Below are 72,089 nucleotides of genomic sequence, written 5' to 3' on the forward strand. Positions count from 1 at the left end.
GTAGCGATGTTGCAAATATTCTATGCAAACCTGTACTTTGTTTCCATGTACTTTTTGGGCTGTATTCCGCCTCTGTGGACACTACACCGGAGTGGGACGGAACGGTAGCCGGGTACTTTGCGATTGCACGGTGTGCCTGAAGGAGGGCAGTGACAGCGTTCTGCAGCGGGTCCAGGACGGGCCACGTTCGCTTCCCACTTGACGTATCGAGGTCCGGGCGAGGCGTGAGCTGCATGAGGCACAACGGCGTTGGAGCAGTATCAGAGACGGCAGCGTGTGTTGGCATCCGGCAACCATCACTAGCGGCAAGTTGCGTCACAGCGTCCAGGAGGGCACAGGTTCGAGGCCGGTCCTGTCCTGGGAGCAGCAGCTGGCGAGGACCACGTGTGACCAGTACATCCACCTTCCTCCCATGGTCGGTCAGAGATGGCCAAACGGGGCGGAGGTCGGCGAGGACCAGGGACTGTAGCAGTCTCCGAAATATGAGGCGGTGGCGCGGCGCCAGCCGGTACGCATTGGCAGGCGAGGCGGAAACTGGGAGAGCGCGGCTGAGTCCCAGCTGACCGGCCTTGCACACGGCAACAGCGGTGTCAGCATACCAGCAGCCACTGAACTGGCTGGACTCGTGCGCGGGCGACACACCGACGCTCTGCTGAACTCTCCGAAGCACCGTATATTATGAGAATAGTGTAATGCCACCAAATACCACTGTATCACTCTGCACTGCCCCTTGACTCCATTGAACTTTCTCGGTCTCCTAACAAAAAGCGGCACGCTGTGTCCCGGCATCAGCTCGGCCATCTGGAGTCCCGGGTTCGGCCATCCCGACGCCCTCAACAGGGATAAAAGCCATGATACTAGCGGGAACTGTAGGCGGTAAAAAATGTAGAGGAAGACAGATACTATATTACAAATAATTGAGAACGTAGGTTACAAATGTTACTGTGAGATCTAACGTTTGGCAGAGGGGAGGAAATCATGAAGTGCCGCATCAAAATAGTCAGAAGATGACTAAAAAAACAAAAAAAGAAGAAACGAAACAAAATGAATGGTGCATTTTTTCTGACATGTCTTTACGGAGTCATCCATGTGCACCCCAAATAATGTGGGTAATGAAATACATCATTGTTTAACTTTTCACTATGGTTCTCGCACACTTACTTACTTTCTGTATTTTGAATTTATTGTGTGTATACACTAGGCTATCGTGAGTGAAAATGACTTCGTGGCACCCTCTATCGGTAATGCTGGACTTCAGTATGGCCTTACCGTTGATGACAGCTTCCACTCTTGCAGGCATACCTTCAGTCAAGTCCTGGAGGGTTTTTTTGGGAAATGGCATGTCATTCTTCATGATGCTACACTGATAAGAGGTATCAAAATCGGTCGGTGAGGCCTGCCACGATGTAGGCGTCCCAAAACATCCAAAAGGTTTTCTATAGGATTCCGATCATTACTCTGTGCAGGCCATGTCGTATAACCACTCCGCCAGAGACCTTGCATTATGAACAGGTGGTTGTTCGTCTTGAAAGATGCAATCGCCGTCCCTGAAATGCTCTTGAAATGTGGTAAGCAAGAAGGTGTTTCAAACATCAATCTAGGTCTGTGCTGTGATAGTGCCTCTCAAAAAAACAATAGATGCAAGCCCCTTTCACGAAAAACACGACTACATCGTATCACCACCGCCTCCGAATTTTTGTGTTGGCACTACACACGCTGGCAGATGACGTTTTCCGGGCATTCGCCATACCCAGACTCTGCCATCACATTGCGTACCGTGATTCGTCACTCCACACAAAGTTTATCCACTGTTCAATCGTCCAGTGTTTAGGCTCCTTACACCAAGAGAGGCGTCGTTTGGCATTTACCAGCGTGATGTATGGTTTATGAGCTGCCGCTCGACCATGAAATCCCAGTTTTCTCACCTCCCACCTAACCGTCACAGTACTTGCAGTGGATGATAATGCAGTTTGGAATTCCTGTGTAATGGTCATGATAGATGTCAGCCTATTACACATTACGACCCTCTCCAACTGTTGGCGGTCTCTCAGTCAACAGACGATGTCGGTCTGTACGCTTTGGTACTGTACGTGACCCTTCAGGTTTCCATTTCACAATCCCTTCGGAAACAGTGGACATAAGGACGTTTAGGAGTGTGAAGATATCGCGTACAGACATATGACACAAGTGACACTCAAACACCTGACCACGTTCGAAGTCCGTGAGTTCTGCCGAGCGCCGCATTCTGCTATCTCACGATTTCGATGACTGCTGAGGTCGCTGATATGGAGTACCTGGCAGCAGGTAACAGCACAATCCACCTAATATGAAAATCATATGTTGTTGGGGTGTCCGGATATTTTTGAGCACATAGTGTACATATGCTCTTATACACTTAATATATTCTGCGATGGACCATTCTCTTCCATAATTTGACTATTACCAATCTCAAAGCGATAAAGACGATGTATGTTGGATGATTGTATTCTGTCTGTCGTACAGTAATTTTCCAGACTGGAAAACCACTTCCAAAAAAGATCTCCCCATCCGAAACCGATTCATTTATTTCTTAAGAAATGTTTCTGAAAATATCTTTAGTGAATTTGTTAATAGTAGCACATATATGTTCTATCCAGAGTTCGAAGACTGATAACTTGATATATCTCACATTTTCTACGGTTCCCAGTTTAAATAATGGGATAATAACTGTTGTTCATCAACCTTCTAGTATATTCTTGTGCTACCAACAAGTACTTTCAAAATTTGTTGTTTAAGCGTATTTCAATTGTAGCACATTTAGGTTTTCTTCCTCTGTAGATGTTTTGTTTTTCCATGACTTTAACACAGCCTTTATTTCTTCAGTTGGTATAAGATCATCACGCTTGCCAATGACTGCAGTTTCCTCAATTTCCGGGTCATCTATTCCATAAACTCTATAAATCATAAAGATATTCATTTTCTGAAATGTGGTTAGTTTCTCTCATCTTTATTAAGGTGTTTCAGCATGCCATAGCCTTTAGTATACTGCTCATGCTCATCATGGTCCATTTCACCCACATTATTTTCCCAGGGTTGTTGTTTTATTTTTCTTGTTTCTCTTCTGACCAATGCTGTGTGGCGCTGATACTCGATATAGCCTCGTCTTTACCTTGATACAAGATATTTCAGATTGGCTAATGTTTTACAATTCATGTTGTTTGCTACTTCTAGATTCCAGACTGGGATTCTTCTTTCGATTTTTAATTCATTATTTTCGCAATATATTCTCCTGCAGCTTCTTGTATTATCTTTACTACTTGTCTCCACTCTTCATTAATATTCTTTTCCCCTTGCACGTCTTTGAATATTTCGTGGAACTGTTTCCTGTATAACTATCTAATGCTCCAATATTGTACCAAATGTATTCTACAAATTTCCTCTTGTGCTCGTTCTTTGTTAGTTCATTTATCGCTACACATTGATATTATTAGCAAATGGTCTGTCATAACATGGTATCCACCCTGGATATTGGTTTATTTTATTAATGAACTGAAATAACATACGACTAGTAGTTTATTGTAGATCTAGTACTCCTGGCACTCCCAAGTACATGTATGATTATTGGTATGTGTTAAAAAACAGTTCGTTACTCGAATGCAGTAGGAGCATGGGTGATGAAGAGTGATCCCTGTTGAGGGCGGGGAAGAGGAGGGGGGGAGGGGAGAAAGTAACGGGGGAATGGTTCAATTTATTAATTTTTATTTATTTATAAACACAGTATCACAGTGTGCCACTTGGCGGCAATAACGAATTTAGAAACATCAGTGACGAGCCTATTTAATAGGCATTTACCTTTGGTCAGATTAGCCAGTAGGTTACACAAACATTTGATCCGGCCAATCAATAAAACATCTACAACTTCGTTCTCTATACACATTGAGACATACATGAAAGAAACACATCAAATTATTTCACAGTTGTTAAACGCTTCATACAGACCTAGCGCAACGAGCCTCTAAACATTAACACCGTGGCATGGTTACAAAACAGTTATCCGGTGGCTATCACATTAAACTTTGGATCATGAAGCCCCTCTCATATTCACGACGATGTATGTACATACTCTCTGCTGTACCACTGCACAAAACGTTTTAAAATGGCTCTAAGCACTACGGGACTTAACATCTGACGTCATCAGTCCCCAAGACTTAGAACTACTTAAACATAACCAACCTAAGGACATCACACACGTCCATGCCCGAGGATGGATTCGAACATGCGACCGTAGCAGCAGCGCGGTTCTGGACTGAAGTGCCTAGAACCGCTCGGGCACAACGGCCGGCCAGCTTGAACTAACAATTGTACATGAGAGATGTGCATTCGAACAGTCATTTGTGAGGAACAAGTGTTAAACATTTTAAAAGAAACTTCCATAACTGAAGAAAGATTACATTTACTTACATCACTTAAAGACACGTGTAATAAAAACAGGGAAGCAGATTTCAATACTAATGGTAGACGAGGAAAGGTCATGTAAACGAATCACTGTCTTGTACCGGTACTAGATTCAATTACACTAACTTATTTAGTTTCACAACATACGAATTCACAGTAGAAGAGAACACTAACGCGGAGCAAAACTTGACCTAAACGTGATCCTAAAGATGTTACTCACAAGGACAGTACCTTACTAGACGGGCAGACGAATTAACATAATGTCGCATGTACTACGGCGAATCACACTGCCTGCTAAGAACGCTACTGAAAACTGTACAACAGAAAAAAGAGCCCATTACTTCTCTTAAACATTGTTAACTATAGCTACACGCTACAGTGCTGTACCAGCACCTTGTAATAAAAAGGGAAACAGACAAAAACTCTATACTAAGAGAGACAACAGACTGACCATGGCCTCACTCAAGCGATCACTGTAGTGATGGCTGTTCGTCCTCTACCGACCACAGCAGCCAACCAAACTAATACGTTCCTGGAGCTTCCGCAGTCATCCGAGCATCACAAGCGTAGAGATAAGGGACAGTTTTAGGGAACTGTCACGCAACATATGAAAATTCATGTAACTTCAAAGTAGAGCTCGATCCTCGTTCTGAATAATGAATTATGATCGTAGAATAGATATTAAATGTACGAGTGAATGTCAGTTCCCGTACTAATTAAAACAGATTTGCGTGCTATTTGAGAATAAGGGAAGGATGGACAGGGAGAGGAAACCTCCATTTTGGCTGCTGGGCCCAGAAAGGGCCCTTATGGCTCCCAAAGGCATCACAATGCAGATGGACAACAGGACATACTTTAGGGTTCACTCACACAGATTTTTTTCTGTCTTGGAATGAGGAAGAATTTTAGTAATAGGTATTCTTGTCCACTAAATCAGAAAAGCCAACTTCGGTAGGATCCGCCAGATCAGTCTTTTGTATGTGAAACGAAACACTCAGTGAGGGCTTCGAAAACCATGATACGCCGCTAAACAAGTACTTTAAGGATGTAAGACACATAAATACTGGTTCATCTTAACTTTTACAAGAGTGATACAGCTGAAGGTAAGAGGTCTCGTCGGCTGACAGTGAGGAATGGCGAGGAAAGGCTTTTCAAAGGAACGTAGAAGAAAGGGAAGCATTGGTTAACCAAATAAAACGTAGCCCAGAGAAGTGATCGGGTGCTGTCTGAGTAGCATTTTTATCGATCGGAGCTCAGAAGATTCAAAGTACAATGAAAGAGATTAGTCCTGTATCTAAAAACGCGGTAAAGTGAGGTTTTCCCTTTGGACTGCTGCTCGGGGACAAACTTTGCTTCACAGATGCTCTTCTGGAATACTCTGGGGAATTAGAAAACTTGTGGCCATCAAACACTTAGCTGCAAGAGACGTCTGCTGGCGCTCTACTGATTGAAGTCGCAGTTCTTGACTCACCGACAGCTACACTACAGTGAGACTCACCCGCTTCTTGGTGAGATCTAGAGAACTCCTGCCTAAAATTGCAGTCTCAGAGCCTCACTGTAGTATACCTTGCAAAGTTATGAACAGTTTGCCCCCAAAATTCACATCTATGTGACAAATTACCCTCAACCACCAATCACCTTCAGTAGTTCTATTCTATGCTAACCAGTTTCAAAACAATTACTCAGTACTTCTGCAATATAATTTCAGTTTTCCCCTCAACCTTCATGTTGGATTTATCACGTTTGCGTTTGAACATTTTGCAATGATTAAATGTTTACAGATAACTTGCCACAGGTTTCTATTACTATCATGTACGATGAATTGACTATCAATTAGAATTTGAATATCATTTTGCTTCAGTTGTTAATTTCCAAATATTTTATATGCAAATAAACCTAATTAGTTACAGTATGTGTTCCACAGACACAGAAGTTCTCCTTTCCTGCCAAACTCACAACCCACTTACATTTCTAGCGATACTTGGTTACGATCTTTCCTATGGGAACCCTTCATGTCGCACTTAGATTTATAAAAATACGTGACTCTATGTTACACCTCATCACTATAATTACAATGAAACTACCTAATACTAAACGAAAGCGCATAATAATATATGAAACCTTTCTAGCGAGAAGCCGAAGAGGATGCTCTGTACTTTTCCATCGTTGCGAAAAAACGGTTCCCTCGAAAATTCTGGAGCGTCAATTTTATTTTTTGTATGCGCATAATGTGATAGGAAGAGAATCAATGTTAGTGTATGAGCGAATAGTGAGCAGCTTAATGTTAGGTTGTGGTATGAATCTTAGGAATCTTAATTTCTTTTGTTCGGGTATGCTAATAGTTACATGATTGAGAGCACTCAGCTTACCTCGAAAGAGCGAAACGGAAAGAAAAACTACAATTAAATCAGATAATTGCAACGGGAATAGATATATGGAAGCACCACGAAAAAATATTTAAGGAATGGAGAACCATGAACCGACGGAAGAAACGAATCAGGAAGAATCCAATATGTTTGAAGAACGTGTTCAGAAAACCAGTGACAATTAAGCGTCGGAAATAGAAATGAGATGAACAGAAGCGTCTGGACTTTTACCTGATTCGGGAATATTAGAAGCTACAGGAGGTGAAATAACAGAACGGCGTGTTGCCACTTGGGAACTGACGCAGCCCTTGATTTACGGACCTTCCTACTTGAGCAATGTAGCGAAAGTCAAGGGAAAAGTGACGATCAATTTAAACGTATCGAAAAGGAAAGTGACCAAAAATTTAAGCTTACCGAAGAGAGGAATGCAAAACGATACAAAGCCAATGAAGATTTACCTAAAAAGTAAGAAGAAACTTTTAAGGAAAATCAAGAAAATAATCGAGTGTGATCTAAACTGGAGGAGGAAAACAGGAAACAATTTGATCATCTAATCAAAAATCTGGTTGATCGATTGGAGTTGTGGATAAGAAAGTTGACGACGGCACTACGGAATATGAAGTGAAGGGAAGAAGTTTCGACTGTAAAACACGGGAAGGAAATTCGAGAGTGAACTTTAACGCTGACGCGATTGGAAAGATTAATTCGTGGAGATAAGATCAGATTAACGCAAAAAAAGAGATGGAGGTTGTGTGCAAGGCCGTGGAGATCTTGGATACACGCAAAAAAAAATCGCTTATTGTGCTACTATTCTAGAGAAGAATCCGCCACGAATATGGGTGCACTCGCAAGGCACTCCGTTCGGCGAGCTTACCAGCGCATTCTGGGCGTATACTGGTCGAAAGCAAAACAAAATTAAGTTAAGAATAATGACGACCGAAAATTATGTAGGATCGAGATTATCATAACCACTGCATCACTTTAAAAATATGACACGGGGAAACAGCTTTTGGACATGGCACATTCCTCTTCCGAATTGATACGAATTTGTGTGAGTAAACTACCAAATTCAAATTAGAAGTGAAATACCGACAGCTGGTTGGTATATGAATGACGTAAAAAGATTCCAGCTGTTCTTACATGAATTAGGGTATGAGTGGAGAAACCAATGCGCTGTTACGCTCTCTACAACAAATTTTAAGCTTGTCCACCGGCAAGCAAGTAATCTGTATCGGGGAACGGACCTCCACGGCAAACAAAATTGAAAGTATGAGATAGACGGAACAACCACAGCCTCTGGGGACTAAATTACCGAACAGATGAAAGCAAGACCAACGGAATGTACCGTAATTTGAGAGACGACAGGAGAAATGACCTGAGAAGTAATGGTAGATACGATGAAAATGGACGCACTGTCAGGTGGGATAGCAGGAGAAATGATGGACCACGAGAACGATCAGGAACAATTGAAGTCAGGGGACCTGATTCACGGCATAATTGAAGGTCTGAGAAGCCACAGAATGAAGGATGGTGCTGACTAGTAGAAGTCACTCCAGAACGAATAGCATAACGCTCAGGCTTAAACAGCTTTAAGCACCAAGGGACTTATCAGCTGAGGTCATCAGTCCACTGAACTACTTAAACGTAACTAACCTAAGGACATCACACATATCCATGCCAGAGGCAGGATTCGAACCTGCAACAGTGAAGCGCCTAGAACAGCTCCGTTACAGCGGCCGGCTAACGCTCAGGTTTACTAGAACCTTGTATACAGCGTGAACGTTAGTAAAACCGGCGAACTGCAGGGGTGGATTCCTGACTGAAAGTGGAAGCAAAAACGTCTAATGAACATGTGTCCGGAAATGCACTCTTGCCATGTTGGATCACGCTGATGAATGACGGTTCCTCTGACCACGTACCGTGTATTCCTTGCATGTTACAGGCTGTGTGATTTAAGCAGCGTACTGTAAGCAGCATAATGTTCCCGTATTCACTTCGGGAAGAAGCTGAGATGGTCCTTGTTTACGTCGAAGCAGATGGAAACGGTCGTGACTCTGCACGGCCATACCGAAACAAGTACTCTCTCAGATATCAACCACAGCAAACAACATTTCAAGCCCTTTTTCGCCGTGTGTAAGAGTGGGTCCTTTCAGAGTAAGGAAAGTGCAGGGAGCCAGCGGACAGTGCGTGCACCAGATTTGGAGGGCCGGCATCTACAGGATATTGAGAAGAGCAATGATGCAAGGCCCAGTCAAGTGGTCCGCCAACATGGTGTAAGCCAACGCACGAACTGTGTTTCCTGCATGACAACCGTTACTATTCCAATCACCAGCAATCTCGTGGAGGCAACTTTGAACATCTGTTGTGACATGGACACGATGAAGCTCCGTACTGTGTTCCGGGACGATAGGTCGTTGCACACACACCGTCCATTTCCAGACCCATATTCGCAGGACCTCTTTTTCCTCCCCTTCCAGACAGGAATCCGTCCCTGCATTTTGTTGGTCTTATTATTGTTCACCCTGTATAGATGTTGTCCTGTAGGAAGATTTTATTAAGGGTAGAAGAAGGAGAGAAGGAAGTACCCGAGAACCCGACTGTAAACGTAAAATTCAATGATAAACTAGTTCAGTGAGTGTAAGACACCATGAGTAATTTTCCATGTTAGATAAGAACATTTATGAGATCTTTGATAAAGAGAGGAGATGACCATTGTTCCGAACTTGGAAGTTTCAGAGATGGCCTGAAATGCAAAAGTGCCGAAATATTCGAACACTTCCGAATTGATGTCCAGTGTCAAGGCTATGATTTTAATGCAGACTTAATGATTCTTCAAGATTTCCTGGTCGATGAAGTATTAGGGATTAACTTTTTCGAAACATTTCTGCATTTAGGAGAGAGTCTTGCCACGAGTAATATTGCAGGCAAGGAGGGGGTATTAAGTGTCAACTGATAGGTGTAAAAGGAGTGCAGCCTAGGTGTTACTGCAGTTTCAGTTGTAGGGATATATGAAATTCAGATAGAAGCAGTTTGTGAAGAGGTCAAGGAGAAAGGTACAGCTCACTGAATCCTCTGATGCGAGAAACATGCTAGAGCATGTTCTGAAGACATATTCAAGGCAATTTTCACATACGCCGGGAACGGTATGTAACTTCTTGTGAAAATTCGGATTGAAATCACACAGTAAATTTTTTGTCAGACCTCACCCACTACCATTTGTGTACAAAGAGAAAATACAGCACGAAGTGAAGACCATGCTGAAGGAGCAGGTAGTACACGAAGCTATTAGCACATTCAACAGTCCGCTGTGGTGTGTCAGAAAGAAGCATGGGGCTCGACTCCCGGCCGATAAACGCTATAATTGAACCTGAAACATACAGTCCGGAAACTTTAAGTACTACTGCAACACTTTCAGAAGAGAGAAGGAATTCTTGGGACGCGTTCGCAGATAGCAACCACCTATCTGAAGAAATTAGAGGCATCTGAAAATTATTTTTTGCCAAGAAACCAAGTGACTGCTACTTGCTTTTCTCGAACTCAAGAATTTTCACAAACGGTTTGTAAAGGATATGATTGTTAGGCACTCATTGTGCCTCCTTTTGCGGATAAATACCAGTTCCAAATTGGCGGAAGTTCTGTAGCAAGAATTTTATAAGTGGAAGGAAGCTTTAATAAACTCATTGACATTGTTTCTTCTGGAGTTGAGAGTATTTTGCATATGTACTAAAGCATCAAAATTAGATCTAGAGTCTGTTTCAGAAGAAAGAACAAGATAGAGATTCAGAAATAGGTAAAACTTATTTTGGTAGTCACATCTTGAGCGAAACCGATAAGTATTACTCAGAGACTGCACTAGAAGTGCTTGCCGTCATCTGGACTTTTAGTTAATTTAGATACCTATTGATAGGAACGGCAACAAATATCTATACGTATCATAAGGCGTTGAAGTTCTTAATGATTGCGAACTACTCTTTCATTGGACAATTTATTTAAAGGAATTTCGATTTCACATAGTGCACATCCTGAGGAAGGAAAATGTGGTAGCAGATGCGTTATCAAAACCAACTACCGGTTTTTCGCAGTAGAAAATGAAAATAGGACCAGGGAAGCTAATTACAGTGTGCTGTATATGAAGAACGTAAGCTTTTATGTAAGGTAAGCTTTGTTAATTTCGTTTGAGGAAGCCTTGGAAATACTGGGAAGTAGCACGTCTAGGATCCAGCAGTGAATGTAATCATGGAAATGGGGAGATCGATCTGCTGCCAACATCCAACTGCTTTACATGGCTGGGAATGTGTTTTGTTTAGACAAACGAAACCAGCAAAAAGTGATTGGCTGCCTGCTTACCGTAAGAGGCAATCAATAAATTCATTTGGTACGTCTACCTGGGTAACACGCACTTTGGTTATCTATAATTCCATGCAAAAATACGAGAATCAACCTATTTCCAGAATATGTACAGACAAATAAGGAACGTACGAGGTGTATGCTTCCACAGTTTAATATCTAAACCTATTACTACAAACCATCAAGCACTCATACCTCTGAGAATACCGAAAACTTAACAAAACATCCCTGCATCACATCTTTTCGGACTTGTTCTGACATCGAGCAGAGGCTATCGCTGCGTCCTTGTAACAGTAGAATTGGCGTAAAAGTGTATGGCTTTTACTCCACTGAGGAAGGGCGGTAGCTAGTGCAGTCGACAACCACTTCCTACACAGGATAGGAAAATAAAGGCGAGTTTCATCTGATAATGGACCGCAATCTAGATAAAAATGTGGGAGTTTTTTACGCAGCGTAGGGGCTCAAAACAGTACATATTTCACGCTATCACCCCATTTCGAACCGACCGGTGAGGATTATGAGAGAGATTTCAGAAAGGTTTTACTGAAACAAACAACATCTCGTATGGAAATGGGAAGATTTAAAAGATGTAATGAATGACTTACCACATGCAGCGACCAGTTTAGCGCCCAGATTGGTGCTGATGAATCAACCGCCTCAGGACAAATTTAATGAAATTGTGAGATTCCCCCCAACGTGACGTAAACATCATCAAGAAGTAATAACAGCTGCACTGATTAGGACACTTATGAAAGCTGAGAAGACTAGAAAAACCAGAAAGGACCAGCAAGAGAACTGATGCTCAACACAGTTGACGAAATTTTGATGACACTGCGGCGGGGCGGTTCCGTTCGTCCATTATCAGCATCTACCTGTGAACTCGTTGCAGCGGATCGCCGGTAGGAAAGCCGAGCAGAATCCTACCGTACTGCAACTCCCACCAGGCCGCATACACGTAACTATTCCATGAATTCGGAAAAGGTCTTAATTTTGAATGAAAGGTGGAAATACTGGCAAGAGGTCCATATATTCTGAACATTGATGGTGTACACCTTCACTGCCAAGCCCTTGCTACATCGTAACACAGTCATGCACAAACCCTTTCATTCACGTTAGTAGGTTCTTGGTGATGTATTTCTCGAAATATTAACAGCTACTAAGCACGGATTGTTCTTAAATGAAAATTACTTAAAGAATGCGAAGTTTCTAAAAATCTCACAAGTATAAATATACCTTCACTTTAGAACACTTATGAAGCATGTAGCAAACTAAAACCGGTAAATTACAACTTCATGCTACACACGTCCGTACCATTGAGAGGTTGGGCTCCGACTCTTTAGACAGCTGTAAGCAGTCTATATCTCCAAGAGAAATGACGCGCAAAGAATACTCCGTTCTGACTGGTCAGCTTTCTCTGAAGCCAATAGAAAAACATTATTCTCCCGCGTTAATCCTGGCTTTTCATAACTAACTAATAAACAAGCAACGCATTTTCGAACTGCACTTTTACCAGAAATAAATATTTAACGTTCTGGTATTTTGGTTACGCTTTACATTGTTAACTCTTTTCATTTGCACTCGAATTAGCTTTCCTTTTACCATAAACCTACATAACATACACATATCAAAAAACGTTTCGCATCATACCATGTCCCAGGACTCCCGAAGATAGACGTGGGCTTTGGTTATTGTATAACAGACACAGTCCCTTTGACTGTTCAGAGATGTCACTAAACCCGCCCAGAGACGTAAACAACGATGTATCAGCAGCGCCTATTAGATGGAGGGAGTCCGAAAACAGATCAGTTCCCGTCATTCCAACAGGAAGGAGGTACACGGCTGGTGTCTTTCAACAGTGCCTAGACGGTCAATAGCTCAGTTCGATTGCGTCTGCGTTGTTACTTTGTGCCAGGAAGGGCTCTCAAGAAGAGAAGTGTCCATGCTTCTCGGAGTGAAATAAAGTGATGTTGTTCGGACATACAGAGAGACAGGAACTGTCGATGACATGCCTCGCTCAGGCCGTCCAGGGGCTATTATTATAGTGGATGACCACTACCTACGATTATGGCTCGGAGGAACCCTGACAGCAACGCCACCATGTTTATTAATGCTTTCGTGTAGCCACAGGACGTCGTTTTACGACTCAAACTAAGCGCAGTAGGCTGCGTGATGCGTAACTTCACTCTTGAGGTACATAGTGAGGTCCATCTTTGTAACCACGACACTATGCAGCGCTATACAGATGGACGCCAAAACGTTCTAAACGGAGCGCTAAGGACTGGCATCACTTTGTCTTCACGGATGAGTGTCGCATAGGCCTTCAACCAGATAATCGTCGGATAAGTGTTGGGAGGCAGGCTGGTCAGGCTGAACGCCTTAGACACACTGTCCAGCGAGTGAAGCAAGGTGGAAGTTCCCTGCTGTTTTGGGGTGTTTTGGGGTAGCATTGTGTGCGGCCGCCGTACGCCACTGGTGGTCACGGAAGGCTCTGTAACAGCTGTACAATACGTGAATGCCATCCTCGTAGCGATAGTGGAACCATATCAGCAGCATATTGGCGCGGCATTCGTCTTCATGGACAACAATTCACGCCCCCTTCGCGCAAATATTGTGAATTACTTGCTTCAGGATAACGACATTGCTCGATTAGTGGCCAGCACATTCTCCAGACATGAACCTTATCGAACATGCCTGGGGTAGATTGAAAAGGTCTGTTTATGGACGACGTGGCCCACCAACCACTCTGAGGGATCTACGCCGAATTGCCATTGCAGAGTGGGACAATCTAGCCCATCAGTACTTTGATGATCTTGTGGACAGTATGCCACGGCGAATACAGGCAAGCATCAATGCAAGAGGATGTGCTACTGGGTATTAGAGGTACCGGTGTCTAGAATAATCTGGACCACTACATCTGAAGGTTTCACTGCATGGTGGTACAACGTGCAATGTGTGATTTCCATGACCAATAAAAAGGGTGTAAATGATGTTTATGTTAATCTCTACTCAAATTTTCTGTATGGGTTCCGGAACTCTCGTAACCGAGGTGATGCAAAACTGTTTTCGATGTTTGTATTTTGGTACAAAATTCACCGTTGTACAACGTTCAGCAGTAGAACCATGATCTACATATTTATTTTAAACCACACTCATGCATCATTCACACCACTAAAAGCATACACAAAACTGTACAAACATAAATAAACAAAACAACCTACAAGAAATAAACAGAACAATTCACAAAAACCATCTATTGTCCTGTTTCTTGAATGACTCTGTGCACTAATTTACGCTGGTGGTCAGAATTCTTAACCACATTGTAGTTCTTTCTGTTTAGTCCTTTCCGCTACTGTCCTCCTACAGATGAAAATAAGAATTTTTTGCTCGACTAAACCCGCTTCAGACCACCTGTCACTGTGCATGCATGAGTAATTCTCCCGATTCACAGACTCTAGACAGGAGTGACAGAAGACACCACCCCTCAACATCCAGGAAAAAGTGGAAGAGGAGTCACTGTCTGAATAATAAACGTTTCTGTATATTTTAAGGACCATGCCATTTAAAAAGAATTATGCAGATGAATGTTGTAGAGTGGGAAACCTTGAACAGCCATAAATCGTCTTGGTATCATTGCATCTCACACACGTAAATAAATAAAGAATAAAAGAACATGATGGAAATGTCACATCGAGTCTGTATTCTGACCTCAAAAGAAAATAGTGTATAACAACATGAACTGATCCAGCGGAAACATGTACACTCATGGAAATTGAAATAAGAACACCGTGAATTCATTGTATCAGGAAGGGGAAACTTTATTGACACATTCCTGGGGTCAGATACATCACATGATCACACTGACAGAACCACAGGCACATAGACACAGGCAACAGAGCATGCACAATGTTGGCACTAGAAAAGTGTATATCCACCTTTCGCAGGAATGCAGGCAGCTATTCTCCCATGGAGACGATCGTAGAGATGCTGGATGTAGTCCTGTGGAACGGCTTGCCATGCCATTTCCACCTGGCGCCTCAGTTGGACCAGCGTTCGTGCTGGACGTGCAGACCGCGTGAGACGACGCTTCATCCAGTCCCAAACATGCTCAATGGGGGACAGATCCGGAGATCTTGCTGGCCAGGGTAGTTGACTTACACCTTCTAGAGCACGTTGGGTGGCACGGGATACATGCGGACGTGCATTGTCCTGTTGGAACAGCAAGTTCCCTTGCCGGTCTAGGAATGGTAGAACGATGGGTTCGATGACGGTTTGGATGTACCGTGCACTATTCAGTGTCCCCTCGACGATCACCTGAGGTGTACGGCAAGTGTAGGGGATTGCTACCCACACCATGATGCCGGGTGTTGGCCCTGTGTGCCTCGGTCGTATGCAGTCCTGATTGTGGCGCTCACCTGCACGGCGCAAAACACGCATACGACCATCACTGGCACCAAGGCAGAAGCGACTCTCATCGCTGAAGACGAAACGTGAGCGGAAGACGGCCTAACGGTGTGCGGGACCGTAGCCCAGCTTCATGGAGATACCCCAGGAGCAACAGTGTCCCTAATTTTCTGGGAAGTGGCGGTGCGGTCCCCTACGGCACTGCGCAGGATCCTACGGTCTTGGCGTGCATCCGTGCGTCGCTGCGGTCCGGTCCCAGGTCGACGGGCACGTGCACCTTCCGCCGACCACTGGCGACAACATCTATGTACTGTGGAGACCTCACGCCCCACGTGTTGAGCAATTCGGCGGTACGTCCACCCGGCCTCCCGCATGCCCACTATACGCCCTCGCTCAAAGTCCGTCAACTGCACATACGGTTCACGTCCACGGTGTCGCGGCATGCTACCAGTGTTAAAGACTTCGAAGGAGCTCCGTATGCCACGGCAAACTGGCTGACACTGACGGCGGCGGTGCACAAACGCTGCGCAGCTAGCGCCATTCGACGGCCAACACCGCGGTTCCTGGTGTGTCCGCTGTGCCGTGCGTCTGATCATTGCTTGTACAGCCCTCTCGCAGTGTCCGGAGCAAGTATGGTGGGTCTGTCACACCGGTGTCAATGTGTTCTTTTTTCCATTTCCAGGAGTGTATTTGAAGCTGCATGGGGTACCCGAACTTATCAAAGAAACAGATATGGAGATACAAAGAGTAGATTATTATTAGCTCTAACTGCACAGTTAGAGAAATCATGATTGAGAATGAATTATTATAAGGACTGAGGTTTTATGGGGGTTTAGAAGATGGAAAAGACGTTGTCAAGTTGAGCGAAATGTGCTATTGTGAGCTAAGGGCAAAGGCTCTGAGACTTTGTTAAGCTTTGCTGACACAAAGGATACTGTGTCGATTTGCCAGATTGTATAATTCTACGTAGGATAAGAGGATCTTTCGGGCAATGTGTTCATTGAAATGCAAATTTTAGGTGCTTATGAAAATAAGGTGCCACAATTTTGCCTATCCTCAGTCGCACATTAGGTAATGTGAGCGGTCAAATGCGATTACCCATGTGAAAGGACCAAAAATAAAATGAAAATGGAAAGTGGACGAAATGTAGAGATGAAAGTAGGGATCGCTCAATATGTATGGAACGTGACTACAAATAAATATGGGAAAAGGTGAGAGGTAAAATAAGAATAAAACGAATTAAGGTAAAAGTGAAATCATAGGACATAATTAATATTAGTGGATGATAAATGCTATGTGTGTTTTTCTTACAGTTCGGCGATTTACAACTTGGTAGGGTCTATAATAAGTTGATAAATAGATACTTTGATTGTCACTAATGTGTTGATGGATGACCATTTCACTTTTGTAAATGGGTACAACAATCAGAAATTCTAGGTGGCCACAGTAAAATAGAGGTGACAGAATTAGCAACTACTGTTGGTAATGGCTAACAAACCTTTCTGTACGGAAAGGATTACTCGGGTCTAACGAAGTGCATGCCAACTAATAATGGACCCCCATCCCAATTTCTACAGCAATTGAATCCCATACATTATCAGATGATTGCGAAAGTATGATTGATGTAAAAAGAGAAATGAAGGGGACACATGTAAACATAAAATTTAAAAGCTTAACTTTACGTTATGCTGAGAATTTAGAACTAATGGAGTACAAGCAGCATCATATCTTCTTGAAGCTAGCGGCATAGGTATTGGCGTATTACAAGATCGCAGACAGCCCCATAATATGTGGCGGATACATGTTACTAGAGTATATATGACTTTAAGGATTCTTATCTTTTCAGTATTATAAACGGTTTTCGGTAAATTCCATGACTTCAAGCGGCCAGCATTCTGAAGGTGGTCTAATTCTGTGGTAGCTTAACTCCATTACGATCGTGGGCTTCGGAGGCAAATTTTGAGAGGGTCAGTTTGGATCACTATAGTGCATCAATGTGCCGACCCAAACAAAATAATCTCACATAACAGCCAGATATCAAACACAAAGCAATGTTAAAAATTATTATGAGCAAATGCAGGCTGAACAAAAGCGGAAAATTCCGGAAAACCATTTTGAAACCAGGCAGCACTTTGTAAGGATGCACGAACGAGTGACTAAAAGTTATAAAGAAATGTCAATCAATGGCGTCATGTTTCATTCATGGACAGTCGGGCAAGTCATAGCGGCTACGTAGTGTCATCAGAGACACAGATTAAAATTTTGAGGAGTACAGAAAAATTTGCAAGGTCATTTTTTTCGTTGTATTTCTCGTTTATTCCTTTTCTTATATTGACAACATGGAAACATTTATTGTCATGTAGTTATGAACGATTGAACAGCGAATAAATTAAATTGCATAAATCATTACATGGTAATTTGTACTGCTCTTACCTGAAAACATTACCTTCGACAAATGATGTTTATTAGATTGACCGATGCGTCAACTTCATCTTGAAGTTCCCCACAAAATTTCAATATGGTCTATGCGTACTACATTGCTTTCTTTGCAGAGACTCTCAATTAAAGGTCGGAGCCATTTTCTTGTCGTACTGTTTGAATCTTATCGTTTCGTGGTTTAACATCTTGTTGGTGTGATAACAAATGAAAACAATGTTCTTAATTTCACAAAAATGTACATTTGGTTATAATCTAATAACAACGCTGATAGGTTTGATTGTCCTCCACGAACCATGGACTTTGCCGTTGGTAAGATGGCTTGCGTGCCTCAGGGATACAATAGGAGTATCGTAGGTGCAACCACAAAAAAAAAAAAAAAATGGTTCAAATGGCTCTGAGCACTATGTGACTTAACATCTGTGGACATCAGCCCCCTAAAACTTACAACTACGTAAACCTAACTAACCTAAGGACATCACACACATCCATGCCCGAGGAAGGATTCGAAACTGCGAACGTAGCGGTCACGCGGTGACAGACTGAAGCGCCTAGAACCGCACGGCAACACCGGCTGGCGTGCAACCACATTGCAAAGGAATCTGGTGAGTGACCAGGCAATTGTGTGGTTCTCGAAAAGGACAGCTACCTTTCCACTAATTGCAGGGGCAGTTTATCTGACCTTGTAACATCAACCAAAACGGTTCTTACTCTACTGGACTACGAGAAGCTGAAAGCAAGGTGAAACTACAACCATAATCTGTTGGCACAAAATAGCTGTGTGCTAATATTTCAACAAAGAATTTAAAGAGCAGAACTACTTGTTATTTTTCTATATCACTTTCTTCAGACTTTAATCGTTACGGATACTTCCCGCTGTTCTTACATAATGTGCTGCAAATTATCTGAAAATCACTGACGAAATTATTTTGCCTAGAATATTGTGAGGAGTGAATTAGAGGTAGGAAACGAAGCTGAAGAAAATAATTCTGGTCATTTACGAGCACCTTCTACTAAACAGTTCATGGCGGTAACAATAGGCGCTCTAATAGACGCAGACATAAATGTGAGTGTGTCAGATGCGATTAAACTTGTTTTACACAGAATGGTACATGGTGAGTCATCGTTGGTATTCTATCAAGTCAGTCACAACACTTACGAGATTACGTAGGTAGCGAATCGCGAAGTTTAAAGTCGTAGTTGCGAAATTACTTCCAAACAAGGGAAGTGAAGCGTTATTATTATTACAAAAACTACACCAGATGCGGTCGCTGTGTCCTGCCCGATGCTGAAAGAATATATTGGATGTCTCATTTCTGTTAGATGACGATCACTTTGGCTTTAAAAGAGATAAATGGATAAGAGGCGCAATAAAGTAATGGTTTTTTATATGAAGATCAGCTTGGTTTTAGGAAAGACACCGGAGGAGGAGTTTCCACGATGCTCCTGATAATGGAAGCAGAACGGAAGAAAAGTCAAGACACTCTCATAAGATTCGTTGACACAGAAATGTTCTCGACAATGCAAAGTGGTGCAAGATGTTCAAAGTTATAAGAAAAATAAGAATAAGCTGTACGATAAAAGCGTAATATACAGAATATACAAGAAGAATAAGACTGCGAAACAAAGAATGAAGTGTTAGGATTAAAAGTATTGGAAGAGAGCATTGCATTCTTTCACCGCTGCTGTTGAATCTTTAAATCGAAGAAGCAATGATGGAAATAAAAAAGCTTCAGAAGTGCGATTGCGTGTCATAGTGAAATAACATCAAGTACTATATACACTGATGACACTGAAATCCTTAGTGAAACTGGAGGTGAATTAAAAGATCATTTTAATGCAACGAATAGTCTATCGAGTATGAAATACGAATTGACGATAAATCGGAATGAGAAAAAAGTGCTATAAGCAGAAGAAATCAAAATAGCGGAAAACCTTACATAAGAATTGGTGATAACGAATTACGCGTCTTGGAAGTAAAATTAGCCACGACGTACGAAGCAAGGAGACGAAAACAGCAGACGAGTACAGGCAAAGCGGGCATTCCTTGTCGAGAGCAGTCTACTGGTACCAAACATGAGATTTCAGTTGAGGAAGAATTGTTTGAGAATGTACATTTGGAGCACAGTATTGTATGGCAGTGGGTCACAGACACTTTAAAAACAAGAAGGGAGCAGAATTGATTGTGATGTGGTGACGCCGAAGAATGTTGAAAATGAGGTGGACTGATAAGCTAAGAAATGAGTTTTTCAGCAGAATCGCAAGTTCAGGAACGTATGGAAAACACTGACTGAAAGAAGGCTCATGGTGAGAGGACGTGTGTGAAGACATCACGGAAAACCCTCCATGGTACTGGAGGAAGCTGTAAGAGGGTAAAAACTGTAGGGAAGACAGAGTTAGGGATGATGTATCCTACAAATAACTGAGTACGCAGAATGCATGTGCCACTCTTGAGATGAAGAGGATAGCGCAGGGGTAGAATTCGTGCCGTGCCGCCTCAGACCACACCGAAGACATTAAACAAAAAAATCCTTCCTACACCGTCTGGTACGTCGAAGTTAATTGAAAAAACTGTGTTTGGTGACCAAATCATACCGGGTTTCCATCCGGGTAGCTGCGTCGAAAATCCGCGACGTTTCGATGTGTGTCATTCTCATCGTCTTCTGGCGAAGATCTTCCCTAGAAGATGGTGAGAACGAACCTCATCGAAACGTCGCGGTTATCGACGCAGCTACCCGGATGGAGGCCCGAGAAGATTTCATCACCAGTGTACACCGGGAAAGCCTACATTCACATAAAAATCTGTACTTGTCATCAAATTACAACGCTGAATTGCTGGACTGAACATACGAAGGGTTTAATATTTAACAATAAATTTATTGCAAGCAAATAGCCACAGAATTTCAAAGTACAACCATACTAATACACTAAATTAGAAAATTTAGATATTGTGGTTTGCACAGTCACTTACTACGTCCTTTTGATACGTTGGTTCATTCATAACCAGTGTTCTTCTTACAAATTATCATTATCTGTCTCGAGAGGAAAATAATAATCTCATAACCTAGAACGTAATTAGGAAGCACCGTAGAAAATTCAAAGACGCTGCGCAACAAGGTCGTGAACAATAATTGTACCTGTTTAACCTATGTCTTAAGCATTTCAAGAAACTAAAATTTATAGCATGATTGAAATCCTGGTATATTATAATGTCTGGTAAAAATTACTTTCATTGTCTTCAATGAAATTTATCCAAAACATAAAATAAGCTAAACCAGCACTAAATGTCATTGACGTATCAAGGAGCACCATTCCCCTACTCCTGATTAACCTCAAAGAACCATAAGCACAAAGAACATACCAAGAGTAAAAGTAAACATTCAGGAAGAGTGGATGTGCTTTTCATATCCGATAGCATGGCTAAGTGAGATTAGGGGATAAGATGGCTTGCATCTTGGAAAAAATTCGAACACATCTCTTACAGCATTGTTTACACTCACAATTAATCATCTCACCCTACTAAAAAGAAATTCTTTTTTTCCCTGAATGCTTATGTGTTGGCTCATTTTAGAAATACCGAGCCGTCGGCAGTGTGGAAATCATCTTATCGGAATTGTATGTAGAACTTTTGAGCTAATTTCATTGTTCCAAAACTTTGTGACCCTACGGACACAGGAGCAGGAATTGTGTATGTGTGTAACTTACAATAAGATTCTGAACTGTGAAATGTTAGGGTTCCATTCACCATTGAACATCGTCTATTAGCAATAATTTTATTTATGTGTACTCCTCCTAGGGTTTCACAACGTAATATGTTCTAAATCTACTACAGCTTTGCTTTCAACATATGGATGGATAGAGGCAATACCAAAGAGATAAAGTATGTTCTTGTTTCACACTCGTATTTTGAAGCTATTTATCATACGAACATTAGTTTCACGATTTAATCGAACTTTTACCATTTTGAACTGAAGTAAGTGTTCTCTACTTCCACCATATTGTTATCTCAAGTTCCTGGTATCAGTACTACACAATTCCACACCATCACGTTATTTCGAGACAAACTGATCATCGTCTGGAACTTCAACATTTTTTTTATGCGCATGATGCTTTTTCAAGATCACAGTGATGAAATGTTAGAGTGATCATTCTACAGATTTTACAGTTAAACATAAAGGGTTGTAGTTAACTAGAACATCAGGGTTACACTCAAAAAGTCTTGATATAATCAATCAACCATAAATGGAATAAGAAGCGAAATTCTGTTAAACTAAATTTTTCTGCAGTAATTGAATCTTTTTAGTGTTATAATTCTCAGGATTTTTACTTGATGAATCAGTCGATGCAATAATCACAATCAAAACAATTGGACGACAGTGATACTGAAGATATGAATGGTGTTTTGTTCCGCGGAATTCTCCTTAAAAATGTGGACAACGGCTCTCGAGAACTTAACGATGACTTCATACATAGGACATTTCGGCAAGTAATGTAGGTCTTTTATAAACATTACACAATCTACTGCTAAACAATAATTAATCTTCTCCCATTCATTCCTTTAGCTGTTGAATCGTGTAGCTTGCAACATAGGTACCGTAGCATTCCGGTGCACTAAGAACTACAGAAAATTTATTTTGCAACAGCTATTACAGAGGAAGCAGCATGTAATTACACGGTCATATAAAAGACAAGTGAAGGTGAAGGGCAGAATCAGATCAGTTGAGAGGCAAATCATTAAAATAAAAAGCTGATGGTCTCTAGCCCTGTGCCTGACGTGTGCTGCAGTCATAACATGCTACCCTTGTTACCTGTAAAGGTAAAAGGTCTATACGTGAACTTAATTTCATGCATACTGAATACAGATTCCAGCATTTAAGCGGAAGAGGGTGTCTGAAAGTAGTCACGTCCCTCGGAAAGGTTCCTGCTGGCTAGCACGATGCGACCGTAGCTCGCCCTGCATATTTGCGTGCGCGGTCCGTAGTGAGGATGTGTTTGCCAGGGACAGCGTGGTGTGTGTGTTTGTGTTAGTGCGTGGTGTGTTCCGCCAGTAAATCTGAGCAGCAGGTGCACTCCGCCGACCGCAGCAGCCGGTGCCTCGTCCTGGCTCCGATGCGAACGTCTCCGTAGTTATCCACGCAGTGCGGTCGTGTCTTTGGGCACAGTACGCAGTTCATAGTACAACAAAAACTGAAATACTGCACGTTTACCTTCTGGTAAGTAATCTACGTACCTACAACGTGTTTCGCAATACGTGTTACACATTTCTAGAGGTTGTAGAGGGGACTTGTAAATCAAGTTTTAAACAGAATGCATGTCCGGAAACGCCATCAAACGCCGCTACACAGTGTCAAAGCTACAGGTGCCGGTGCAAGTGAATGTTTGTATATCCAGGATAAACCCTTGGTGATGTTACAAACTTTCTAGGATGATGTAGGAGAATAAATGCACCAATTTGATTTAAGGCTCTCGGTACAGGAAACGATCGAGTCGAAAGTTATAAGGATAAACCGTTCTGATACTTCTGACAGTGGAATACATGCACTAATACTGTTGCTGCTCTGATTGTAGGGTAGGGAACTTTCAGAGGTGGTTGAATGGACCACAACAAAAAGTCTGGGAAGCATTAGCACTAAAATGCATGCCTCGAGAGCTATGAGCAGTTGTTCATGAGAGGAGATGTGTTGCACAGTAGCGAAGGTGACCAAGTGTTGATAGGTCATCAGGCAAGTAGTTTAGATCCCGTGTTTACCAGACACATTTATCTAGTTTTGGTCACTCTATCATTTTCGAAATTTTCCTACCGTACAGTCTTTGCGAAAATAGTACCAGTACATTTATTGTACAGTCAAAGGTACAAAAACGGTTTTTGCTTATAACATCTACTCGTTCTTTTCCGGTATAGGGACCCTTCTGAAAGGGGCTCTTACGTGAAATTGACACATTTATCCTTCTATATCATGCTAGAAAGTTTCTTACGACATCGCAGGATTATCCTGTATACACATATATTTAGTGGCACTGCGCCTACAATTCTGACGCTCTGTACAGCCAGGGGTGCCTATGTAAAACTTGATCTGCTAAGACCGCTCTACAACCTCTAGAACCCTGTAACATTAATTATGAATCGCCCTGTACATGTTCCTACGTCAAGACGTGTGAGTTAAATTTGTAATCATACTGCACTGTAATACGCTGTTCCGAACGGCTGCGTTTTGATTCTATACCTTGCCTCAATTTTTTTTCTTCCTTTTTTTTTGCTTTCGTTTGTACATTAGGTTTACTGGTTTCTCTGCATCGAAAATGAAAATCTGAAAAGTATATTTTACGTTCATGATTTTCTGCAGCTGAGCGATCAGCACTGGATGATCCGGGTTCAGTTCCCAGCATTGCCAGGGATTTTTTCTTATTGGTAAGACAGTAGCGCAGTCCATTCAGCCTCATTTGGCCTATTGTGAGGCAGCGTGGATGATGAGTAGCGGCTCCACACTTAGGAAACCTGACCACAACTAGGATGACGATGTGCTGACGCCTTGGCCCTCCGTATGACATGTACTTGGTAACGGTTAACACTGGTACAACTTTTGATTGTACTCTTCTTCAACCGTTTTATCTTAGCCTCAGGCTATGACGTGAGCAGCTACGTAAACTACTGCGCAATACTTGTTGCTGGCTCCCATGCGCTGTTATGCTGAGTTAAGGTGTGTTACAGTGGTATTTCTGAGTGAAGGATGCCATCTTCCTGCCACAGTCCTGTCAAAGAGAATAGCGGGTACCATCCCGTTGGTACGCAAAATGATGGGTGAGGTAGAGGGCGCTACAGTGGGTCGCTTTCTTATCTACCAGCTTCCTTAGCCTTTCGACGTATTCACCAGTCCTTCGAACTGTGGGTGAAATGCTCTTTCAGCACAAAGTGCGGTTGACTGCGCTGCTGTAGCCAGTTGTCGTGAATATTGCACCCCTTAGTCCTAGTTCTTCTGAATAAATCGCACTTTTCTCTGATTTTTGACATTTCTCATTTTACTTGTAGAAAAAACACCCCGCATGCCCACCTCGGCTCCTCATGCCATCCTGACCATGTGTAGGCAGAGGTGTGATCAAGCCGAAACTTGGGTTCAACCCGACACCGCCTTCTGGTTCTGGTGCTGTTGGAGTTTGATTGAACTGTGAACCGGTTATCCCACTCAGTTTAACTCTGACGCTAATCCGAGTTTTTAATCTTAACAAGGTATTCTAGAGCCGAAAGAAATGGTAAATGCAGATAAAAGCCTTAGGACAAGCTAACGTGGCAAAGCCCTTCACTTTGTAGTTTGGGACTTTGGCACCTGCCCTTCGTGCCCCTCCTAATAATGACGTAGTCAGAAAATTACACGACATCACACCGTTTCTAGGGTCTAATCCAAGTGTTCCAACTTACTTTTTGCCTTTCTTCTTCATTCTTCTTCTTTCTTCGAAATCAACAGTAGCTTAATCATTCCCAAGAACAACAATAAGAAATTCAAGTATACCTAGCTGACTCATTAACGCTGTTACCTGTTTGAGGGAGGTAGTCGAAAGAGAAGATTCCATTAGCGCTGTATTAAATGTACCTCTTTAGCTGAAGAATCTGAAATGTAGGCTGCAACGAACTCTGACAGCTGTCACCTAGCAGCATTTTGATGTTATTTCAACATTTATCTAATGGCTCTTTGTCCTACCTCTGTAAACGCCTTTGTGAATCATACAGTAACTAAACAAATTTAAAATTAACACACCTTATACACTCATTCAAGCAATATTTACTATGACTGTAAGAAGGTACAGAATTTAATGCGCGGTCCAGTCTCAGGAAATGCGTAAGTTAAGGAGACGTTATTTCTGCAATTTCTGTTCGATTTGTTGATTAAATATGTTTGTATGCAGATGACTAATCGTTGCATCTACTGATGATGTAGTAACTACTAAAAAGGTCCCTTCGGAAAAGCTATTGACTCAGCTTCTAGAAAAGTAACAAATCAAGGACTATGCATCAATGAAGTGAAAACAAATTACGCAATACTAAAAAAGAAAGAAAATAACATCTTAAATTAACCATACAGAGTGAGTATTCGGTATTGGGCATGTGCAAAACTTTTCTATATGGGGTCTAACACTGAAAGCAAAAAAATTGAATCAGGCAAAATAAAGTTGTGTGCTGTAATTAGTATTATGTGCTTCCACACTTTTTTAGTTACTGCATAAGTGTAGATGGCTTAAGCTGAATTTTCACAGAGCCGGTGTTCCATCTCTGCACACGTAGCACGTTCTTTCCTCTTCATTTTACATTATTTTATCGCGACTCGTCACCACGTTCACTGGATTTGACGGGTTGGTGGTACAGGGAGACCACGTGCCCTCCTTGTAGCCACCCTTCACCACAAATCTGGACACCACCCTCCCCTCCCCCTCCAATTATCATCACCCATCCCCTCACCATTGAGTGAGGGAGTGACAAGGTTTTCGAAATGTCTCCGAACGCTGAGCCATGTGACACTGGTGGAACGTGGGTACCAGCCAGGTATTCACCTAGTCGGATTTGGGGAACCCACATTCCAGCTGGCCGCCCCGTCGGCCCTCGTCATTAATCGGCTTAGCCGATTCGGTTTTGAATCGGCGCTCCTCCTCGAATCCAGAGCGCAGCGTGCCAACCGACACGACAACCAGCACGGTTGGTCACACATCACGTTCATGTGTTTTGTCTGAAATTAAACAGAGGCAAGTTTTCTTGTGGACCACGTCACAGGGTTGCATTAGCACAATCGAACGCGCGTTCTCATGCTAATAAATTTAGTTACCTGAGTCAGTACTACAGTCGCTGAAAGCGTGCTGAATCGAATCTGATAGCTAATGTATAAAAAAACAAAATAAACTGTCCATAATCCATATTTCATTTATTGTCCACAGACTGAGTTTGGATGTCCTACCCTAATCGTTCCTTCAGATGTCTTTAGTCTCTTCTACGGTTTTTCCAAAGACTTTGTAAGAGTTTTAAACAAGAATAGCTTACGGGTTTATAGCTTCAGACACATGCCAGCCGCATTCTTTCATTTGATGGTAGACATTTTTTACTTTCAGAAGGTTTCTTTCTATGTGTCAATATGTTTATGAGACCGCCCGTGGTTCGAACGCTTTGTACAATTATGGTATCCCGTCGGAACGTTTGGATGGCCATACACCTTCAAAGGACATCGAAAATATTTTTTATGTTCGCTGTTTGGCAGTACACATTTACGGAACACCCGTTTTGAGAGAACTAGTATTTTTCCAAAGAGTTATTCGTGTTGGCCAGTGAGAAATACATTGTCTGGGTGGTAAAGTATTGCTTTAGTCATGATGGCCTTGTAAGGCGAAAATCAGTTCACTAAATAATAGTAATACTGTATCACATCCACAAATTATGTATTTAATTGATAAAAATCAGAGTTACCAATCTGATGTGGAAGGATCGTGTTAGCATAGCTATCTATGGACTCGTTTTTGTGTTAATCTGTGTGATTTATAATGTCAGCTTTTGTCATAACACCTGCGGCGTAAGACTTCTTATTTTAATAGTTACCTTGAAACTAATAGGACTTATGCGACGAAAGGCGAGCCTTCATAGATATCAACAAATAGTTGCTGATTGCAGATTGTTATAGTACGTATAGTAGTAGTTCATTCTGGCCGCTACTTAGAACAGTACAAGTTTGCATAAATAATGCTAGTAAATATATTGAGTGGCGTTGATCTAACGAACCCTTGTCAACTCATTGTTATTTTTGTGTTGAATTCAGTTTAAACAGATTAATAAAGCCGACTTTGTTCACCATATAAGAGTACGGAATTCAGCGAAAATTAGTTACTTATTTACATCTTTGTCACAACGATGTTTACTGCCGCTGACACGAAAGATTACTCAAACATTATAAGGCTTGCTTGGGGAGTGAGGCACATTCTTCATTCTTAAATATAGCGAGTCCTCGTTTAATTCGCTCTGGTAGCTTCCCTTTAGGCAGTTGAGCATCGCGAGGACACATCCAGAGGAAGACATTTTGTACCTGTAGCGGTATTTCAAAATATTTCAGTTTGTAATTACACTTTTACGTACATTTCGTCTCTGCAGCCCACTACAGCCTACTGGTTCTTATTTACGATTAACATTATGTTTAGTTTTACAAGAGAGATTAAAGCTTTAAATATTAATAGAAATATTTAAAGAAGGGATTGCCAGTACTGGTATAACTTATTTCTACAGTAAACGACCAACTCTTTAAATGATAGAAAACCGCAAAATAGAAACATATCAAACATCGCTTCCATACTTCTTCGGACTTTATGAAACATGTTTCCGATATTCATGGATATCTTTCACATTTATCATTAAAACTCTTGCATTTGATCATGCTGAATACCGTTCTACGTAGTACAAAGTAACAACAATAATTAATATTTATTTATGTGTGTGTGTTTAAAATGTATTTGCATGAACAGTAATTCCTTTAGTTACATTAAAACTCAGAAGTTACACGTTATATTCGTATTATTTAAAATCTTACTGTGTGGATAGCACATACATAATGGGCTAAATCTGAATGATGTGCGGTTCTAACTATGTGCAAGAGAAAGAGGAATCGTTCACTCTCGCTGACTTGTTACTCTCACATTTATGTTTCTTTCAGTACCAATTCTACCAACACTACCGGTAATTCTAGCATTTACGTAGTTATTTATGCACTGTACCAAAATGACCGAACCGTAGTTTTGGTGGAGTACAATTCCGGTCTATAGTCACTGTGGGACACTCCCAAACTCTTAGTTGGAAAATTCATTCATGTTCTAATAACTACATTCGAAACATAATGTGCATATTCTTCTTTGAAGATCCCAAGAAAATTGCAGATCATAGAATCTCAATCTAGAAAACGTAAGCAGTCATGAAGACAATGGAATCACACAATGGATAACCGTGGCTCAAATCGCCGTTCGGCAGTTTTGATTTAAGTTTAGAATGGATTTTTAAGTGGTTTGAAAGGTAGATCTGCAACAGAACGCGATCATATCGTTTTCTTCAGACATCCGAGTTCTAGGGTAGAAATAGGATTACAGCTAGCGCCACCATAATTCACTTCTCATGTGGAGTTCATTAAAGAAGAAAAATTTTAAAAATTTTTGGGAAACACTGCAGTGTAGCGTAGGTTGTCTGAATTTGTATTTGGGAAAAGAAATTTTCCGTGTTTGAGTTTCTTGTGGAAACACATCTTCAGTATTTCCCACGATTAACTGAGTCCTACAATTAGTAACTAGTGATAGATAAAAACGTGGAAACGTGAAAATTACAACACATTACTATACCTAATACTTTGTACGGGAACCAGTGGCATTAATAGCAGCTTCCAGTATCTCGGAACGGATAAATACAGTTCCTGCATGGATTTCGATAGAATTTTATACCATTCTCCCAACAAAAAAGTGGCACGTTCAGGTAAATATGACGGAAGTGCATAACGACCAAGCACACTTTTCTCTATAGCCGACCACAAAGAAATAATATTGAGATCTGGTGGATGTGGCGGCTATGGAAGGTGCAGCAGTGCATCAAGGTGCTCACAGAAACAGTACTGGATGAGGCGAACTGTCTCAACAGGAGCACAGTTGTCTTGGAGCAGAGTATCGCCATTGGCGAACAAACATTATTCAGGATTGAAATTTCCGCCACAATCGTACAATGTTTTTGTTACTGAAGTCTTACTCAACACCGTTTCGGGTATTCAGCCTCATATTCAGGTGCAACTATTATCGGTAGTAAGTGTACATGTCCAGGTTAGTCAAAATCCAGCACATCTGCCGTGTATATCTCATCGTAGGGAATATGGAATGTCACCTTGCAGTGTCATTGTTCTGTGCACGGAATACCACGACCGCGTGCCCGAATCATCACCCAAGTCCGCCATGGGTAATGTGAAGAAAACTCCAATGGAAGATGAAAACAGAATGAAACAAGACTTATCCCACCAAATGAGTTTCTTCCATTGCTCGTTGTCCAGCTTTTACCGCTTCAACAATACGGTTTCGTGTTTCCGGCATTTGGATCACTGGTGACTGGTTTAGGAATTCTAGCTCGCTCTAAAATGCCGTGCTTATGGAGCGCCTTTCGTGTTATTTTGGTGCTGACAAGGTTCTCGAGTCAGCCCTACAGTTCGTGACTTTTGCGGTTGTCGTATTCTTATTTTTCATCACAGTGTTCTTCAGTGACCGTTCGTCACGATCACTCAAACCACACTTTCGTCTGAGTTGTGACTAAGCGGATGATGTTGTACCGCATTCCCTGTAAGAGGCGTAAATTTACGATACTGTGCCTCCCGAAACACCAAACAGTTACTTTCCCTTATTCTCGGTAGCAGCCACCATACGAGCAAAAGTATCCTGCCCAGTTTCGGCTGTACTGTGCGCCGACATGCACTGCCCTTCATAAGTTTGGAAACACCATGCTGCGTATTACAACGGAGCAAAATGGAAGTAATCTATGTGAGTTATTGGTTACAATACGGAATACCAAGCTCAAATAACGGTTAATAATGTCACGTACAGATCTCTTCTGAACAGCAAGTTGCAAGTCATCGCAGATATGGTCAATAATGTTCATGTCTAGGGAGTTTGGTGGCCAGCGGAAATGTTTAAACTGAGAAGAATGTTCCTGGAGCTACTCTGTACGATTCTGGACATGGGGGGTGCCGCATAGTCCTCCTGTAATTGTCCGTCGGAATGAACAATGGACATGAATGGATGCAGGTGATCAGATAGGATGCTTACATACGGGCAACCTGTCAGAGTCGTATCTAGACGTACCAGGGATCCCAAATCACTCCAATTGCACACGCCCCACACCATTACAGAGCCTCCACCAGCTTGAACAGTCCCCTGCTGACATGAAGCTTTCATGGATTCATGAATTTGTCTCCATACCCGTAACGTCCATCCGCTCAATTCAATTTGAAACTAGACTCGTCCGAATTTGTAACACGTTTGTAGTCATCAACAGTCCAATGTCGGTGTTGATGGGCGCGGGCGAGGCGTAAATCTTTGTGTCGTGCAGTCATCAAGGGTACACGAGAGGATCTTGAGCTCCGAAAGCCCATACCGATGATGTTCAAAAAACGGTTTAAAATGCTCTGTGTCCTATGGGACTTAACTTCTGAGGTCGTCAGTCCCCTAGAACTTAGAGCTACTTAAACCTAACCAACCTAAGGACATTACACACATCCATGACCGAGGCAGGATTCGAACCTCCGACCGTAGCGGTCTCACGGTTCAAGACTGTAGCACCTAGAACCCTCCGGCCACTCTGGTCGGCTTCGATGGTGTTAATTGAAAAGTTCACACGCTGACACTTGTCGATGGCCAGCACTGAAATCTGCAGCAATTTGCGGAGATGTTGCACTTCTGTCACGCTGAACTATACCCTTCAGTCGTCGTTGGTCCCGTTCTTGAAAGATCTTTTTTCGGTCGCAGCAATGTCGGAGACCTGAAGTTTTACCGGATTCCTGATATTCGCGGTAAACACGTGAAATGGTCGTATGGGAAAATCAGCACTTCATCGCTGCCTCGTTGGCTCCCGGTAGCTGCGTGGTCAGTGCGACATAATGTCAATTGTAAGGGCCCGGGTTCGATTCCCGGCTAGGTCGCAGATTTTCTTTGCTTAGGGACTGGGTGTTGTGTTGTCCAGTAATTAGACTTAATTATTGAACATAAACATTCATATTGGAACATACTAGAACTGCTCCGTTTTATGTAAACCTACGTTACCTGTCCAAGCAGCTCTACTACAAACGCCAGGTGGCGCGAGTAGGCCGCATGCCTATGTAGAGGTACGTTGTTTACATTTATGTTCACTTGTAGTTGCGTTTGCATAAATGTATAACACGCCACGAAACTAATTTAAAATGGCCCCAAAACTCCAGATTCCTTATGAATCACGGGTAATGAAAATCACTTTGCACCAAGAAGGCAATAGTGTCAGACAAATAGCAAAGAAACTGATGATTTCTGTCAGCGGAGTTGCAAAAACCATTCACCGACATCGAGAAACAAGCTCCTATGGATATCGTCCTCGCTCAGCAGCACCCAGTAAAATATCAGAACGCCAGGAAAGTTTTTGGTAGTGACCAGTAAACATAACAGATTAAAAAAGTGTCCTTAAATTTACTGCTGAACTAAACTCTACGAAGGATACACCGGTGAGTGAGTCAACAGTGAGACGACGCCTGGCAGACAACAACTTCCGAGGTTACGTAGCAACAAGGAAATCACTGTTGTGCCCTGTTAACAAGAAGAAAAGGCTTCAGTGCTTCAGTGGGCTAAGACACACCAATATTGGACAGCGGGGGACTGGAAAAGAGTCTCATTCACTGATGAAGCCAAGTTCCAAATATTTGGAAGTAAACGCCATCAATTCGTACGCCTTTTACCCCATGAACGCTTGAATCCTCACTGAGTAATTCCAAAGCATGGAGGGGGATCTGTGATGGTATGGGTATCCTTTTCACGGAATAAAGTCGAAGATTTGGTGAAAATAGATGGGAAACTGAACCAAAAGGATTATTATGCCGTTTTCCAGCGACATGTTAAGACATCTGGTTTGCGTCTGATTGGCTAAGGGTTTGTCTTGCAGCAAGACAACGATCCGAAACATAGGTCTCGCTTGTGTCAGAGCTATGTGAAGCCTCTATAGGTTCGTAAAACATTGAAAAACTTGGAATGGCCACCCCAATCCCCTGATTGTAACCCAATCTATCTGCAATGGGGTGAATTGGAGGATACGAAAACGGTAAATCATGAGTGGGTCGCAATTGTGGGAGGTCCTGCAGCAAGAATAGAGATTAATTCCGACTAAAACCTTGGCGAAACTGACTCAGCGCATGCCTGGAGTGTGCTATTTTGAGGAAACGATAATTTAATTCTTGCATCTTCTTGTGTATTATTTGAGCTTAATAAACATTCGGAAAACAACAAAATGCATTTCTATACTCTATCTACTTTCCATTGTCTATAATTACTAGGTGTTTCCAAACTTATGGAGGGTAGTGTAATTTCCACACTGCTACAAAGGACAGACTTTTGGCCATGACCAGCACATGCGACTTATTGCGAACACAATACGGGCACCGTACAGGGCAACGTACAGGTTTGGCTAGGAACTGGACTTATCTTCAAGCGAGCTTGCCTCGCTGTTTTTCCTGTATGCACGACCAACCCAGGAAATTTATTCTGCAGAGATCATATGTAGACGAAAATTAGTGGATACTTGTTATATGAAGAAAACACAGCAGTTCCGTATAGTTACAGCCACATATTTTAGAGAGGACAACATCTGTAACCCGTCCTCTTATCACAGATATCTAATCATCGACATTAAGATTTTGGCATGCTGTCCCATTATCAAGAAAATTCTCTCTACAAGGTGCGTTCATTTTAAGAGGATACTATGCTCGTATCAACCAGGTTTACAGATCTATATGTACAATAAGACAGGATTCTTCGTGATTTATATAAATACATCTGAATCCTGTCTTGTTATAATAATCTACGTACATAAAGGACGATGATGCCTGCGTTAGTATTATTTTTTAAGTCGTAAATATTATGACTGTCTCAATGCGGCTCTAATCCTGTCTTGTTATAAAAATATACGATATAAAGGACGATGATTCCTGCGTTGGTATTATTTTTTAAGTCGTAAATCTTATGACTCGCTCAATGCGGCTTGTCATAAATTCCTCCTTCGTGCTACCTTCTTCATCAGAAAATAGCAGTTACACCCAGCGGCTATAATTATTTGTTGGATGTTTTATAATCTCTGTCTTTCCCAAGAGTTCTTACCCTCCACAGCTCAAAGGCAGTAATTCCGCGATCACTTAATACATGTAATCCCGTCACTTCTTCTTGTCAGTTTATTCCATGTATTTCTTTCTACGTTGAGTCTGCGGAGAAACTCCTTACTCTTCACCTTATTAGGCCACATCACTATCAGCGTACCTTATTTACTTCAGTTTTTTCCTTCTTTGCTTTCTCCACGCTCCACGATTCACTTTATACACTGTTTTACTACAAATATATAATCTCAGAAATATATTCCTTACACTAAACCTATATTTGTTGCTAGGAGACTTCTCTTGACTAGGAATGCCTGTGCTAGTCTGCTTATGATGTCCGATTTGCTTCGTCCGTGAAGGCTGAACAGTTCCTTAACTTCAGCTGCTTCCTGGTCCCCACTTATGATGTTAAGTCAGTCTCTAATCTCCTTTCTGCTACTCCTTATTACTTTCAACTTAATTCCGTTTCATCTAAATCCGTATTCTATTTATTGACTAGTCGTGTAATTTATCGTCACTTTCATTAAGAACAGCTGTGATCTTAGAGAACATGATGGAAATGCTTTCGTCCTGAATTTCAGTCCCACTCTCAAACCTTTCTCCAATGTCATCATTTCTTCTTCGAGGTACAGATTGAACAACCAGGGGGAGGGGGTTAAAGGGACCAGACTGCTACGGTCCTCGGTCTTGAACAGCAAGGGCGAAGGAGCACAATGCAACCTTATACTCTTTACAACCTGTGAACTTCGTTTCCGGTCTTCCATTCTTATTGTTATCTATCCGTTCTTGTACTTATTGTACAGTAGCTGTATATGGCCATGCTTTGCTGAGACTCAATCTGATAAAATGGGAAAGAAAGGAATAAGAAAGGGCACGTTTGAAATACGTGTGAAATTCGATATAAGCAATAATTTCTTTCTCTCCCTTATCTCTGACCATCTCTCCGTCCCATTCCTTCGTCCATTTCCTCCTGTTTCTCCATCTCTCTGCCCGTCACCTACTCCCACTGTCTCTGTCAACCTTCTTCCACTCCTCTGTCCCCATCTCCTCCTGCCCCCACTCACTCCCTCTCTCAGTTCATCACGGTCTCAATTAACACAACTTTCTTGGTTTGCTAACAATATTTCACTATATACTGTATGTGTCTATATGAAACAGTAAAGTGTATGAAGTAAATAGGAAAGGTACATATTGAGACATTTGTTGACATTTTTAGAATTCACGTTGTGTCTAAAATTTCAAAGCACTCGATCAAGAACGTCCGTAAATAAACGATTATGAACAAGCCCACATGTACCTTTTTATAACTTTTCCCTTTTATTACACGTACGTTACTTATATAACAGATGGTTTTCCAGCAGGTATATGAATTCGAATGCAATGTTGGAGCCAAACTTCAAAGCAATCCGGGAAGGTCCTTCGGCGATTCGAGATTTAGAAGAAATAAACATCTACATTGGTACCAATAAAGAAACTGCCGAACCTCCGAAAGTTCTTATACATATATTAAAAAAATATGTACTTCACATCAAACCGCTTATAGAATACAATGTTATTGCAAAATTGTAAAGCAATCAGTCAAATTTTGGGGCTACACTAACTTGAACAAACGAACATTAGCATATTCTTTTATATAAATGAACCGTCTTTCCCTATAGCTTATTCGTATTTTTCACATAATTCCTAACAGATTCCACAATTTTACGTAACCAAGCTATATTCCACGTCCAGAAATCGTATGAATTTGTCTTAATTTTCCTTAAGCATTGGTTCCACTATCAAAAGTATCGGATCTGTCTCTACTGTTTTACTTTAACGAAAGTTAAGCCCATGCTCTAGTAGATGCTCACTTTTCTGTCTTTTCTTCTGTACAATCTTCTTCTTGGCAGTTTGAATGAAAGACGTGTTGTGATGATTATGGAATAGTTCTCACACTTTGCTGCCCTCTTCGGAATGTTGTGGATGATGTGCTCCCGTAAATCTGATGATATGTCGCTGGTTACATAGATCTTATACACCGAGTTGAATAGTCGTTGATTGCCACTTCCCACCGCGATTTTAGAGATGTTGTCTATCCTTTCTTCTTTAATTTATGTCAAATCATTCCCAAATCAACTGGATTATGACTTTAATACAGGATCTCATTTGTCATCCTTATCGAATGTATCTTCGTGTTTCACGCCTGGAGACAATTCCTCGCCGCCCAGAGGCTTTCATTGTACTCTTTCCACCAATCAGTTTTCGTTTTCCCGTTTAACAATGAAGTTCCAGTTGCGGTCTTAAAGTTGTCACCCTTGCTGTTAGTTTTCCCAACGGTTATTTTGACATATATATGCTGAATATTACGTTCCGAAAACCATTTCTTTTTCTATATCCTGACATTTTGCCAGAAGCCATTTCTTATTCGTTCATCTGCAGTACCTATTTACTTAATTTCTAAGTGAATTATGCTGCTATGTTTAATCCCGTATATAGTCTTTTGTCGAATAACTGAAATATTTCTTCTATTCCCAAATAATTTTTTTAAGTTACCTTCTAAGTACCCATAGTTGCCCGTCCAAGCTCTGTAACACCCTATTTTACAAATGTCCGTTCCTCTTTAAGAGTGTTTCTGTAGGGCTATTCATTATCTGAGTATAACAGTATTTAATTTTCAAATGTTTCATCATTTACCGGCTCCTCCGTATCCCATTTCTTCCGCATTAATTATTCCTGAGTATTGTCTTAAACATCTGTCTTTATTACATCATTGTTCAAATATGACCTTGATCGTCCTTTTGTACTATATTCTTTCGTCAACCAGTGGAGGTATTTCTTCAGTTACACGAGATTTTTTCCCAGTTACCTTTTTCTGTACCTATGTTTGCGAGATCAATAGCTGTAATTGGGGTCATTAGAGATATATACTACTGTTATTCTGCTATTCGTGTCGCAGTATCGTTTGTGACCAATCGCTTCTCATCAGTTTCCAATACTTCGGTATTTCTCTTCATTCCACACTGACACCGACCGGAGTGTCCGAGCCGTTCTAGACGCTACAATCTGGAACCGCGCAACCGCTAAGGTCGCAAGTTCGAATCCTGCCTCGGGCATGGATGAGTGTGATGTCCTTAGGTTAGTTAGGTTTAAGTAGTTCTAAATTCTAGGGGACTTATGGTCTCAGCAGTGTAGTCCAAACGTGCTCAGAACCATTTGAATCACTTTTTTCCACACTGACGCTTAAGCACGATTTTCTTAAACTTCAGTCTCTTCTTCGTCAATACTAAATCATGATCCGATTCTACATCCACCACTGAGTCCGTCTTACAATCCAGTACCTGACTTCGGAATCTCTGCCTCACTGTGACGTAATACAGCTGGAGTCTTTTTGTGTATTCCTGTCTTTCCAAAATATACCTTCCACTCAAAATACACCTCCCACTCTTATTTATGAACGGTGTATTCACTATTGATTGCTGAAATGTATTGCAGAACTCAGGTAGTCTTTCTCCTCCTTATTCTTACCACCAAACCCAGATCTTCAGTAACTGTCCCTGCTTTTTATTTTTCTAGTACCGCAATCCAATCTCCCGTGATTATTAAGTTATCATTTCCTTATACATAGAGAATAACCGTTCAGTATCGTCATACGTTCTCCTAACCTTTTTAATTTATACTTGTGACGTCGACGTGGACTGTTGTTTCTGGCCTTGGTTTGTTGTCGATTCTATCTTGTAGCTGCAATGTTGAGAAACACTCGCTCTCTGATCCTGTTTTGCTACTGATCCACGCCTGTAACTTTGACTAAACAGCCTCATAGTCGTAATGGTTTATTTACTACTGTATGTACCTTATTTTGCAAACGGCTAGTTCAGTAATACTGTAATTCCAATTGCTGCTTATAATGCTACGAAAATCATAATCATATTACACTATTTGCTGCTTTCAGCTTATATTTGTCTAATCGGAGATCCTCATTTTTTTCCATTTGTCTCCAATACTCACAACTATATCCCGATTGAGGGTTTGTATTTTTTCTTCTGACCCTGCACCTTACCATTTCAGACTTATGCCGTTCCACATTCCAACTCATAAAATGTTACACTTCCGTAGGTTATTCTGTGTTATTCTTATGATCATCTACCCCCTGGCAGTCCCCTCCAGGAGATCTGAATGTAGAGACCACCAATTCACTTTTTTTGAATTACATGTCACATAATACATTATGAATCTTCTCAATAGGCCTCTACAAGGAAGGATAAGACAGGCCTGGGGACAAGGAAGACCTGGGCAAATCGAGACTGAACATCATTCGTTAATACACATGTAAATTACAATTTATTAAGATTACAAAACTCTACACAGACAGCAAACTTCAAAGGATGGCCTCCAAAAACAAAGGTGGTGTTAGCAACTCCTAAATGAAGAGAACTGCGAGGCAAAGATTCGGGTATGATGAAATGTACCGAACACTCTTTAAATCAATGAGCACTTAAGAATAAAATTACGTATTCTTTACGGTATAGGCTTTAAATAAAATCATACAACTCTTAAAAGCATCTGATGTTGTCAGGAATGATGTACACAAACGCTGAGTAACAATCAATAGATCCTTGACTGGGCACACCTACTGATATGTAAAGTAATTTAATGAAGTCTTACGAAAAGGTGCTTACAACAACTGGGATAAGAAATCTGAAGATGAAGCTTTTGCTTCTACTACGATTGCAATAAGAAGTTTACAGCTGATATTTTTACAAAATATTCAGAGCAACCTTTTAGTACTGCAAGCGGTTCTCACTGGGCGGTCGAACCCATGATAATCCACAAGAAAGCTACCGGTTGTAGTTGTTGTTGTTGTGGTCTTCAGTCCTGAGACTGGTTTGATCCAGCTCTCCATGCTACTCTAACCTGTGCAAGCTTCTTCATCTCCCAGTACCTACTGCAACCTACATCCTTCTGAATCGGCTTAGTGTATCCTTCTCTTGGTCTCCCTCTACTATTTTTACCCTCCACGCTGCCCACCAATACTAAATGGGTGATCCCTTGATGCCTCAGAACATGTCCTACCAACCGATCCCTTCTTCTAGTCAAGTTCTGCCACAAACTTCTCTTCTACCCAATCCTATTCAGTACCTCCTCATTACTTAGCTCTACCCATCTAACCTTCAGTATTCTTCTGTAGTACCACATTTCGAAAGCTTCTATTCTCTTCTTGTCCAAACTATTTATCGTCCATCTTTTACATCCATACATGGCTACATTCCAAACAAATACTTTCAGAAACGACTTCCTGACACTTAAATCAATACTTGATGTTAACAAATATCTCTTGTTCGGAAACGCTTTCCTTCTATATTCTATATCCTCTCTACTTCTCCCATAATCAGTTATTTTGCTCCTCAAATACCAAAACTCATTTACAACTCTAAGTGTTTCATTTCCTACTCTAATTCCCTCAGCATCACCCGACATAATTCGACTATATTCCATTATCCTTGTTTTGCTTTTGTTGATGTTCACTTATATCATCCGTTCAAGACACTATCAATTCCGTCCAACTGCACTTCCAAGTCCTTTGCCGCCGCTGGCAGAATTATAATGTCATCGGCGAAACTCAAAGTTTTTATTTATTCTCCATGGATTCTAATACCTATTCCGAATTTTTATTTAGTTTCCTTTACTGCTTGCTCAGTATAAAGATTGAATAACGTCGGGGAAAGGCTACAACCCTGTCTCACTCCCTTCCCAACCAGTGCTTCCCTTTCATATCCCTCGACTCTTGTAACTGCCATCTGGTTTCTGTACAAATTGTAAATATTCTTTCGCTCCCTGTATTTTACCCCTGCCATCTTCAGAAACTGAAATAGAGTATTCCAGTCAACATTCTCCAAATATTTCTCTAAGTCTACAAATGCTAGAAACGTAGGTTTGTCTCTTTTTAATCTAGATTTTAAGATAATTCGTAGGGTCAGTATTGCCTCACGTGTTCGAATATTTCTACGGAATCCCAAGTGACCTTCCCCGAGGTCGGCTTCTACTAGTTTTATCATTCTTCTGTAAAGAATTCGCGTTAGAATTTTGCAGATGTGGCTTATTGAACTGATTGTTCGGAAATTTTCACATATATCAATACCTCCTTTCTCAGGGATCGGAAGTATTATATTCTTCTTGAAGTCTGAGGGTATTTCACCTGTCTCATACATCTTCCTCACCAGATGGTAGAGTTTTGTCAGGACTGGCTCTCCCTAGGCTGTCAGTATTTCTAATGGAATGTTGTCTACTCCTGGGACCTTGCTTCGACTCAGGTCGTTCTGTGCTCTGTCAAACTCTTCACGCAGTATCATATCTCCCATTTCATCTTCATCCACATCCTCTCCTATTTCCGTGATATTGTCCTCAAGAACATCGCCGTTGTATAGACTCTCTATATACTCCTTCCACCATTCTGCTTTCTTTCTTTCTTTGCTTAGAACTGGGTTTCCATCTGAGCTCTTGATATTCTTACAAGTGGCCCTCTTTCCTCCTATGGTCTCTTTAATTTTCACCTAGGCTGTATCTATCTTACCCCTAGTGAGATAAGCCTCTACATCCTTACATTTGTCCTCTAGCGATCCCTGCTTAGTCATTTTCCACTTCCTGTCGATATAACTTTGAGAGGTTTGTCTTCCTTTTGGCCTGCTTCATTTACTGCATTTTTTTTATTTTCTCCTTTCATCAATTAAATTTAATATATTTTCTGTTACCCAAGAATTTCTACTAGCCCTCGTCTTTTTACCTACTTGATCCTCTGCTGCCTTCACTACTTCGTCCCTCAAAGCTACCCATTCTTCATCTACTGTATTTCTTTCCCCCATTCTTGTCAATTGTTCCCTTATGCTCTCCCTGAAACTGTCTACAACCTATGGTTTAGTCAATTTATCCAGGTCCCATCTCCTTAAATTTGTACCTTTTTGCAGCTTCTTGAGTATTTGTCTACAGTTCATAACCAATAGATTGTGGTCAGAGTCCACAACTGCCCCTGGCAATGTCCTACAATTTAAAACCTGGTTCCTAAATCTCTGTCTTACCATTATATAATCTATCTGAAACCTGTCAGTACCTCCAGGCTTCTTCATGGATGCAGCCTTCTTTTATGATTCTTGAACCAAGTGTTAGCTATGATTAAGTTGTGCTCTGTGCAGAATTCTACCAGGCGGCTTCTTCTTTTATTTATTAGCCCCAGTCCATATTCACCTACTATGTTTCCTTCTCTCCCTTTTCCTACTACCGAAGTAAAATCACCCATTACTATTACATTTTCGTCTCCCTTCACTATCTCAATAGTTTCTTTGATTTCATCGTACATTTCTTCAATTTCTTCGTCATCTGCAGAGCTAGTTGGTATATAAACCTGTACTACTGTAGTAGGCGTGGGCTTCGTGTCTATCTTGGCCACAATAATGCGTTCACTGTGCTGTTTGTAGTAGCTTACCCGCACTCAAATTTTTTTATTCATTATTAAACCTACTCCTGTATTACTCCTATTTGATTTTGTACTTATAATCCTGTATTCGCCTGACCAAAAGTCTTGTTCCTTCTGCCACCGAACTTCACTAATTCCCATTATATCTCACTTTAACCTATCCATTTCCCTTTTTAAATTTTTTAACCTACCTGCCAGAATAAAGGATCTGAAACTCCACGCTCCGATCCGTAGAACGCCACTTTTCTTTCTCCTGATGACCTACAGCACAAGCGAGGCCAAGCACTTCTTTTACACAATACCTGGATCGCTATCTTGCTTAACGAACAGCAATTGGTACTGCTTTAGAACTGACTGCAAGGCCCTGTTTGCACCTCAAGCGCATAACTATCACTGTTATATGTCCGTTCACTGACAAAATGTGTTTCGCTCACAAAGAGACATCAAGCGACTGAGAAAATGTGGACACATGGCTGTTGGGATGAAGTCCTGTTCATAAATGAGTTGAGGCATAGGCTAGTTAGTTTTTCTCATATTCTGTTTATTTAGTTGTGTTACATATATTTCACAACAAAACTAATATGGATTGCGGTGATAGCATTTCCTTTTCTGTAGTTGCATCATGTTAGGAAAACATACCGCACTAAATTGGAATGAAAGTTGTTTGTTTGTCATGTTGCGCCTGTTTATGCTTCTTATTCAGATGTGGTTTACATTTCTATAAGTAGTCTCACGCGTTATATTCACTGTATAAGCCTGTGGATGTTGAGGTGTAAGCATTTGATACACGGTAATTTGAATTTTGCTTCATAATATTGTGAATATGATAATTCATATGTAGTACTGTTAACGTTATCAGTTAAACAAACTGTTTCTTGTAATAAGATGAACATTAACTCATTACCAAAGGCCAATTTCACCACCCTCTTCTAACTAAATGCATTAACTGCTATAACGGTTGCAGTCATTGATCTGATCTGTGTGATACCATCAAATGCTAGGTCATTTCTGCTAACTGATTAACGTCACGCTATTGTTGTTTTTCGTGGCCCAAGGTAGGAACTTATGAGCGAGACCCACACAGTTACAGTCACATTTTGGTATTAAAATACTTCCAGATAAATTATGATTTCATGCATTTAAAATATTACTGCTTCAAATCAACGCACTGTGTTATTTATCAGTAACGCTAACATTACCATATCTTCATTTCTGTTCGTTATTGAAAGTATTAGTAATTTACAGTAATACTTTCTAGAATTTCAGTTGCGGTTGCTACGTCCCACATGCACAGCTTTCAAATAGTGAAGCGTTCAATAATCAAGTCACATCGCATAATGGTGGAGTATCGATATGTTAGATCTAATATAAAGTGCATTGCTACAGTAAACAAATGTAACTTTTGCCCTGACACAAATACAAGTACATTAGTATCTTTTTCATTGAGATTTCAGCATTCCAGTCTATGATGTATTTGCGCTGAGTTGATTCTGCTATGCGAGTACTGTGTTGAACCATTGTTTACATCTAAATGTACCCTAATTAGTGTAATATTGCAGTTGAATACAGACATTATTGACAGGTCCTAAATTAGTTGATTTGTTTAGCATTACGCAGTTTCGAGACAGGTGTTATACTATACAGATTGCTTGACTATTATAAGGACAAACGACAGGGATCTGTAGAGGACAATGAAACAAGGAAATGATCCTAATAAACTGCAGGACAAGTGTTCTGTAAAGCTACAGTTCGTATGAAGGCGGCTTTCAGCACGTCTACTCATCCAGGAACGTATTCGTTCAGGATTTACAGACTTGTTCCGAACGCGTTGACCAAAATCTACTAAGCTTTACGGGAGTCTTTCAGTACTCAAAAAAAGAAAAAAAAGAAAATAAAGTAAAACAATTCCAACGGATTCAATTCGGAGCCCTGAGAGACCATGGTACTGGTGAGCTACAACCAATACGATTGATTTCCTTGATGATCTGTCCTAAGTGTTCCCGAACAGCCACAAGAAATTTGGCAGCATTCCATTACGCATATACCATCTACGTAGAGTTTTACCTCAAATACCATCCATACAACCAATTGTGCTTCCATTAATACACACGACTAGTAAGTCGGCCATGTAGGAAACCATCTAAGACATCTTCCGAAACATTAACGCAAAATCTCCACTGTTGTGTCTTTTGAATTGTAGCACGTTAGTTCTTGTAAGGCCAAACGAGTGGGTTGGGTATGCTTATTATAATATTTTGGGCGAAGCATCCATAGTTCGTAAATATCACTTGCACGTGAAACAGTGGAGATTTTCCACATTGTCTAAAGATCTATGGCACAGGACAAGGTGGATTAGAAAGCCATATTCGAGCAGGGTAAGGGCATTTTGTACATGATAAGTTAACAACGCCTCTCACTTAAAATCTGTCGCATGATGCCTGGTGAAAACGTTTCTGCTGCAGAAATTCTGCTGCACCAATTCTGCTGCTAAGTGTGCGCGGCAATGCGTCCACTTGCAATACACGCTCCTTCGTCCGTGATATCGACACTGTTCTTTGTCTACCTGGATGCTGACTATTGAGATTAAATGAATTTGATTGCACAGACACTGGTGGTACCTAGTGAACACACTAAAATCTGGGTGAGTTCTCTGGAAATGTGTGTGGACCGATAGCGACCCCTTCACATACAACATGTGCATACGGCCTTGGCACTTTATTGTGGAAAATGATACCTATTTCATGCCTTGTAACAATGGCATGACTACACTTGTCATACGTAATATCGTTGCAACCATTGGTTTCCGTACCTATATTCGTAAAGACTAATTGACTTTGCTCTCTTCTCGCAACTTTCTATCTCCGTGAAACACCATGTACTATGTATTGGTTCTACTATTGGTCTTCCATGTCATATCTTGACTTTCATTTAATATCTTTATCGGACAAGGCCAACGGGATGAGTACATAAATCTTTAAAATTAGCAAACAAATGAAGAAACGAAAATCATCCCTAACATGCAGGATACAATTTTATACAGTTTTATCAAGCGAGAAGAGAGTAAAATGGGTATAATTAAGTTCTACTTATCTATATACATACGATCAACATTAATAAAACCGACAAATTGCTGGGACGGATTCCCGATTGGAAAGGGAGGAAAAAAGGTCATATTGACACGTCTCCCGTGGCGGACGGGTGGCCGAACGGTTCTAAGGTTCTAATCGCTGCAGTCTGGAACCAAGAGACCGCTACGGTCACATGCTCGAATCCTGCCTCGGGCATGGATGTGTGTGATGTCCTTAGGTTAATTAAGTTTAAGTAGTTCTACGTTCTAGTGGACTGATGACCTTAGCAGTTAAGTCCCATAGTTCTCAGAGCCATTTGAACCATTTTGAACACCATCAAAATGTCCACGGGTGTACTGCCGGTCTATAGTGTCCAACGGGCACAATATTTCGGCGATCAAACATGTCGCCATCATCAGGTGAACTGACGGACTGAGCTCCTGTGAACGTGCCGGCACGGAGATCCGTACGCTATGGTTGCTCAGGGGGAACTGGGTTCGGTCGTGGCGGCGGCCGATTTAAATACCCTCCGCCCGCGGCGCGCTCCCTCCGCCGTCCGCGCCCCGCGCCACGGTCTCGCGGTGTAACAGATTGCGACGGCGTCTGAGATGACGTCGGTGTGATGGCTCTGTCCGCCGTGGTCGTCACAACTATGCGTTTGCTCGATTTACTCTTGATTAACCCAATCGCTGGTTCCCAAGCCTTGCTAAGATTATAGCAACAGTCACAGTTTATGAGGTCGTCATTGGTGCGAATTTCGATAGCCTCTTTAACAACGCTGTCCCAGTATCTCGACGTCTGTACCAGAATCCTCATGCGGTCATACTCCATAGCGTGATTTTCCGACAAACAATGTTCAGCGACCGCCGACTTGCTCGGATACATCAGTCGAGTGTGCCTCTGATGTTCACGGCATCGATCCTTGACAGTACGCATCGTCTGACCAATATACGACTTGCCACATTGACACGGAATCTGGTACACGCCAGCCTTCCTCAAACCGAGGTCATCTTTGGCGCTCCCCACCAGTGCTCCCACCCCCAAGTTCACTCCGGTCGTAGAAATTGTTAGTGCAGTTGAATTGGTTGCAGCTCGACTTCCGCCAGAATCAGCCGAGGAAATACGTCGTGAAACTTGTAGTGCGTGGACGAAATCCAAGCCGATGAAGTCTAATATCAGCAGCAAAGAGAGGGCGGCCATTCGTGATCTGAGGGAACGCTCTGAAATTGTTGTCTTACCGGCTGACAAAGGCAATGCTACAGTTGTTGTCTCCCGTAAGGACTACACTGATAAGATGCAGAGCCTGCTAAATGACGATTCCTACCGGAAGATCAGCGTTGACCCTACAAAGAAGGTGGAGAAAAAGACGAGGGTTCTGCTCAAGGACGCAGATTTACCGGAGGGTGACGCTAAGAAATTGTTACCCCAAGGTCCGGTACCGCTTAGACTATATGGACTCCCGAAGGTTCACAAAGAGGGGGTACCATTACGCCCCATTGTCAGCAACATCAGGGCACCTACATATTTGTTGGCCAAATACCTGACGGGAATATTAAGTCCTTATGTGGGTAAATGAGCTCATCACATCCGTAAGTCCGTGGATTTTGTTAAACGCCTTGATAGCTTTAGGTTGTATGAGTCAGATGTCATGGTGAGTTTTGCCGTCGTTTCCTTGTTTACGAGGGTACCCCTGCGAGAGTCGCTAGAGTTGATTGGTCACAGGTTTGACAAGGATACCACTGAACTTTTTAGGCATGTCTTGACTTCCACGTATTTTCTTTTTAATGGAGAATACTACGAACAAACGGAGGGAGTCGCCAAGGGTAGCCGACTCTCACCGGTGGTAGCGAATTTGTACATGGAGAACTTCGAGGAGGAAGCACTGTCGTCATCCGAATGGAAACCTACTTGCTTTTTCCGTTACGTGGACGACACGTTCGTCATCTGGTCACATGGTATGGATAAACTCCTTGACTTCCTTACACATCTAAACTCCATACACCCCAACATCAAATTCACTATGGAGACTGAAAAGGAGGGTAAATTACCTTTCCTTGACCTCTTGGTCAGGAGAAGGGCTGACGGCACCCTAGGTCATGGGGTGTATGGAAAGACAACACACACTGATCTGTATTTGCACGCAGACAGCTGCCACCGCCCTTCACAGAGGAATGGGGTACTTAAAACACTAGTACATAGGGCGCGCACTATCTCTGACACAGAGAGTGTACCCCAGGAATTGGAACATCTGAGAACTGTGTTTCGAAAAAATGGGTACTCAGAGTGGCAGATCCAACGTGCTCTCCGCCCAACCACTGCAGCACAACCTGTTGATCTGGATGAAGTCACGAGGGAGGAAGTAGGCACTGCATTTATTCCACACACAGGCGCACTCTCGGGGAAAATCGCCCGCATTCTGAAGAAACACCGTGTCAGAACTGTGTTTTGTCCTTCGAATAAAACTCGTGCACTGGTGGGGAAAGCCAAAGATGACCTCGGTTTGAGGAAGGCTGGCGTGTACCAGATTCCGTGTCAATGTGGCAAGTCGTATATTGGTCAGACGATGCGTACTGTCGAGGATAAATGCCGTGAACATCAGAGGCACACTCGACTGATGTATCCGAGCAAGTCGGCGGTCGCTGAACACTGTTTGTCGGAAAATCACGCTATGGAGTATGACCGCACGAGGATTCTGGTACAGACGTCGAGATACTGGGACAGCGTTGTTAGAGAGGCCATCGAAATTCGCACCAATGACGACCTCATAAACCGTGACTGTGGCTATAATTTTAGCAAGGCTTGGGAACCAGCGATTGGGTTAATCAAGAGTAAATCGAGCAAACGCATAGTTGTGACGACCACGGCGGACAGAGCCATCACACCGACGTCATCTCAGACGCCGTCGCAATCTGTTCCACCGCGAGACCGTGGCGCGGGGCGCGGACGGCGGAGGGAGCGCGCCGCGGGCGGAGGGTATTTAAATGGGCCGCCGCCGCGACCGAACCCAGTTCCCCCTGAGCAGCCGTAGCGTACGGATCTCAGTGCCGGCACGTTCACAGGAGCTCAGTCCGTCAGTTCACCTGATGATGGCGACATGTTTGATCGCCGAAATATTGTGCCCGTTGGACACTATAGACCGGCAGTACACCCGTGGATATTTTGATTATCAAATACGCCGGTAGAAACTCAAGAATCACATTTTGAACACGTCTCCCGAAATTAATAGTTGCCACGGCAGATGACGCTGACGAATGACAGTTCCTCTGACCACGTGCCCTATCTGGACGTCTTCATCACGTGTTGTGTGATTTATGCTGCGTACTGCAAATAACAGAATGGTCCAGCATTCTTGTTGTTAATAAGCGCATATGGTTTTTGTGTAGACCAAGCAGAAGTAAACGGTTGGGATACGGCACCACTATACCAAAACAAGTACCCTCACAAACACTAACCACATCACACAACGTTTCAAGCCATTTTTGACTGTTTGTGTGATCTTAGGTCTTTTCAGACAGACGAACGTGCAGGGAGGTGGCGGTCTTTGCGTGCATCAGATGTGGAGAACCATGTTCTACAGGATACTGAGGCGAACCGTGTTACAAGCTACAGGGAACTGGCCAGTCAACATGTTGTAAGCAAAAGTACGATTATGTGTATCCTGTATGAGAACCGATACTATTCGTATCACCTGCAATCCAATGGAGGCCACTTTGAGCATCTTTAGTGACGTGGATGCTATGCAACTCAGTACTGTGTTCCGGGACGATTTGTTTTCGTCTCAACCACCCGTCCATTTCCGGTCATCTGTTCATACGACCTTTCGTCCTCCATTTTCAGTCAGAAATCTGTCTCTGCAGTTTGTCGGTTTTATTAATGTTCATTCCCCCTAACTGGCACTTATAGATATCTCAAAATTCTACGATACAACCAAATTGTGTATTAACAGATCTACTGCTAAATTCCAATACAATGAATGGTGTCACCTTGGAGAAGTGGCTCCAGATTGGTTAAGTTTTCATGTACTAAACTTACGCTTTGCGACCACAATGCTTCGATTGGAAATGTATGGCTGGGGATGACCTACCTGCGTCATGTAACTCCGATGCGTCAACCTGTCGGATTTGGCAATCACTTTTCAGTGGAATGCTATATAATCAACAATTTGACACAAAACCATATGAATACGATATGCAAAAGGAACCTATTCACCGCGAGGCTGCGAGCCGATCTTTAGCAAGGCACATTTTAAAGTGTTGTGTCAACAGTTGTAACATGAAAAATATTAGGTGCTAATGTCTCTGAGCACTATGGGACTTATCATCTTAGGTCATCAGTCCCGTAGAACGTAGAACTACGTAAACCTAACTAAGCTAAGGAAATCACACACATCCATGCCAGAGGCAGGATTGAAGCTTGCGACCGTAACAGTCCCACGGTTCCGGACTGCATCGCCCTGAACCGCACGGCCACCGCGGCCGGCCAGTTGCTAATGACTCACCACGAGCATCAGGTGGCTGACAGAAGATGAGCATAGGGGAGGTGCAGGGATCAAACACCTATGGAATGTAGGTATTACACTTCACAAAATGGATATCGTCGACATGCAAGGAATGTTCAAAACAAACCATTAACTTGCACCATGAACAACGAATGAGAAATTGGGTGCCACAGTGATCACAAGAGCTCACATCATTCAGATTTAAGACTAACTCCTTATGAGCTACAAACACTACAGGACGTTAAGCCAGATATCAACTCTTAAAGGATGACATTGAACAATGTTGGTGTAACGGGTCGAAGAGATCTGGTCAAATATGGTGGCATGCAACCGAATGCGAACCCGTCTGCCGTGTATTAGTCGTGAAACTGGCTGTCGTTTAAGGCTTAGCTTCAGATATTGCGATAATTTGTTTTATAGGTACAAAAAAGAAAAAAATCCAAAGGCCGAATTTGTCCAGTGGTTCCACGTAGTGTCAATTGCAATGTCACACACTTTTCAGGAGGGATAGTTTCCCCTAAAGGAGTATAACTTGTACACGCAGACCAGAAATCAAGAAAAAGCAAGTTATTTTGATCAGATTTTGGCCAAAACCAGTGCTTGTACCAGAACTATAGCTCCCTTACGCCATTTTTTTTCTTTCTGTTGCTGTAATGTTAATATTCCCTACTGCCCTTGCATGACCACATACACAAGAAACAATTGTAGGGGAAGAGCACCTCCAGCTTTTCACAGCACAATAAATAACTTTGCAGCCAATTTAACAGCGAGATTGATCGGAGGCATAATTGTGTACGAAAGCGTTAAGGCATCGTTGACAGTTGATCTTGCTACACCTCTCTTGGTATCTCTAATTTCTAGGGTTCCATTCACATAGATTTCCTCTTATATTTCTGATTGTTCCGAATTGGAATCAAATTCCTTACCGAGCGATGGTATAAGTATTTGGAAATCTTTTCCATAAATATTCGGGCCAATTCCGTGGGTTTCTGTGCATCGCCAAGTTGGCGCTCTATTTCAATTTCTTCATTTCCTCTCGCACTGAAGTTTTGCCGCCATCCATTGCTTCCCTTAAAATTATCTATTTCGCTCGCAATGTGATGTGCTTAACGTAGTACGTCACTATCGTGCACATACTGTAAACAGTATCGAGCATCCTCGAAACGCACAAACACCAGTTTGTAACAAGTGCAGTTGCCCTTCCCTTGAGCATCGTTAGTTTTTCTTATGCATTACATGACCATATTGCTGTGAACTAATTTGATGTCTGGTGATAATTGATTTTTATTGTGCTCCGAATGACCTTCCTAATACGTAATTAGGATTACCGCTCCTTGAATAACGATTTCCCGTTACAACGTTTCACTAGACACAGTAGTTGTTACTTCCAGTCCGACATGGGTGCTAAATTATATGGCTAGACACCTGTTTAAATATCACTTTCATGCTAAGCACATATCGTCAACGTTGTGCATGTACATTGTCCATGCCGTCGAAGGTATACGACACCACACATTGGACTGGTGCATCTTGCAGAAACGCTAATACAGTATTGTATCTACCAATTATATCTCACTCTTTGAAATTCCTTGGGTCTCCTTTCTGTCGAAATGTCAGTTTCGGCAACTGCTGTTGTAGATATAGTGCGACGTCGGCTTTGTTTGTCGTTTCCTTTGCTCTGCTTTGTATCAACTCCACTAGCACTGTAGTACTGTTGTGAGTGACTCGTCAAATGAGGTCTTCAACTGCGCTCCGTATTCTCGTGCTGTGCTTACCATTGGACATCTCCAGCCACCCCCCATGTTGCGATTAGCAGACAATACTGTTTTTACATGGTAGACAATACGTGGGACGTCGAATGCCGTAAACATCATTCCCTTTAGCGAACTCGTCGTCCAGACGCTCCACGTCGGAGTAAATGCCTCAAGTATTTTATGTGTATTAACATTAAGACTATGACGTTTATATTGTGGTCCGACTGTTCAGTCCTTGTGGAAAGGTAATACTGAAAAAAGTTAACAACTTACATTTCACTCCACTGAACACCATTTTCAAAATCACGTTTCAATGTAATCATGCTTGAATTATGTACCCATCTCGATATTTATCTTAATCAAAATGCATTTAAGTGTCCATACGTTCTGAGGCAACACACAATGCTTGGCTGACAACAGCTGATATTATGTGTGGCCGTTGTAGTTCGCGTTGTGTGTCAGGTGACGTCAAACACGGCGAAAATAGTCTCGGAGGCTCGGACTCGCGCGTAAGGCTCGAATTTCCTCCCCTCCGTGTGGAAGCTAAATGGCTGAAATCGTCGTTAGCTACTGAAAGAATGTTACACAAATAAAGGTTCACATCTCTGAATAATGTTAAAAATATTCACTGTCGCATGGAAGGTAGTTGTACTACGAAAATTAAAGAACTTACTGCTGTTTACATAAATCAATTCATAGGGGAATGTGACGTATATGCTAACAGCAGATTTCCCAAGTGAGGTTATAACACTTCCTTCGGCTACTGTTATACTATAACCTCAAAGCTGGAGGCAGTTCGTATAGTGACATTATTTTTACTAAAGCAATTACAGTATAAAGAAGCAGAGCAGTGTTACCCTCTGAAAAGAATTTTTTTATGTTGACCGTGATATATCTAACGGAGGTGGCTTATAGGAAGTGAAAGTGAGAATTACGTAAATATTTAAACAGTAACAAACAATAATTTACCCATCCACAGTGTCCAAATGATAATAACAACGGTCGCCAGCCTAATTAGGGATAAGAAAGAGTAACGTACTTGTTCAAGAAGCTGAAAATAAGTAACCTCAATGGGCAATCACAGCCTATACTTTCACACACGAGAGTGCAATGAACTCTGGCACTTACATATGTTCACGTTGAGGTTGGAGCTGACAGAGTAGAACAAACTATTTGCATAAATACAACAGATAACGAAACACACTATTACCTTGAGGATTTAGTCAAACTTAATGGTCTCAATAATGTTACTATTAATATCCACTATAGAACCGTCAATTGGACATAGGTTCAATATTACGTTTCAGACATATTCCCATCTGACATGAAATATGGATAAGGTTCACAGCAAAATTAATTATAGTGCATAGATTAATTATCTCACTATTAAACACATTTCTATTTAGAACGAAAATGAAATAGAGTTCACTAACAAATTTTTTTCTCTCTGCCTTTTGTTTGAATAAAGAAGTTACTGTTTTCATGGATAGGGGTCTTTCTAATAATCGTCATCTAGCATGATCACAATAGACAAATTGTGGAACCTGTTACACTATTAATATGCACTTCCAATACACAAGAGAGACAAGCACTTAACAAACATGAGTATATAACTTTCCACAAATGCAGTTCCAGACTTTTACTGCAGTGAGGCACGATAGTGACATATTTGTAAGAAACTGAGTCACCTTTTACAATTGACAACAGGCAGAACTATGATCAATAATTACGAAAAACTCTATAATCCTCAGTTTTAAGAAACTTTAATTTTTAAAGGTAAGAGCAACTTGGCTTTGTTACTACAGTCTTCTACTCTCAAGTCAATGATTAAATAAGTAATTTAGAAAGTCCATTAATCTTTAAATTTGAGTGTTTCAATCACTAAGAGACTTTCACAAAGCTACATTTATTTCCTCCCACAATTTTACCAAATCCACACTAAATCTGAATACTCTCTTCTTACCAAATATCAGTCAACATTATTTAATTAACTGTTTGGCTTAGAGGCTTTCATTTTTTTCCACAGCAAGGACACTCGGTAATCATAGTTCAGAGGGAGAGGAACCTGAGAGGTGTTGTGATAAGGAAAAAAATCAAGATACGTACATAAATTCAGTTATAAATTACCTTATATTTGAGCACACTAAAACCTCCAATGAGCTGATCCTTCACGGAACATATTTACACTTCCTTGGTTCGTTTTTCAATGATTGCGCAACGTTGTGGCGAGTGCATGCCGGTGGGTTCATTAGCAGGCGAGAATGCTGGACCCTGTCATTTCGTGGTGTCGATAATAGGTACACATTCCAGAATAGTTCCAGCTCTTTATACGTCCATCGGAGACGTTGGAAAGTGGCACGAAATCCCTCTCTCGGCACCAGCACAGTACACAACTCTTACATGAGCAGTTGACAGTTTAGTAGCTCGTCCCCGACTGACTCTTTGTTCCACCTTTCTATCCATGCCAACTACATTTTGCGCGCGATACACAGTTCCGTTTCCAAGGGGTACAACAACAACTTTTACGTACAAAATAACTAAGAACGCTAAGTGAAGGTCAGCAGTTTACATAACAGCAACTAAACGTATTAAATAAAACAGAACATGGCATATATTGACATTTCTACAAAAAAATATTTAAACAGAATTACAATTATATTGATTAAGTTTTGTTCCCTTGAAATGAGGGAAAGAATTCAAATGATAGATACACTACATTGCATAGAATCAAACCATGACATCAAAAGTTTTTACACAGGAAAGAGTAAACACTGTCATGGAATCGATTCAGTCCAACAACATTTACAGAAACTCAACAATATAACACTAAACAAACAAAAGACAAAATAGTACAGCATTCGAGCTATGGTGTTACAAGGTGTGATGCAATATGTGACGGTATCAGCCTTCACCTCTGATTGAAAGACTCTACTACCTGTTACAATTCCAAGTTGTGACTCCGGCCTTAACCCTCTGCCTAAAATTTGCCCAATGAATGCAAAACAACTCTACAGGTAATGACATACGTGCTAGTAATCAAAGTGTCTAAGGAAGACAGTCTGTGTTATATGCGTTGTGCTAGCAGTTGCTATGAACGAAGGATAAGTGATCACGTGTACTAATGAATCAAAAATTCGTAGGATTGGAAAATAACATCTTGTGCCACTCAACACTTACACAAGAAGGAGAAACATAACTTTTCATGCTTTAGAATCCTCGTAACACCCTTTTGAGGGGCAGAAAGTAACACGAAAGACGACCAAGTCCTCAGTGAAAAATAGACAACGATCTTCACGTATATAACCGTGCTCATATGGACACAATTGCAAAATATGTCCAGCAACAGAAACTGGCATATTGTGTGAGGAACCAGTGGAAAATTCTCTTCTCGGCAGACAAAACATACCCGTGTGCTACTCTTTAACAACTTTTGACAGAAAAGTGGAGAACTAACTTCCTCAGACCTCATTCCACCTTCCACCCAAAATTTTAGCATACCAACATGTTGTTGATCTTTTAACACTGAACGTTCTAAATTCCTTTGCCCTCTCTCTTCGCAGTTAACCCTACTTACTCAGCATATCCCTCTCACTGCCACTATACATATATTGTGTGTATGTGTGTGTGTGTGTGTGTGTGTGTGTGTGTGTGTGTGTGTGTGTATTTTCTCATTGATTTAGATTACCGCTTATTGTCAATGTCTCCACTCTTTCACTTTCAGTGACACCTTTTGGCTTTCTTACACTCTGCCACTGCCTCCATCGTATCTCAGCATCTCAAAATTTGTCCAACTTACGTTTTTCCCTACACCTACGTGTTTAAAATTTCTCTTCAAAATGCCCCCACCGCTGTACCTACATTTTAAAGTTCGTAACTGTACAGGGGTCCTTACCCTAGAAGCATATGAATGGCCTCCACTAAGTTGTATATTTCATTTTCAGGGTCTCCTCTCTCTTTTGGTCCCTCGTTTATATCTCAACCCGTCTTTCCTTCTCTTTACCTGCCACTGCCTTGTCACTGACCATAATTTTTTGCTGTCTCTTTTCTTTCTCTGCTATTCTCTTTATCCTCCTACATTTCCCTACCATTGTCTTCTACATCAATGTTTGTGTCATTCTCTCCTACTGGTATTTCCAACGTCATTGTTTCACTGCTACGCTCTTTCAGCAAAAAAGCTAAAAGTTTTGGTGAGAGAGGTGGAATGAGGACTCAGGTAACTGGTTCCCCACCTTTATGTTGGAATTTTTAAAGAGAAATATAATCGCCTTTTTTGTGCTCCGAGAGGAGCCTTTTTACACTGGTTCCGTTCTTTTCCCTCCTACAGCTGGGTGTGTTGCTTATATGAAAGGAATTCTATAGGTCAACAAAGTTTTGACAGTTCCTTTACATACTCGGAAACATTTATGTTCTTTGACATATGTCAAAAGCAAAGAAATATGCGTAATACAAGGTTAATACAAAAACGTTTGCTTCACATTTTTTTCAGGATACTTGGTAAATGGCATTTCATCTGAATTGCCCTGTTTACGACGTGTTTCGTAAAAGAGGATTGGCATTGTTACAAATAATGCTATCTTTCCAGTTTTACGTAATTTTTTATAAACCTTTTTTAGATGTTTGCATCGCAAGTAAAGATTCTTTTTACCACTTCTTAGCAGTGCAGTAATTCTTTTGGTATATATGTATAGGAGAGGAGTGCCAATTATAGAGGGACATCGTGTCATACGGTTTACTGGCGAAACTATGCTGACTAGAAAGATAGCTGGTAATTTCAGATCTCTTACTATGACCTTAGAACCGTTGCCATGAGTCAACAACTTCAGGTAAATCTAAATTTATGCGTCACATCTCATACTACGTGAATATTTTACGTGCGTAGCCGGCCGGTGTGGTCGTGCGGTTCTAGGCGCTTCAGTCTGGAACCACGCGACCGATACGGTCGCAGGTTCGAATCCTGCCTTGAGCATGGATGTGTGTGGCGTCCTTAGGTTAGTTAGGTTTAAGTAGTTCTAAGTTCTACGAGACTGATGCCCTCGGAAGTTAAGTCCCATAGTGCTCAGAGCAATTTTTGACCCATTTTACGTGCGTAAGTGCGGCAACGTTAAACCGCTGGATATTGCTGATGGATAGTTATCAGCGAAAAAAGCTTTCAGGTTCCCAGAGAACATCATCTTAAGAGCAAATGTTAAAAAATGACACAAACAAAAGTTATAGAACTGATCATCACTGATAACTGATACTTTTGGTATCCAGACGTCAAGTCGTCTTCTGATGTATCTGGATAATGGATACATATTTTCGAAAACGCGGTTGTAGATAAACGCTCAATGAAGGCGATCTTAGAATTTGAGGCATTTGCTATGGCTACTTATTTGGATAATTTTGGCTCATTGCATAACAAATAAAAAGGGAATTTGTAGTTTTCTACTTAAGTACTGTGACTCTGAATCTTTGGATCTTAGTAACAGGTAACGCAGTCGAAAACAAATTCATAATTCTACGAGTATATCTACTTAAGTACAAACGGTATGAATTTCAACGATGTGCTATGAACAGAATTAATAGAATTGGCCATAACAAAAATTGGTATATTTCGTTCCCAAAAAATCATTGTTTTTCGGAGTTTCCTTAGTAACCGCCCACAAAGAAGTGGTGCTTTTACAAGGCGTGTAACATCCTTCGTGGGCCCAGTACAAAAGAACCAACCGATTTACTCAATGTGTGACATACTCAAATGTGGGGTATATTAATTTCCACCCTGTGCTGTTGAATAGCTACAATGCGCCGTCCTTTCGATAGGTATAGAAGTAGTCATTAGGCAAAGGGCTATCCATAACACATTACTCCTTGTCCTTGTTATCAGTACAACCTGATATACGACCCCTGAAAAATCTGACTTTCGTTCGCGGCTGTTTGTAACATACCGGAGCGATTTTCCAATAACTTGCGAGTGAGCAACAGATCTCGAAAATAATCCTAGACACTGCGGCTAGAGAATGTCAATCTCAAATAGTTCACAACAAAATTCAGGTATTTACAAATCGTCAGCAGTCAGCACGATGCGAACAACGTCTGGCGCAGACCAAGCGAAGAGGAAGAGCCGTGCTTTGCCCGGACCGACTTTGCCCTCTCGATTCTCGAAACTCTGCGTTTAGCGAAAGAACCATATTCGCGAAAGGCAAAGGTACTAGGTTCGATTCCCAGTGCGGCATACAGGTTTAATGAACCTGGAGCTTACATACAATTAATAATCACTGTTGACATACTCATGTCATTTGAATATGGTGCTAGTTTTGATTACAACGCTAACAAGAGCACAATAAGATGCTGTATACAACCAAGTAATGACTAATTATAATTGAATATATAAGTTTGTTTACTCTTCGTAATAAAGGGTATGTGGGAGTGAAACATTTATTTTCATTTGTTATTCACAAACAAGTAGTTATAGTAAAGGATGTGACAGACCAAACAGCCATCTTCTTCTCTCAACGTGCCACTACTAGTTACATTCTCTTGTGAACATGAAAGCTACGCCATTTTGTTACTATTTCGTGCTTACTCTGTTGCTGACTGCAATGCTAGGTTGTCGTGGGCCACAACAGTTTTTCACAGCGCGGTGGTAACTTTGTCGGTTTGAATGACCTTTAGATGGTCGATGACTTGCCATGTCGGCTTAGTACTTCAAAATCTATCGTGTCATAGTGTCCGAAAAGCCGCTCGAATCATGGAATGGCTTGACGATATTTAATGTCTTTGGTATTGTTTGTCTCCAGCTATCGGAGCTCCAAATAAATATTTGTGATGAGTTTGGTTATGAACACTAATTTAGTTTAAATATTTTACCATTTCGCCAAAGGACTAGGTCTCATTAAACTGAATATACTAATATACAGTGATTATAGAGGGAATGTGGCTATACAGTACATTACATTAATATGCTACTTGAAGAATAGGTTATGTAAAGAAATTTCCTAGCGCCTGTTCGCATTTCGGCAAGCTTACCCGCCGTTATTATACTTCACCTGTTATACAGGGCTCCATATGTTTCCGTTGTGTGGACGTCATTCGTACATTTTATTCCTGTGAAAGAAGACAAATGACTACTCTTAATTTGTTTACATAGATTTCTGATGGCTGCCAGTGTTGACCTCCCCGAAGTGCAGTCATTTAACTATTTTTTAATTTACTAACTTAATGCTGATTCGATTCTATGATCACATGTAAACAGTAATACTTTTTCAGACATTTCCCACTATATGTACGATGCAAATGCTGTGTCCGGCATTGCGCGGCAACGAGCACTGGAGATTCGGACTCCAATCACCGCACGCGCTCCGGCGCAGTCTGGTTCCTTGAACTACCTACGAGCGACATTCGAAATAAGTCCCAGAAATTTTTTGTGCAATGTGTAGCGTGATGGAAATTTTTAGCACAACGTACTGTGCCGACTGACGGATGCTAAGGTTAGTATCTTTTAAAACGTAATTAAGTAATTGCTCCACATTATGCCTTTATGAAGTAATTACGGAATGTGTACTCTTTATGTTTTATGTTGAATGAGCTGGTGTCGCAACAACACGGCGCGTATACTACACTTTGACTGGACGAACACTGCATCAGTGAGAGCGACACTTTCAGCTGATGGCCAAGGACCATGAGAAACTATAATGAAGATAGTTGCTTTGAAGCCAGCACCGCCAATTTTGATGCCACAAAACATTGACAGGCTGCTATCTTCGTCTGCATTTTGTTCTTAATTCTGGTCGTGAGCATGCAACACTTGTTTTCAGTGCAAAGTGTTACAGTGCTTTCGTGAAGAACACAGAGTCAGAAAGGCATTTTCATTCGTTTTTTGGTTCTTACATGCGTGTCTCATGCAGTGATATGACGCATTTCCCGTAGTTGATGTAACTTAATTTTTGTTATGCGTTTCGAATATCCAAGAAGAGTAGTACGTGATGTGAAAAGAGTGCTATCGTAAGGTAGGAGTTTTCTTAATACGGACTGCTACCCTACTGTTTGATATGTACCCTTCCCGAAAATGCAGAGAACATGCGAAAATGCGAATCTAACTTTTTCCTATCTATATAAGACAAATGTCTGACGCAGTTGTTAGATCAGTTACTACTAATGCAATGGCAGATAAAAAAGATATGAGTTTGAACGTGTTTCTATAGAGGGCACACGAGTGAATAGACTTAGCATACCCCAGGTAGTGATGAAGTTTGTGTTTTTTCATATGACCATTTCACGAGTGTATGGTGAATAGCAAGAATGCGGTAAAAAATTAAATCTCCAACATCCATGCGGCCAGAAAAAGATCCTGCAAGAACGGAACTACGATGACCGAACGAAGTCAATCAGTTTAACAGAAGTGCGATCCTCCCGCAAATAGTTGCAATTTTCAATGCTGGGCCATCTACAAGTTCCAGTGTGCGAACCATTCTAAAAAACATCTTAGATATGGGTTTTAGTATCCGATGGCCCACTCTATCCTTGAGGACTGCATGACACAAAGTTTTATGCGTTGCCTGGGCCCGTCAACACCGACATTGGATTTTTGATGACTGGAAACATGTTGCCTGCTCGGAAGAGTCTCGTTTCAGATTGTATCTAGCAGATCGACGAGAACGGTTATGGAGACAATCTCATGCATCCATGGACGTTGCATGTCAGCAGGGGAGTGTTCAAACTGGTGGAGGCTCTGTATTTGTGTGAAGTCTGTTCCGTTGCAGTGATATAGGACCCCAGATACGTCTAGATACGACCCTGACAGATGACCGTATTTAAGCGTCCCGTCGGATCACCTGCATCCACTCATGTCCATTGTGCATACCTATGGACTTCGGCAACTCCAATGGGACAATGCGACGTTTCGCACGTTCCGAATTTCTACGCTGTTGCTTCAGGAGCCCTAGTCTGATTTTAAACATTTCCGGTTGCCACAAACTCCCCAGAACTGAACATTATGGAGATGCCTTCCAGTGAGTTGTTTAGAAGAGGTCTCCACCCCTCGTACTATTACGGATTAATGGACACCCCTGTAGGATTCGTGGTGTCAGTTCCTTCCAGCACTACCTCAGACATTAGCCGAGACCAAGGTCAGGTCATGTTGCGTCACACTTCTGTGTGCTTAGTGGAGCTCTACACTATATTAGGCAGGTGTACCTGTTTATTTGCCTATTCAGTGTACAATATTATTATTACAGGATTAATTAATACAATCTTGATTAATAACAACATTTTCCAGCAACAGAGTTACTTTATAGCAAACCTCTCAATCAAGGACATTGTTCTTGGGTGCACTTCAATGCTCTATTATTTCTTTGATGTGGTCTCTCCCAGAATGTCGCAGTCTGCTGCTGTGATTACGTCTGTCAGGTGGTTTCAATTCTAAAACTTTCCTTCGATATCGCTGATTTGGCATTCACAATGAATACCGATACCACTCATATGCCTCATCCTAACTCATACTTCATCATTAGTTTTGTTCTCGATTCTTGATGTTCTGTCACTCCTTCGTAAATAATACGTTTCCACAGCTACTAGTCTCCTCTTGAGGTCAGAATTTAAAATTCATGTTTCTGATCTGTAGCATATGACTTATTCAGTCAATAGCTGCCCACTCTGTACCTAGTGTTATAAATGCTCTTGCACCACAAAAAGGAACTCGAACACCCTTTTACTTTCCTGTTAGGTTGTATTCTGTCATTTTCTTCGTTATTAGAAAATCTAGCTTACCCAATATGTCCTGATACATTAAAAGTTTCCTACCTGTATCATATCTGGTCCATCACTGATCTGAACTTCAACTCTAGTGTCACTATTCACTACCAGATATTCAGTATTTATCAGACTCGTCTGCAGGGCCCATTCGTCATACTCCTGAATTAAACGCCGTATCATGAACTCAAGACCTCATTAACCTTGTGCTAGAATAGCTTGATCATCAGCAAGCTTACGGTCATATATTTCAAACCTCATCACAATTTTGTTCCAAGAATCGTATCATAAGCTTTTGCTAAATCTTGAAAAGCAATGTGTAACAACCCTCTACTGCTATAAATGTGTCCAGTGTTCTTATGTAACTAATAAAATGTGTGCAAAAGAAATCTGACATCCGAAGACACATAAAACGAGACGTATCACAGCATGCAGAGCAGTCCACACTTGTTTGTCCATAGTAACCTCTCGGAACGGTGTGCACTGAGTCATTTCAAAGTTATGTTGGTGCATCGAATAACTGATTTGGATTCCGTTGCTTTTCGTCAGTACCGCTAGTGGTTATTGCAGTCCGTCCATGATGGAGGGTCATAAATTGTCTATTTTTTCTATTTTTACTTGTAGGTAAATGTGAACTTCCAGAAAAATAGACATTGGTATTCAGTTATCTCGACAGCTGGTGTGAGGAAACAGGAATGGTGAGTGCAGCACGAATTGCTGGTCCACCATGGCGTAGGTTCTGATATGTACGTGGATGACATAATGAAACTGCCTTCCTTAGAACTAATAACTGATAAAGAGACCTTCAGTTATTATTTTTATGTAGGACGCTTGAAGGGCATCAGCGAATCTACGAGAGTAGCGAAAGGAATCTTTGGTGGCAAGAAGTGTCTCTACAGCACGGTCACTGTAATCCTTGACTGTACCACCTGGAATAATGGTAACTCTCTCTGTAAGTTGTAAGTTGTTAATCCTCTGAAGAAAGGTTACAGACTATTCTTCACAAACAGAAACTATGGTTTGGTTGAAATAGAACAGTCGTTTAATTTCTTTTGCTATAACCAATCGTCACACACGTATCTTCAAATGACACATAAAGTTGCGTTATTTGCTGGAAGTTGGAGACAAATTAAACCATACAAAAACTGTAACAAGTAAAGGGGTTTGTACAGGGTAGGGGAATGAAAGCTGGCCAGGATAATATTTTATGTATCTCAACAAATTTACATCATCCGCAGCTCAGAAGATGTGATATTTTCGATGCGGTAAGTAGCAGCTCGATAACGAAGATTAGCACGTAATTAAAAATATTGCGGTTTAACTAAGCAGACACCTGTCTCTTATTTGTTGTTAATCGTCCTTCAGACACGGGAGAGTTTGCAGACTGAATTCAACTTTTACAAGAGGAAGAAAGGAGCCTATATACAGAGTTAAAGAAAAATGCCGCCCTTGGAGGTCGGCATGCTATTTTTCGTCATGACTGAAGTCAAAGTTTTAGCTAGCAAAATCACATATATGAAAAGAAGGATCTAGCAACACTGTCACATCGTGCAGCGCATTGGAATGTTCAGAAAAACGTGTATCACTCCACACTTTCAGATCAGCCATCGTAGAGCACTGAGTAGATTGCTAGGATATCAAAACCACATCCATTAAAGAGCTATGGTTCGAGTCCTCATCACGTTAGGTTTTATTTGTATATTTTTTTGACATCCGTTCCATACTTCTCGTCGTTCATAAGCACGACATCATTATTTCACATAACAATAATTTATCACAGGGCAGTCGGATCCATTACACTACATACATGGGTCTACTAATTGCACAGTGCTCAATGCGTTCACGTAGGGCGGCTTCCTGATGGAGTACACAGATGATTAAGACGTCGATATGAATTTGGTGGATAGAAAATGAACATCAACAAAAGCAAACCGTGGATAATGGAATGTAGTCGAATTAAGTCGGATGATGTTGAGGGTATTAGATTAGGAGATGAGACACTTAATGTAGTAAAGGAGTTTTGCTACTTGGGAAGCAAAGTAACTGATGATGGTCGCAGTAGAGGGGATGTAAAATTTTGACTGGCAATGGCAAGGAAAGCATTTCTGAAGAAGAGAAATTTGTTAACATTGAGTATAGATTTAAGGGTCAGGAAGTCGTTTCTGAAAGTATTTGTATGTGGTGTAGCCAAGTATGAAAGTGACACATGGACGATAAACAGTTTAGACAAGAAGAGAATAGAAGCTGTCAAAATGTGGTGCTACAGAAGAATGCTGAAGATTGGATGGGTAAATCACATAACTAATGAAGAAGTGCTGAATAGGATTGGGGAGAACAGAACTTTGTGGCACAACTTGACCAGAAGAAGGGATCGGTTGGTAGGACATGTCCTGAGGCATCAAGAGATCACCAATTTAGTATTGGAGGACAGCGTGGAGGATAAAAATCGTAGAGGGAGACCAAGGGATGAATACACTAAGCACATTCAGAAGGATGTAGGTTGCAGTAGGTACTGGGAGATGAATAATCTTGCACAGGATAGAGTAGCATGGACAGCTGCATTAAAGGAGTCTCAGGACTGAAGACCACAACCACAAGAACATGAATTTGGTCCTTTGTGCATTAGATAAACAATCTGCTGCTGCTGGTGGTGCCTACGCTGCAAGGTATCTTCAAAGGCGCCATCCCGATAAGAATGGTTTCCGTCGCCTGGAGCAACGTCTGGAAGCCGGTAATCTTCATCCACAAGTAATGAACAGCGGACGGGATTCCAGAAAACAGTTCGCCAAGCAGCTTCACGAGCACTAGTGATACTGCAAGGGAGTTCCAGATACCTCTAAGACTGTTGCGGAAATGTTGCACGATGAAGAACTGCATACGTATATGTCATTGCACAATTAGTGAATGGGTTTTGCAGCAGTGAGAACACGACCACTCTATAAATAACGTAATATGGGCTGACTAATGTAGTTTCACACGGGAATGTATTTTCAACATTCAGCACTGGTCGGAGTCCATCCCCGTGTAACCCGTGAATGTGATTTTCAGACACACTTTGGCAGGAAACTGTGGGCTGGGATCTTTGGAGGAGTCATTTTGGGCGCTTTCTATCGTGCGTTTCTTTGTAATACTTGGCCTGACGAATTATAAAATGTTCCATTTAGTATTCGGCGCGTGCTGTAGTTTCACCATCATGTTAAAATACCACACGCTGGAACGTATGAAGCATTTCAAAGGGCAATGAACTATTCGTGGAGGTCTGATATTCTAGAGTCGACGTTCCGTGCACCTATAGCCAACAGATTTTTATTTCTGGGGACACTTAAGGGAACTAGTTTACAGCACTCAACCCACTGATGTAAACGCCCAAGTAGCTCACCTAAATCCCACTTCGGTGATGGTGGCTGCAAATGTGTTGCGTAAGTTCCAGCGCTGTACGCCCCATCGAAGAGCGAAGTGTTTACAAAAGCAAGGTGGCCGCTTCAAACTTTTTCTCTAAAGTGAACGTTGCTAGTATGTGTACGTGCCGTCTCTTTGGCGATAAGCCTGGACGTGAAGCGTACAAAATTGACACCCGCAGTGGTTACGGTTACTACAAGCCACACTAAAAGTTGAGAAACGGGGCCAAATTTCTAGTAGTTTACTGTTGAGTTGAGATTTTTACAAATGTTTCATTCATATCTTACAGAAACTAGCGGTACCGCAATAAACAGTGTTTTAAACACGCCACTAAAGCAGATCAAGTAATTTATAACAATAGAAGAGTTAAAATTTTTTTTAAAACCACAGAAGTTTTCAGTACGGCTATAAACTACCTTTTAAAACACGCCGCTAGCGCCAAACAAAGTAATTTACAGGAATACAACAATTCAAAAAAAAAAATTAAGAACATTAGTAAACAGGCTGTTCTTGTTGTTGTTGTTGTTGTCTTCTGTCCAGAGAGTGGTTTGATGCAGCCCTCCATGCTACATTATCCTGTGCAAGCTTCTTCATCTCCCAGTGCCTACTGCTACCTACATCCTTCTGAATCTGCTTAGTATATTCATCTCTTGGTCTCCCTCTATGATTTTTACCCTCCACGCTGCCCTAAAATGCTGAATTTGTGATCCCTTGATGCCTCAAAACATGTCCTAACAACCGATCCCTTCTTCCAGTCAAGTTGTGCCACAAACTTCTTTTCTCCCCAATCCTATTCAATAACTCCTCATTAGTTACGTGATTTACCCATCTAATCTTCAGCATTCTTCTGTAGCACCACATTTCGAAAACTTCTATTCTCTTCTTGTCCAACCTAGTTATCGTCCATGTTTCACTTCCATACATGGCTACACCCCAAACAAATACTTTCAGTAACGACTTCCTGATACATAAATCTATATTCGATGTTAACAAATTTCTCTTCTTCAGAAACGCTTTCCTTGCCATTGCCACTCTACATTTTATATCCTCTCTACTTCGACCATCATCATTTATTTTACTTCCTAAACAGCAAAACTCCTTTACTACTTTAAGTGTCTCATTTCCTAATCTAATTGCCGCAGCATCACCCGATTTAATTTGACTACATTCCATTATCCTCGTTTTGCTTTTGTTGATGTTCATCTTATATCCTCTTTTCAAGACACTGTCCATTCCGTTCAACTGCTCTTCCATGTCCTTTGCCGTCTCTGACAGAATTACAATGTCATCGGCGAACCTCAAAGTTTTTACTTCTTCTCCATGAATTTTAATACCTACTGCTTGTTCAATATACAGATTGAATAACATCGGGGAGAGGCTACAAGCCTGTCTCACTCCTTTCCCAACCACTGCTTCCCTTTCATGCCCCTCCACTCTAATAACTGCCATCTGGTTTCTGTACAAATTGTAAATAGCCTTTCGCTATCTGTATTTTACCCCTGCCAACTTTAGAATTGGAAAGAGAGTATTCCAGTCAACATTGTCAAAAACTTTCTCTAAGTCTACAAATGCTAGAAACGTAGCTTTGCCTTTTATTAATCTTTCTTCTAAGATAAGTCGTAAGGTCAGTATTGCCTCACGTGTTCCAACATTTCTACGGACTCCAAACTGATCCTCCCCGAGGTCCGCATCTACCAGTTTTTCCATTCGTCTGTAAAGAATTCGCGTTAGTATTTTGCAGCTGTGACCTATTAATCTGATAGTTCGGTAATTTTCATATCTGTCAGTACCTGCTTTTTTAGGGATTGGAATTATTATATTCTTCTTGAAGTATGAGGGTGTTTCACCTGTCTCATACATCTTGCCCACCAGCTGGTAGAGTTTTGTCATGACTGGCACTCCCAAGGCCGTCAGTAGTTCTAATGGAATGTTGTCTACTGAGGGGGCCTTGTTTCGACTCAGGTCTTTCAGTGCTCTGCCGAACTCTTCACACAGTATCTTACCTCCCATTTCGTCTTCATCTACATCCTCTTCCATTTCCATAATATTGTCCTCAAGTACATCGCCCTTGTATAAACCTTCTGTATACTCCTTCCACCTTTCTGCCTTCCCTTCTTTGCTTAGAAATGGGTCTCCATCTGAGCACTTGATATTCGTACACGTGGTTCTATTCTCTCCAAAGTTCTCTTTAATTATCCTGTAGGCAGTATCTATCTTACCCCTTGTGAGATAAGCCTCTACATCCTTACATTTGTCCTCTAGCCATCCCTGCTTAGCCATTTTCCACTTCCTGTCGATCTCATTTTTGAGACGTTTGTATTCCTTTTGCCTGCTTCATTTACTGCATTTTTATATTTTCTCCTTTCATCAATTAAATTCAATATATCTTCTGTTACCCAAGGATTTCTAGCAGCCCTCGTCTTTTTACCTACTTTGCTGCCTTCACTACTTCATCCCTCAGAGCTACCCATTTTTCTTCTACTGTGTTTCTTTCCCCCATTGCTGTTAATTGTTCCCTTATGCTCTCCTTGAATCTCTGTACAACCTCTGGTTCTTTCAGCTTATCCAGATCCCATGTCCTTAAATTCCCACCTTTTTGCAGTTTCTTCAGTTTTAACCTACAGGTCATAACCAATAGATTGTGGTCAGAGTCCACATCTGCCCCTGGAAATGTCCTACTATTTAAAACCTGATTCCTAAATCTCTGTATTACTATTATATAATCTGTATGATACCTTTTAGTATCTCCAGGATTCTTCCATGTATACAAATTTCTTTTATTATTCTTGAACCAAGTGTTAGCTATGATTAAGTTATGCTCTGTGAACAATTCTACCAGACGGCTTCCTCTTTCATTTCTTAGCCCCAATCCATAACCACCTACTATGTTTCCTTCTCTCCCTTTTCCTACTGACGAATTCCAGTCACCCCTGACTATTAAATTTTCGTCTTCCTTCACTAGATGAATAATTTCTTTTATCTCATCATACATTTCATCAATTTCTTCATCATCTGCAGAGCTAGTTGGCATATAAACTTGTACTACTGTAGTAGGCATTGGCTTTGTGTCTATCTTGGCCACAGTAATACGTTCTCTATGCTGTTTGTAGTAGCTTACCCGTACTCCTATTTTTTATTCATTATTAAACCTACTCCTGCATTACCCCTATTTGATTTTGTATTTATAACCCTGTATTCACCTGACCAAAAGTCTTGTTCCTTCTGCCACCGAACTTCACTATTTCCCACTATATCTAACTTTAACCTATCCATTTGCCTTTTTAAATTTTCTAACCTACCTGCCCGATTAAGGGATCTGACATTCCACGCTCCGATCCGTTGGACGCCAGTTTTCTTTCTCCTGATAAAGACGACCCTGAGTAGCCCCGCCTGGAGATCCGAATGGGGGACTATTTTACCTCCGGAATATTTTACCCAAGAGGACGTCATCATCATTTAATCATACAGTAAAGCTGCATGTCCTCGAGAAAAATTACGGCTGTAGTTTCCCCTTGTTTTCAGCCGTTCGCAGTACCAGCACAGCAAGGACGTTTTGGTTAATGTTGCAAGGCCAGATCAGTCAGTCATACAGACTGTTGCCCCTGCAACTACTGAAAAGGCTGCTGACCCTCTTCAGGAACCACACGTTTGTCTGGCCTCTCAACAGATACCCCTCCATTGTGGTTGCACCTACGGTACGGCCATCTGTATCGCTGAGGCACGCTAGCCTCCCCACCAACGGCAAGGTTTCATGGTTCATGGGGGAGGGGGGGGGGGGGGTAAACAGGCTACTAAAGTAAATACAGAACTTAGTGAATAAAGTACGGTGAGGTAGTGAAGCCACCACCAACGCACTTAAAAAAATAAACAGGTCTCAGCAAACACACGATTAATAGCAACAAAAGGAATTTACAAACTTGGAGGAATTTTAAAAATTTTTAAACAAAAGTGTCCTGGAATATCATTAGAACATAACAGATATGACGAACCCGTGTAAGGCGGCCACAAATCACGCACTCAGGGCTAATCAGGCTAGACAGAATACTGACCAATTTAAATACGCCCGTAAACACAATTCCCACTTTGAGGCTGGTCACTGCACCGACTTTTAGCCAGCGGAAACTTGTTATATGATGACTTAACTTGCTGACAGAACTAGAGCTAACTTCGTGCAAGGAAACATTACACCACACAGTCCTGAATGAGCGGCCACATGATCAACCAACAAGAATCATGAATTTACTTATAATCCACGACAGAATAGCGAAACATTTGAACTGCGAAAACTACGCCTCCCATAGGACAGTAATGAGAGGAAGAGGAAAGATCACTGTTTTCAATTACACTGGTGCCAGGGACAGGAAACCCGGTCGCCGAAGGCCACAAGGCAGAAGAGACGCTGGTTAAACAAAATTATTTCTTAATGATTAAACCTTCCACGAAGTTAAATTGCAATTATGCTTCAACAGGCAGTACACGACATCCGAAGGCAGGGATCCCCACATCCGAGCGCGCATGCGTCGCCAGCGTACCCAACACGCCACAAAAGCACTCCGTCTTCAGGCCACAAGTGGCCCATCGGGAACATCCGACCGCCGTCTCATCCTCAGTTGAGGATGCGGGTAGGAGAGGCGTGTGGTCAGCACACCGCTCTCCCTGTCGTTATGGTGGTTTTCTTTGACCGGAGCCACTACTATTCGGTCCAATAGCTCCTCAATTGGCATAACGAGGCACAGTGCACCCAGAAAAATAGCAACAGCACATCTCGGCTGGATGGTCACCCATCCAAGTGCCGGCCACGCCCAACAGCGCTTAACTTCGATGATCGCATGCGAACCGCAACATGCCACTGTCACGCGACTACACTCTCAGTCACCGGAGTTCACGTCTTCTCTCAAAAGTTGACGGGTAGTGGCCGCTCCTTCATGTTAGGTGTCCCCTTTTAAACTGCAGTGCTGAAAGGGAGGATTTAAAGAAGCTTGTTACCGTCACACCAAGGCGAAATGAACAGCAACTACTCGTGGGGCGAGTTTGTATGTAACCAACACGCGGGGAGCTTTTCCGTCAACTCGACTCGCTCGTTACACACGACCGACATACATCACATGGCGACACGGTACAGCCGACCACTCCGGCTTCGCGTTGGAGAGCCACACTGCCGTCTCGTGTCCACCACTCTCTCTCCGCACAAGTCCCCTAATTCAGCGCCACTACAAGAGATTACAACCGATCAAAGGTTGAAAAGTGGCTACACTGAGTCACAGCACCAGAGATTGCGCCAAAGATTATTATTCCGCCACCTCCACTGTAGCAATAGTAGTTCAGAGGTTGTCGTGGGCAGTACTTGTTGAGAGGATGTCGAGAGCAGTACTAGTTCAGAGGATGTCGTGTGCAGTCGTTGTTCTGTTGGGCGAGACAGTATATTCTGTGCGCCGGCCGGAGTGACCGTGCAGTTCTGGGCGCTGCAGTCTGGAGCCGAGCGACCGCTACGGTCACAGATTCGAATCCTGCCTCGGGCATGGATGTGTGTGATGTCCTTAGCTTAGTTAGCTTTAATTAGTTCTAAGTTCTAGGCGACTGATGACCTCAGAAGTTACGTCGCATAGTGCTCAGAGCCATTTGAACCATTTAGATTCTGTGCGGTTGGTGAAACGTATAGATGGAAGACGTTGCAATGATCACAGTGTATTTTTCGTCAATATATATGGAGGTAATTATTTTTTTTGGTTTCACATTTCCTTAAAGACAATGCCTCTTGGTCACAGGTTCCGTCAACAAAGCATCTGGCTCGTGTTCATGTATTAGACTTGTAATTCAGGTTTCTATGTGCAATTACAGTATTTCTGGTTTTTCAATTAGTTCATTGTAAATGATGTTTAAAATATCTTGTCGTAATGAGGAAGAACCGTGCCAGATACATGTACTTTGAATCACACTACCACACACAGAACAGTTACACTTGTGCTTTGTTCTTTTGTAGCTTTTATAGTTGTAGGGGTCTTAATTAATCAATTGTGTTCATGACAAATAATTTTCATTCATTATTGTTATTTTATGCAGTCAGATTGCGTACTAATACTACTCAGGGCCCAGCGGTTACGAGACTTCGTAACCGGACACACAGCTACTAAAACTATTGCCTCATAATTAAGCACCCATGCAAGGTCTCACCTCCTCCCTAGCAGTTTCCCGGAAGCAAAAATGCAGATATCGATAGAAGAGGGAAAAGACAACCAAGAAGCCGCTTAATGACAAACAACATATCAAACAAACACATCAGGTGAAAAAAAGGAAAAGCAATGCAATCTAAGCACCAGGTGTACCACGAGTCGATACACGGCTCAAAAATGGAATCATGCGCATAGTATGATGTGCAGACTACTGTAGGTTACGTATTGTGTTTTTTTGTACCTCATTCGATACAGACGATGTTGCTGTATTTACTAATATTTCCTACTGTCCTTATTTGTTTCACTGACTAAACAAATCAAGTGTCAGTAAAAAATTCGTATTATGTGAGTTGTTTAAATAAAGGTAACTCCGAAACCCTCGAGTTTGCGTAGCATTTTCCCACGGAATTACCTCGTGTCACTGACCTAATGGAACAGCTGCTGGCAAAGCCCTGCGTTCATTGTACCTGTTCTTGGCCACTCTGCACTGTGCTACGGCGATGTCAGAGCCTCATTTGTAAATCAAATTTGTTTTCGACCTAATAACTGGACCAGGGTTAGCTACATTTAGTCTCACCTTCATTTGGGATGACGATTAACAAGGGCAGAATGTTTTCTTCACCCTGTTTAAGGTAATAAGAATTCGAGCAATACCTTCCGCCACCTGGCAGGACTACTTTAGACTGCAGCAAAACACATGTCTATTGAAGCAAAAATTCACGGTCAGTATCAATACACATGAAAGAAGAAAGTTTTCTGGCCACAGAAAAGCGAAGTGTCTTTGTTTTCTTCAGTGATGTGGGTCAAACAATGTGACGGCAAGTGGTCCACTGATTTAAGAAATGTGCAGTATGCAGAAAGATCTGAGAACTACACCTATCTTCTTTCAGACAAAAACCACCTACTGTGCACAGTAGTTGATATTTACCGTCAAAATATTTGTAGAATGGAATAACAAAAGTGTGCGTCTACGTCTACGTGAAGTAACGTTAGAAAGCGCTAACATACTGTAGGTACCTACACATACCTGTAAATATTACATTCATCTGAGATAGGTAAGCCTGTTGCAACTTAACGTAAGGCACCATAGGCTCCGTTTACAACATATTTATATCGGTGAATCTTACTAGGGAAACCTATATTGTACAATAGCATTGGCAGAATTAAAAAATTGCCCTCAGCGTTCACCAAAAATGAAGGTGTCAGGAATCACACTGTAGTTAAAATATGCAAATAACTTAAAGTAAGACGTGCTGGAAAACACCAGAGACACTGATCGGCGTCAGTTTTCGATTTTCCAGTCACTACTGGCTACCACCTGCCATTCCAGCGGTGTGCCTGCAGCAATGAAGTGCACCGTAGTGATTGGTATGGAACATGAGGATTTTGGGATATACTCGTATACCGTGGTTTTCATCGTGCCTTGCTGGTGTTTCACACATTTTGTCCCTCGCGTACATGGAAATATTTAGAAGGACTATTTGTACATCTGATATAGAAGACATATACACTCCTGGAAATTTAAATAAGAACACCGTGGATTCATTGTCCCAAGAAGGGGAAACTATATGACACATTCCTGGGGTCAGATACATCACATGATCACACTGACAGAACCATAGGCACATAGACACAGGCAACAGAGCATGCACAATGTCGGCACTAGTACAGTGTATATCCACCTTTCGCAGCAATGCAAGCTGCTTTTCTCCCATGGAGACGATCGTAGAGATGCTGGATGGAGTCCTGTGGAACGGCTTGCCATGCCATTTCCACCTGGCGCTTCAGTTGGACCAGCGTTCGTGCTGGACGTGCACACCGCGTGAGACGACGCTTCATCCAGTCCCAAACATGCTCAATGGGGGACAGATCCGGAGATCTTGCTGGCCAGGGTAGTTGACTTACACCTTCTAGAGCACGTTGGGTGGCACGGGATACATGCGGACGTGCATTTGCCTGTTGGAACAGCAAGTTCCCTTGCCGGTCTAGGAATGGTAGAACGATGGGTTCGATGACGGTTTGGATGTACCGTGCACTATTCAGTGTCCCCTCGACGATCACCAGAGGTGTACTGCCAGTATAGGAGATCGCTCCCCACACCATGATGCCGGGTGTTGGCCCTGTGTGCCTTGGTCGTATGCAGTCCTGATTGTGGCGCTCACCTGCACGGCGCCAAACACGCA

This window comes from Schistocerca gregaria, chromosome 5 (assembly GCF_023897955.1).
Source record: "Schistocerca gregaria isolate iqSchGreg1 chromosome 5, iqSchGreg1.2, whole genome shotgun sequence".
Taxonomy (NCBI): Eukaryota; Metazoa; Arthropoda; class Insecta; order Orthoptera; family Acrididae; genus Schistocerca; species Schistocerca gregaria.